The sequence below is a fragment of the Pimephales promelas genome, chromosome 15 (genome assembly GCF_988280905.1).
Source record: "Pimephales promelas chromosome 15, fPimPro1.hap1.1, whole genome shotgun sequence".
NCBI classification, from domain to species: domain Eukaryota; kingdom Metazoa; phylum Chordata; class Actinopteri; order Cypriniformes; family Leuciscidae; genus Pimephales; species Pimephales promelas.
Window position 1 is genome coordinate 9910027 of NC_142783.1, and position 72089 is coordinate 9982115.

The window sequence follows — 72089 nt, forward strand, 5'->3', positions numbered from 1 at the left end:
TCTTGGGCTTACTGGAATCTTATATTTGGCAAGAAATTCTGAATAACTGAATAGTAGACCATTCTTATTAAAGAGTTGACTGACTAATAAAATACCGTTATTGAACCAATTATCGTAAAAAAGCGACTTGTTCTTATAAACAATATTAGAATTGTTCCATATAAAACACCTCTGTGGAGAGAAGTTATGCTTGTACAGCAAAGCCCACGCCAAAAGAGCCTGTTGGTGGAAATTGGAGAGTTTAACTGGGAGTTTTTGTATTTTATAGTTACAGAGCAGAATAAATTTTAGGCCGCCTAACTGTGAAAAGACATAATGAGAAATAAAATTCCAGATGGAAGTAGGGTTTTTGAGATATTGCTTGATCCAATTTATCTTGAAAGTGTTGTTGAGAGAGCTAAAGTCAATGAAACTTAAGCCCCCTTTGTTGTAGGAATTCAGAACTACAGACTTACGAATATAGTGAGTTTTATTTTTCCATAAAAAATTAAATAGCATCTTATCGACAGATTTACAAAAGGAGTTATCTACATGTAAAGACTGAGCAGCATAGGTTAAACGAGAAATACCTTCCGCCTTGGTGATTAGAACTCTGCCTTTCAAAGAAAGATCTCTTTGTAACCATCGATTGAAAACCATTTGAGTTTTTTCAATGAGGGGAGAAAAGTTTAATTTACCTCTGGCTTTTCTATCTTTAGTGATATGAACACCAAGATATGTGACTGAATCTCTTACAGGGATATTACACACAACGGAAGCAGAGCAGTTATTCACTGGTAACAGTTCACATTTGCTAAGATTGAGGGTGAGACCGGAAGCTTCGGAAAAAGAGCGAATAAGGTTAATCGCAACTGAAACCTGTGAAGCATCTGCCAGAAACAGGGCTGTATCGTCCGCCAACTGACTGATTAAAATATGATTATTTGCCACAGTAATGCCTTTAATAGGACTGTTTTTAATGTGTAAATTAAGAAGTTGGGCAGCGAGAAGGAAAAGGTAAACAGAAAGAGGACACCCTTGCCGTACTCCACGCTTTATATCAAACCTTGGGGATGTACCATTACTTAATTTAATAGAACTGTTTCCATTAGTGTACAAAGTTTGGACCGATCTGCAGAAGAACTGACCAAAACCAAACCTTTTTAAGGTTTCCAATATGAAATCATGCTCTAAAGAATCAAAGGCTTTGTAAAAGTCTAGGAAAAAAATAAAACTGTCTTCATGAACTAGCTCAGAGTAGTCTAATAAATCTAAAACCAATCTCACATTATTTGAAATATGCCTATTTTGCATGAACCCAGATTGGCTCTCATCAATAATAGAATCTAGTACTGATTTTAGTCTCTTGGCAAGTATCAGAGCAAAAATCTTATAGTCACTGTTTAATAAGGAAATGGGGCGCCAATTATCTAACAGAAGAGAATCTTTCTTAGGCTTAGGAATGAGAGTAATTAGACCCTGACTTAATGTAGGTGGCAAGGAACCTCTATAAACACTCTCAGCAAAAACTTCTTTTAAAAACGGGGCTAGGCTCAGAGAAAAATGTTTATAAAATTCGGCAGTAAAGCCGTCCGTTCCGGGCGATTTATTAATTTTTAGTTGATTAATAGCACTAGTAATTTCATTTAAAGAAATAAAGGCATCGCAAAAGTCACTGTTAGCTTCAGAAATCTGATTGATATTAGGAATAGAATTAAAGAAACAAGTAGCATCTTCAGGACAATATCTTGAGGTGTAAAGATCACTGTAAAATTTAGCACAATACTTGGCAATTTTCTTTGAATCGTCAGTAATTATTCCATCAATACTTAATTGTTGAATGGTGTTATTTTTGGATTGCTGCTTTTCTAGTCTAAAGAAATAAGCAGAGTTCTGCTCACCCTCTTCGAGCCACTTACGGCGAGATCTAACAAAAGCACCTTCCGCCTTTCTTTTATATATGAAGAATGGCAGCGCCAGTGACGTCGAGTGGAAATAATGTAAAGTTAGTCGCTCTGTCACTCACTCACTCACTCACTCACACACACATAAACACTGTTTCACACACATTTGATATTAGTTATAGGAATATTAATACCTGTGTGTTTGCTTTGTTTTTGATGTTTTTAAGTTCTGAGCTAGATTACTGTGTTTCATACTAGTTAAAATCAACTTTATCATACTTGGGTGTTACAATCAAGAATGTTGTCCCATCCTCTCTTTCAGAGCCTTTTCTCTCTCTCTTTCTCTAGTATCAACACATTGTTATCCATTATCCAATTGTCAATTTGTCAAAAATATGTAGTCTACAGCTGGGGATTGATTAAACTAGATTGTTGTATTACCTTTTTTTTTTGTATTACCTATATTATAATTTATCAATATTATGCGTTTGCACTTTTTCTGTCAGCACACAGAGCATAATAAACATGCAACTTGTTCATTATCATTAACTGTCAAACTGTTATTATTATTATTGTATTATTTGACCATTGGTATTGACTGGTTTAAGTTATTTTATTGGTATAGGTAAGGGCATGGCCTAAGGCCTAAAATGCACCAGAATGCAGGAAATCACATCTACTAAATTCAAAATTTTCTGGGGGGGAACCCCCAGAGCCCCCTCTTATTCAGCCCCCCCTACAATAATTTTCACCAGCCGCCACTGCTACAAATGTTTGCATTCGTAAGAAACGTTTCTAATTGTTAATGCAAAATTTGTAGCAATTCTGAAATTCAGTTAAAAGTAAATTTCTTGACCAAAAATGCAATAAATGATCATGTGTAGGCCTAAGTACAAAAAATAAGCTTACCGCTTCTCAACGTCTTCACATGTGTTTCATATTTTTTTTGTCTGGATAGGCATCACGGGAAATTGCATAGCCTATATCACGTGGCTCATACAGTTACTTAAACTGATATAATCGATTTACTTAATTTTGATGCAATTATTGTATAGTTGACATGCATTATGTTTTTTTTTATTATTTTATTCATGCATACATTTAAGTGCACCTAGTATCTTATATTTTTTTTTGTTACACGCATATGTTAAGTAAACGTTGAAAAGTTAGGAATACTTAATTTTTTATGTTTGATCCAATTACTTTTATAAGTATTGGTTGTTCGGCTGCTTCAAGATCATACATGCTTTCGAAACAGTACTGTGATGTCATACACCAATCGTCTGTACTCTGTACAGTGCTGCTTCAAGATCATACTGTATGCTTTCAAATCAGTACTGTGATGTCATACACCAATCGTATGTACTCTGTACAGTGCTGCTTCAAGATCATACTGTTTGCTTTCGAATCAGTTCTGTGATGTCATACACCAATCGTCTGTACTCTGTACAGTGCTGCTTCAAGATCACACTGTTTGCTTTCGAATCAGTACAACTGTGATGTCATACACCAATCGTCTGTACTCTGTACAGTGCTGCTTCAAGATCATACTGTATGCTTTCGAATCAGGACTGTGATGTCATAAACCAATCGTCTGTAGGGGAGACCCGGGGCAATTGTAACGTATTTTACATGTTCCTTAATAACTCACAAACTACTTGAGATAGACTAGTCATCTTTTGATACAAGAAACATATATATGTGCACTAATTAATAATACAATTTATATATTTTTACCTATGAGAACAAGACTAAAATATTCAATAAAATGCAGTGTGGGGGCAATTGTAACACTGAGAAATAACTCCTATTAACCCACTTTATCTCAAATAAAAGCCTACCTCAAAGTAATCACTTTACTGCTGTTAATTTTAAGAGTTTATATAATATTCCCACTTTGTCAAGCACATATAAAACACACATTATTTTATATAAAAAATGTTAATTGATGATTTGTTAATACTGGAACAAACATTTATTTTAATACACCCTTTTAAAATGAAGTTTTACAATAGAATTTAGTGAAATATGTTCATTTTTTTAACAGAAAAGTATGTCAACACACACAAACAAGCTTATTACAATGGGCCTTGTGGCTCGGGGGCAACTGTAACACAGTGTTACAGTGTTGTTCATGTTCGTTTTTAATCAATAACCTAGGGATAAAATGTATACAAGTTTAAATTGACAGACATCTAAACTTTAGACAGCAGAAGAAAAATACTGTACATCCAAAAAATAACTTTCACACCTCAAAATCAGTTTGTCGTTAATAACTTCTGCTAAAGTTGAAAATGTCACGCTTCTTTTCCACAGATATAGAGAGAATCCTATTGGGCATGTACAGATTAAGTGTCATCACTCTAGCTTGTTTCTGATTGGAGGAATTGAGTGTGGTACAATTGCCCCCTGTTACAATTGCCCCCGGTCTCCCCAGTGCTTCGTCAAGGTGATCAAAGTACACTGCATGCTTTCGAATCAGTACTGTGATGTCATACACCCAGGGATGTAGTGGAGGCTAAATGCACAAATGCCGTTTACGCACCTCCCAATATTCGGGAATTGCGTTTACCCACCTCCAAAGTGCGTTTATCCACCTTTAAATTGCGTTTATCCACCTCTAAATATCCTAGTTCCTAAGACATTTTAAATTAAGCTTATGTCGTTAATTTAGTTTCTTTAATTTAGTTAATTTAGTATAGGTTGTTAAACCTAAGGCGAACTTTTTCACTCATTAAGACGGTCGCCTGCCACCACCTACTGGCGGTTTAGTGTTAAATGTTTAAAAGTAGCATCATTCTTTCTTATATGTAAATTAAAATCAATTTCATAACATTATTTCATGCAATTGTAATTTTTCAGTGTAAATGATTTAATTTGATCAACCCCTAGGGTAACAGCCCTATGGTGTCTTAGAAATAATTGAATTTATAGACCTTATTCAGAGCAGCGCCATGACGGGTATGAAAGTGAGGCGGTGAGGGATAGATTACCGTGTTTCCAATGGCACCCGCTGTAAAAAGCTGAATAAAGCGGCTAGATTGTTTACAATTTTCCACAGCTTACATTGTCGGGAGTTTTTTGTCAACTGACATTTCTTGGAAAGATATTTTTCCAGTGTTTCATGAGCAGAACAATGCGAAAACACATTAAATAACAGTTAAGCCCATTGAAGAGATGCAAGTCTATCCCTCACAGCCTCGCTATCATTCTCATTAAAAATCAAAGATGGCGCTACCGTGAATAAGGCGTACTGATCAAATTTAGGAATTTAAAATGAAATATGAAGCATACATTTAATAATATTGGGGGAGGGGGTGCCCTTTAAAGGTGCAGAAATTACAATATGGTGATTTAAATATCAAAGCTGATATATCAATGATGAGAATATTTTTTAAGAATAAGTCAAATTTTTTAAAAAATCTGAACAAGCAACTTTTTTACTCGGACAAGTGAAAGGCAGATTTACTTAGCGTATGAAAAGGCTTAATGTCGAGCCCTCCCTATATAGCAATGTCATCAGGAGACACACATACACCGGTAGGCAGTGGCCCACCTTACCTGGTGACCATGTCTTGGTCCACCAGAATTTATAGTTTACCCACCTCTTCAACTACACCTCTGCATACACCAATCGTCTGTACTCTGTACAGTGCTATCGATCACTGTCTGCTGTATGCTTTCGAATCAGTACTGTGATGTCATACACCAATCGTCTGTACTCTGTAGTGCTGCTTCTAGTTGATCACTGTATATTTTCGAATCAGTACTGTGATGTCATACCCAGGGATGTAGTGGAGGCTAAATGCACGTAAATGCCATTTACCCACCTCACAATATTCGGGAATTGCGTTTGCACCTCCAAAGTGCGTTTATCCACCTTTCAATTACGTTTATCCACCTCTAAATATCCAGTAGTTCCTAAGAAATTTTAAATTAAGCTTATGTCGTTTTAGTTTCATATTGTCCACACTCTAAAAAATGATGAGTTGGATTTACTTAAAATATATATGCACCATTTTTGTATCAAAAAATGTGCACATATCTTTTAAGTAAATCCAACACAGTGCAGGCCATGTGAGATCAAAATAAATCTTAGTTCTGTTAACTTAAAATTTAAGCTCATTTATATATATAAAATAAGACAATTAAATCAGTTGAACCAACCATTTTAATTTAGATCTTCAGCTTACATGTCTTAAAATAAATAACATGCAAATCACACACAATAAAGCATTTCACTTTATTATTTATTTAAATTGCATCTTAAAATATATTCAAATAGAAAATAGTTGTTAAAATAATAATAATAATAATAATAATATAGTCACAATATTACAGTTTTTCTTGGATCAAAGAAATGAAGGCTTGGTGGGCAGAAGAGACTTCTTTTAAAATATTAAACAATCTTAGTGTGTGTGTGTGTGTGTGTGTGTGTGTGTGTCTATATATATAATATATATATATATATATATATATATATATATATATTATTTTTTTCAAAAAACAATAAAAAAAACAATTAAATGCAACAAATTAGTCCATTATTAAATACCTATAAATATAAAAAAATAGTCTATTAAATAATATCTATTAATTTAAACAAAACAGAAGTTAATTAATGACTTTCCTCCAGAGGTTATGAACGAATCTCTTCAAAAACATTTTAGCAGTAACTACTGGAAAACAGTAAAGATCTACAATCTTTATTTGAAGCTAAAGTTTTGTTTAAAGGGTATTTACTTATTTTGATAATAATTTTGAAGGTTTAATTTACTGAATTAACGCTGTCATTTAGGAATAATATTGTGCTAGAATCAAGATTGCCATTATTTAATGATAAATCGTGCACACACGGAGCTGTAGGCAATGTGCTTTCGAATTTAATATTTGTATGTTAACGTTACCAAAAGTAGGCTAACCCGCGCCCAAGGCCCCCTTTCCCGCGATCCATGTAGGCCTATAGACAATAGAGATAGAGAACATGGGCATTTGTAAGTATGCAAAGTACATTAGTTTTATCCAAAAACAACTCGCTAATAAAGTAGGCCTATAATCTATCCGTGGGGGAGAGAGAGCGCAGTCCGAATTGGTCACACCGAACGCGTCAAACACGTCAAGTCTAGTTAGACGCTTGAATCTTCTGCAGCCCGCTCAAGTTCAAAATTTTCTACTGAGAAAGACGTTCGCGGCAAACGAGTCACCCAATTCGCGACGCCCGGCGCGAATGATGCGTCTTCGCGTCTTTGCATTGACTATGAATGTACTCTGCTATCGCAATTAAATTCGCGTTCGGTGTGAACACACCATTAATGCATATACGAGCCAACATCATGGTCATTATTTTGAAAAAACACAATATATAGCTACTCGCGTGCAAAACACTTATTTCATTCGTTAACATGTAGACTACAAATGTTTGCATTCGTAAGAAACGTTTCTAATTGTTGATGCAAAATTTGTAGCAATTCTGAAATTCAGTTAAAAGTAAATTTCTTGACCAAAAATGCAATAAATGATCATGTGTAGGCCTAAGTACAAAAAATAAGCTTACGCTTCTCAACGTCTTCACATGTGTTTCATATTTTTTTTTGTCTGGATAGGCATCACGGGAAATTGCATAGCCTATATCACGTGGCTCATACAGTTACTTAAACTGATATAATCGATTTACTTAATTTTGATGCAATTATTGTATAGTTGACATGCATTATGTTTTTTTTTTTTATTTTATTCATGCATACATTTAAGTGCACCTAGTATCTTATATTTTTTTTTGTTACACGCATATGTTAAGTAAACGTTGAAAAGTTAGGAATACTTAATTTTTTATGTTTGATCCAATTACTTTTATAAGTATTGGTTGTTCGGCTGCTTCAAGATCATACATGCTTTCGAAACAGTACTGTGATGTCATACACCAATCGTCTGTACTCTGTACAGTGCTGCTTCAAGATCATACTGTGTGCTTTCGAATCAGTTCTGTGATGTCATACACCAATCGTCTGTATAGTACAGTGCTGCTTCAAGATCACACTGTTTGCTTTCGAATCAGTACTGTGATGTCATACACCAATCGTCTGTACTCTGTACAGTGCTGCTTCAAGATCATACTGTATGCTTTCAAATCAGTACTGTGATGTCATACACCAATCGTATGTACTCTGTACAGTGCTGCTTCAAGATCATACTGTTTGCTTTCGAATCAGTTCTGTGATGTCATACACCAATCGTCTGTATAGTACAGTGCTGCTTCAAGATCACACTGTTTGCTTTCGAATCAGTACTGTGATGTCATACACCAATCGTCTGTACTCTGTACAGTGCTGCTTCAAGATCATACTGTATGCTTTCGAATCAGGACTGTGATGTCATAAACCAATCGTCTGTAGGGGAGACCCGGGGCAATTGTAACGTATTTTACCAACCCGATCTCACGACCAAGTCGTACTAATTCGACGAATGATTAAAAAGTGGCTAATTCTTAACAATTCGTACGACCTCACTCGTACGAATTAGGTTCACCGTCTGGGAGCGCAGAGAGGGTTTTCTCCGCTGCTGGCCTGCTTTCAAGAAACCACCGCATGTGTCTGAAGCCTCAGACATTGTCCAAACTCGTGTTCTTGAAAGTGAACTCAAAAGAATTGTAGGCTAGATAAGGAAAAAGCAAATCTTTTTTTTTTTTTTTTTTTTTTTTTTAAGTTTGAGACAATTTAAATTGTTATCCACATGCTCTCTAAGTTCAGTTAGATATAGCCTAAGTCTGGTAATAGCCTAGTTAATTTACTTTTTAATTTAACAAGTTTATGTAGGCCTATAGCTAGCCAAATTTTTATTTATATAATTAGGCCCATTGATTCGTTTAATTTTACAGTTGTTGTTTTTTTTTTGTGTAGGCTAGGCTATATGATATAGGTCAAACCCAATTTAAATTTTAATAGTGCACGCTGCGGAAAAATCAGTTAGGCTTATCAAAATCTGGCCTAATAATTAATTAGACTACTTTTAGTAATTTATGTATATATATTAGGGCTGTGCAAAAGTTAATTGCGATTAATCGCATCCAAAATAAAAGTCTGTTTTACATAATATATTTGTGTGTGCTGTATATAATTATTTTGTATATATAAATACCTATGCATGCATGCATATATTTAAGAATTATTTGCTCTTAAATTCTGTATATATATATATATAAATACATAATCTATATTATATAAATATAAATATTTTATATAGGAATAACACATTTTCTTAAACATACATGCATGTGTGTGTATTTATATATACAAAATAATTATATACAGCACACACAAATATATATGTAAACACAGACTTTTATTTTGGATGCGATTAATCGCAATTAACTTTTGCACAGCCCTAATATATATATATATATATATACATTTTTGTTTATATCATTTTTAGCCCATTTATTCGTTTAACTATACAGCAGTTTGTGTGTAGCCTACAATGGTTATAAGCCCATTTAAATTTTTATCTTGCGCGTTGAGCAAAAGTTCAGTAATCAAAATTCTGGCCTATAGCCTAGTTAATTTGCTTTAAAAACTTTTATGTATATTTTTATTTATATAATTTTTTTTCGTATTATTAGGCCCATTTGTTCGTTTAATTTCACAGGACTTTTGTGTATGCTACATTCCTGTTCTTACATTGGCTAGTCCTAATTTGTAATTTGAAATGAAACATTTGTTTGGAAAATGTTGTTTTTGGTCTTTAGTTCTTTGTAAGGTGAGGCTGTGGTCTAACCTAAAAGTGAATTACAAATAAATGCAGATTTTTTTCGTTTTTTGGAGCGAGCAGGGGGGCGATTTGAGTGGAGCGCGTATGAACATTCTGTTACACGCGAGCAACGCTGGGTAGGCTACAGTGATTTATACGAGGATGAACTGGACGTTTGACAGAGCGGGCATAAGATGGACACGAGCGCGAATTTAATAACGCAAAGCGTTATTAACCAATTAATCCATATCTAAGGCGCTCTGGATTATAAGGCGCGCTGTCGTTTTTTGAGAAAATTAAAGGCTTTTAAGTGCGCCTTATAGTGCGGAAAATACGGGTAAATAAAAATAAAAAACAAAACTGGACGAGCAACTTTTTTACTCGGACAAGTGAATGGCAGATTTACTTATAGCGTATATGAAAAGGCTTAATGTCGAGCCCTTCCTATATAGCAATGTCATCAGGAGACACACATACACCGGTAGGCAGTGGCCCACCTTACCTGGTGACCACGTCTTGGTCCACCAGAATTTATAGTTTACCCACCTCTTTTTTTACCACTACACCTCTGCATACACCAATCGTCTGTACTCTGTAAGTGCTGAATTTAAGTCGATCACTGCTGTATGCTTTCGAATCAGTACTGTGATGTCATACACTAATCACTCTGTACTCTGTAAAGTGCTTCTTCAAGTTGATCACTGCTGTATTCTTTCGAATTAGTACTGTGATGTCATACACCCAGGGAAGTAGTGGAGGCTAAATGCACGTAAATGCCGTTTACACCTCCCAATATTTTTAAAAGGACGGAGCGTCGCCCTATTTCACGCTCCGCTCACACCACGAGAAAACTCCACGTCTTTTCCCCGCCTGACTAAAGTTGCTTGCATTGTATTCAGCACCCCCAAGCGGGTTCACCGTCTGGGAGCGCAGAGAGGGTTTTCTCCGCTGCTGGCCTGCTTTCAAGAAACCACCGCATGTGTCTGAAGCCTCAGACATTGTCCAAACTCGTGTTCTTGAAGGTGAACTCAAAAGAATTGTAGGCTAGATAAGGAAAAAGCAATTTTTTTTCTTTTTTTTTTTAAGTTTGAGACAATTGAATCAATTCATTAAAACTTTATTTCTATAACACCTTTCAAACAAATCCAATGCAATGCAAAGTGCTTTACATATCTCAACAAGCAACTGACACAAATGACAAGCAACTGAAAACAACACAATGAAATGCTGATAAAGCAACATAGAATAGAAATAAATTAAATGTAAATAAAATCAAATAAAATAAACAAATAATCACATACTAAGTTCTATATCACTACGCTAGTATATTATATAATTAGAAATATCAATACTTTCTGGTAGATGCAGCAACTTTGATGTTTATTTTGCATTTTAATTCACAAAATAAAATTATCCAATGACATATACTTTCATTAAATCAAAATTATTTTATGGAATTCCAAAAAATACTCAACCAAAATGTATTAAACTGTTATAACTGCCTGTGCAACAGTTTGTTGAGTATGTCATTTGCCTCTCTGACGGTGGGGGCGTTGTTGAGTTCAAGAGAAGTGACAGATCCCGAATGAATCAATGAAGAAGAGCCTGCTTCCCACAGTTCTGTGCGCTCGCAGCCATTTCGGTTTCCCCATCTGCAGTTTAACGTGCTGCAGCATAAACTCAGTGTATTTCTCTTATTTCGTTTTAATTGCACATATTTGTGGTTCCAGAACAAGATTTTTCTGCGCGAGCCGTGTGAAGACTTTGAATTGCCAACATGCCGCGGATTATGATTAAAGGAGGCGTGTGGCGCAACACAGAGGTTTGTTTAGAAAACACACAGTATTTTAGCATTAAAACTCATGAGCATTTTGTTAATTAAAGGCATTAAAACGTCAAATAGGTATTAATTATCTGAATTCTTCACATTCGTGTTGCTGTGGTTTCATTTACTTCTCTCTGTATGTTGTGAGTGATGATGTAACTTATGTAGAATGATTTCAGCTCGCGTTGTAGCCTATGTTGTAACTTACACATTTTTATGAATTCTATTTTGACTTAATAAACTATCAAAACATCAATGTAATTATTAATTGTAATTATTTATCAAAAGGTAAAATACCCACAAAGTTTAGATGGGTTTAGGCAAGAATATTAGTTATACACAATACGTCAAGATTGAACACAAACAATACTACTGTTTTTAAAATCATATATTTAATAACATAATCAAACGTTAAAGTACACGCGTATTACCCGTCAAGATATCTCTAATTTATAGGTGTTTTCCATTTATGGCTTTTGGTCGTGTGTAGACTAACGTTTTTTGATAGGGATGCCCCGAATCACTGATATGAAAATTTAATATAATTTTTGAGATCCTGATTACAAAAACAAAAGTCTCACCATTAAAAGCCATTTCCAAAACAGACATCTATAATGTTGTTCTTATAATTTTATGAAGCCGATATGACAGATTAATGCTGCCCTACTTAACTCTATTTTCCTTTTTTGAAGTGATTCCAATCATATTTCATGCAATTCAAAACCAAAATTTCAAACAGTGCGCATCTGAAATGTCTCGGCCGAAGGATAAAATCCATTATTTATCGGCTTAAATATATTGTCCAAATTTTCTTATCAGGCCAATGATATTAAAATTAACATAGATCTATCGATACCAATATGGTGGCCGATATATCTTGCATCCCTTTATTTTATTTGTTAATTTTCAGCTTCTTTGTTTGTGGCACCTGACGCATATGCTCAAAAGTGACATTTGCCTTGCTTTTCATTGACACTGATGTTTCTTATATAAAGTATGCTAACTTTTGAAATGTATTCAGGTCACTTTATTTTATTATGGTGAAAAAATGTTTGAGTTGATTTACAATTTTCAGCTTTTCAAAGTTCAAATTAGGTTAGTAATAATAAAATAATCTGTCATTTGTCAGTCTTGTTGTTGCGTCCATTTTCATGGGCTCTCTGTTTTTTGTAAAACCTCTTTAATTAGTCATGTCTTTTGTGTGATTTATTAACAGGATGAGATTCTCAAAGCAGCTGTAATGAAATATGGCAAAAATCAGTGGTCTCGAATCGCATCCCTGCTGCACCGCAAATCAGCCAAACAGTGTAAAGCCAGATGGTGAGTTTATATCTTTGAGTTCGTTTTATTCAGGTGATGTCTCAACCTAGTAACATGTCATTTTTGAACATCATTGGTACATTTAAATGATCTCCTTAAGAACAACTGTATGCATGCATATGTTTTTCACATATGGTGTGTTTCATGCAGGTATGAGTGGCTGGACCCCAGCATTAAGAAAACAGAATGGTCACGTGAGGAAGAGGAGAAACTTCTTCATTTGGCTAAACTGATGCCTACTCAGTGGAGAACAATCGCCCCTATCATTGGACGAACGGCTGCTCAGTGTCTGGAGCATTATGAATTTCTGCTGTAAGTACATTTGTTTGATGCAGAATAAAAAAAAACAAACAAACATGTAACAACTTCCATTTAAACCATGTTTTACCCTCAGATAAAAATAATATAAATCATTAATGTTATAGGTTAACTTTTCACAATTCAGTCCAATCCCCAATGGCATCTCTGCCTTTGCATGCACCTTTTTGCAGAATCAAGTTAAGCTTGAATTAATTCATGTAATAACTTCCATTTAAACCATTTTTTTACCCTCAGATAAAAATAATATAAAGCCCCTTTCACACAGAGATTCCAGAAAATACACGGATAATGTGACCCAGCATTTGTCCCGGAATCGTCTGATTTCGGTTCATTCACACTGCCAGTGATTTGCCGGGATCTGTGTGTGTGTTCACACACAACCCGTAAAAATCCCGGGAAGACACATGACGTCAGGATGAGACGTATAACGGACGCGTCGAAAACATGTAAACGCGCATACTGTACACGCACTGGTGAACGATCTCCGCTTCAGTACGGATAGTGAGGAGCTCCTGGTCTCTGCTTCGCTCCAGTTTGCAGTAGGGGTGTCCATGGTTAAACGATTAGCAGTAACCGTTTAAAATTGCATAACCTTTTTGCTCTGTTAAGTGGCGTCAATACATATTTGCACAAAACTTTTGCGTGTTTTTTTTCTGATTGTCCATAAAAAAATATTGTGAAATGACAGCGTTTCTATTAACGATGTTATGCGACTAAAACATTTTTTTTCCTTTCGCGATAAGCCATTCCAAAAATAATGGCAACGGACGTTGGTATATCACAGCCACCGCACTAGACATTATTATTATTATTTGTGTGAGGAGACGTGGTGTGTCATCCAGGCATTAATGGCAGGGAAAGTCACATAGTTTCTGTGTGTTTCTCCCTCCTTTCTGCTCTGCGGTCTTGATTGTGGCATTTCTTTGAGGTTTTGTCTAGTAGGCTATTCCTTGTATCTTTTATGAATTTTAAAAAAGAACTCTGCCTCGTATATGTCCAAACGGTCAGTGTACTTTTGTGTTCATTCGTTTCCCCTTATTTAATCCGTAGGCCTAATTGCAAAACGAAAAATGAACGGTTGTTGTATTTTGTAAAACGCAGAGCTGAACACCAAAATGTTAATTTGAACTGTAGGACTAGGTCAAATGCTGCGCAAAAATATAAATATATCGACGAATTTTCAGATATTTGTTTGATTTTTTTTTTTTTGCCCCTTTAAACATTTAAAATATTTGACAAATGAATATGGAAAAAAAAAAGATTTTACTGGTTTTCTGAGGCCAAATTAGAACCTGGAAATGATATTTCCCCCGCAGTGCTGAATGAGAAGAGCCGTAACCACAGCCTACAGAAAGGGGATTTATAGATGATTTATAAGATATAATAAATGTGTCTGATAATAAAATAATATAAAATAACGAGGCATTAATTGTTTATTAATAAACTATTGTTTTCTAAATCAGTTTCTCCTAAAAACAAATCTCCATCCCCGTATGCACCTTTAGAGAGAAATACATAATAAGCTACATAATTACATAGTCAGGAGATATTGGCTTTTGATTCGAATTTGTTCGTTTTAAATTGGACATTTAAGCTTTAAATGTCCAATTTAAAACGAACAAATCCGAATGCGGTGGCTGTTTCAGTTCTCGCGCTTCAGTTCACGGAAATCATGAAGCGCGCCTGTTTGTTAAAGCACAACGTTTTCTTGTTATTGTGAGTTTACGCAAATAAATGTACTTGCGAATAATGTATTATTATTTATTGTATGACCAGAAATGAAAGAGTATTTTAAGTTGTTTCCACTGAAAGAACTGCAATGAAAGTGTTCACATGGGCGTCTCGCAGCCTCCACACTAAGCACACACACTGGATAGGCGTCAAAATATTGTGTTTATTTGTGCTTTGCTCCTTTTTTGGATAAAAGCGTCTTCTACATATGCATATAAAATGTTACAATAATGATAATTAGGGGCCAAGCACCGAAGGTGCGGAGGCACCTATTGTATCTGTGCCGGTTCTTATTATTATTATTAGGGGCCAAGCACCGAAGGTGCGGAGGCACCTATTGTATCTGTGCCGGTTCTTATTATTATTATTATTATTATTATTATTATTCTTCTTCCGACTGGGCGTCTATGGCAGCCCATAGACCGGTTTGCGGGAAAGTTGTTTTGGTTTGACATTCTGATAGAGGACAGTCCCAACTTTAAATACACCAATTTTGGTGTCTCTAACTCATTCCCTCTAGCGCCACCAACTGTCCAAAGTTTCACTTTTATTATGCTAATAACTTTTGAACCGTAAGGCCTATCAACAAAATTCTTTTTTCCTCTTGTTCCTGAGTTCATGCCGATTCGATCGCACCCTATGACGTCATTTTCCGTCATAAAAAAACGGCCGCCATTTTGAATTTTCCAAAAAACCTACTTTTGCGAACTCGTCCTAGACGGTTTGTCCGATTTTCACCAAAATCGCACCGGATCATCTCCAGGCAGTGCTGACAAAAAGTTATGGAATTCAAGATGATTCGAATAACCGTTTTCGATAAGCACGCAAACTAATTTTACGTAGCGCTTGCAAAAACAGACGTGAGGTTGTATCTCCGCAACGCTTCATCCTATTCAGACCAAACTTGGTACATGTCATCACAAGCATGACCTGAGGCTAAATGCAGCGTTTCGGCGCAGCGCCACCTAGTGGTCCGTAGATATGAAAAATGGCTATTTTTGCTCGTAACTTCTGAACGGTTTGTCCAAAAATCATAAACTTCATCTCGTTAGATTCAGGGCATCATGCCGAGTCGACTGATATCCAATTTTCCCAGATCGGCCATTTTGGCTGTCGGCCATTTTGAATTATGTGCTAAAATACTGTATTTTTTGAACGCATGAACGAATTGTTACGAAACTCGGTATGGGTCATCAGTACGATGCCCTGAAGAAGCCTGAGAAGTTTTGAAACAGCGCCACCTAGTGGTGAATTGTTTTATTCAAACGCTTATAACTTTGGGTGTGGTACACTTATTTTCACGGGAGTCATATTTTTGAGGTCCTGAATCGTTGCCGAGTCCAACGATACTAAACATGCTGGGTTTCGTGTTACGGTTGGTGTAGTGTAGCGATTTAGCGCGAAAAAAACACTTGGCGATATCTTCAAAACCACTGTTCCGATCGAGACGAAACCACCGCCAGAAACACGGAATCATAGCTTGTTAACTATATGCAAATGCCCAAATGCGAAAATATTGATAGTAAGGGGTAGTAAAATTCAAACAAAGTCATGTGTCAGTCATTTTTTATGTGTTTTTTCATATAAATGTTTATAACTCGGAAGTGAATTGAGATATTTGCACCAAAATTGACACACATATGTATGGGGTCACTCTGAGGACACATAAAAAAAATTGTGGGACTGAGCCTCTTGGTGGCGCTATAATAGAACAAAACGTGAAATTCCCATTGACTTCAATAGAGTTTTGTGAAATAAAATGCTATACTAAACAAATGCATTGGTGTAATATTACAAAACTCAGTGTGTGCCATAAGCAGCATGCCCTGAAGGTACTCAAAAGATTTTGAGACAGCGCCACCTGTTGGTCAAAAGTTATAATTAATTTCTGAGAACGCTAATAACTTTTGAATAAATTTGCCTATTGCAATGAAACTGATCTTAATAGATTCCTTCGGTTATGCCGAAAACATAGATATCAGGTTTTCCATAATCAGACAAACGTCCTGTTCGCCATCTTTATTTCTTTGAAAAACCTTCTTTTTCGAACTCCTCCTAGACCGTTTGTTCGATTTTCACGAAAATTGAATAGTATCATCTCCAGACCGTGCCGACTAAAAGTTATGAATTGCACGATGATAGACAAAACCGTTTTTGTATACCACAGCATCAAAATTTAGGCATGCTGCCAAAATTACTATTTAGGCTTTATCTCTGCAATGCCTTCACATTTTGACACCAAACTTTGCATGTGTCATTGTCACCTCCCTCTGACCACATCACATCTATTTCGTAACTGCGCCACCTATTGTTCGAAAGTGATAACCCATTAAATCATCTTATAAGTTAATGTTTATGTGATTTTTTTAGCCATTTGCCCAAAGTTCTCTCAAAATGCCCTTAATTGCTCCTTGCTACAGTTGGTCTGCCACTCCTTGCCATTTTGGCATATGTTGCCGCTTCTTGCGCTTGGCCCCGGTAATGGCTGCTTGCAGCTATATTTATTATTATTATTATTCTTCTTCCGACTGGGCGTCTATGGCAGCCCATAGACCGGTTTGCGGGAAAGTTGTTTTGGTTTGACATTCTGATAGAGGACAGTCCCAACTTTAAATACACCAATTTTGGTGTCTCTAACTCATTCCCTCTAGCGCCACCAACTGTCCAAAGTTTCACTTTTATTATGCTAATAACTTTTGAACCGTAAGGCCTATCAACAAAATTCTTTTTTCCTCTTGTTCCTGAGCTCATGCCGATTCGATCGCACCCTATGACGTCATTTTCCGTCATAAAAAAACGGCCGCCATTTTGAATTTTCCAAAAAACCTACTTTTGCGAACTCGTCCTAGACGGTTTGTCCGATTTTCACCAAAATCGCACCGGATCATCTCCAGGCAGTGCTGACAAAAAGTTATGGAACTCAAGATGATTCGAATAACCGTTTTCGATATACGCGTAAACAAAATTTACGTAGCGCTTGCGAAAACAGACGTGAGGTTGTATCTCCGCAACGCTTACTCGTTTTCACACCAAACTTGGTACGTGTTATCACAAGCATGACCTGAGGCTACGTGCTGCGTTTCGGCGCAGCGCCACCTAGTGGTCCGGAGATATGAAAAATGGCTATTTTTGCTCGTAACTTCTGAACGGTTTCTCCAAAAATCAAAAACTTGGTCTCGTTAGATTCAGGGCGTCATGCCGAGTCGACCGATATCCAATTTTCCCAGATCGGCCATTTTGGCTGTCGGCCATTTTGAATTATGTGCTAAAATGCTGTATTTTTTGAACGCATGAACGAATTGTTACGAAACTCGTTATGGGTCATCAGTACGATGCCCTGAAGGAGCCTGAGAAGCTTCGAAACAGCGCCACCTAGTGGTGAATTGTTTTATTCAAACGCTTATAACTTTGGGTGTGGTACACTTATTTTCACGGGAGTCATATTTTTGAGGTCCTGAATCGTTGCCGAGTCCAACGATACCAAATATGTCGGGTTTCGTCTCACGGATGGCGTAGCGTAGCGATTTAGCGCGAAAAAAACACTTGGCGATATCTTCAAAACCGCTGTTCCGATCGAGACGAAACCACCGCCAGAAACACGGAATCATAGCTTGTTAACTATATGCTAATGCCCAAATGCGTAAATATTGATAGTAAGGGGTAGTAAAATTCAAACAAAGTCATGTGTCAGTCATTTTTTACGTGTTTTTTCATATAAATGTTTATAACTCGGAAGCGAATTGAGATATTTGCACCAAAATTGACACACATATGTATGGGCTCACTCTGAAGACACAGGAAAAAAATTGTGGGACTGAGGCTCTTGGTGGCGCTATAATAGAACAAAACGTGAAATTCCCATTGACTTCAATACAGTTTTGTGAAATACAATGCTATACTAAACAAATGCTTTGGTCTAACATTACGAAACTCAGTGTGTGCCATAAGCAGCATGCCCTGAAGGTACTCAAAAGATTTTGAGACAGCGCCACCTGTTGGTCAAAAGTTATAATTAATTTCTGAGAACGCTAATAACTTTTGAATAAATTTGCCTATTGCAATGAAACTGATCATAATAGATTCCTTGGGTTATGCCGAAAACATAGATATCAGGTTTTGCATAATCAGCCAAACTTCCTGTCCGCCATCTTTATTTCTTTGAAAAGCCTTCTTTTTCGAACTCCTCCTAGACCGTTTGTCCGATTTTCACGAAAATTTAATCGCATCATCTCCAGACCGTGCCGACTAAAAGTTATGAATTGCTCGATGATAGACAAAACCGTTTTCGTATACCACTGCATCAAAGTTTAGGCATGCTGCCAAAATTACTATTTAGGCTTTATCTCTGCAATGCCTTCACATTTTGACACCAAACTTTGCATGTGTCATTGTCACCTCCCTCTGACCACATCACATCTATTTCGTAACTGCGCCACCTATTGTTCGAAAGTGATAACCCATTAAATCATCTTATAAGTTAATGTTTATGTGATTTTTTTTAGCCATTTGCCAAAAGTTCTCTCAAAATGCCCTTAATTGCTCCTTGCTGCAGTTGGTCTGCCACTCCTAGCCATTTTGGCATATGTTGCCGCTTCTTGCGCTTGGCCCCGGTAATGGCTGCTTGCAGCTATATTTATTATTATTATTTGCGGACACGGAGTTTTTGCGAAATGGACGTGTTGCCAATGTGCGTATTTGCAATTGGCAATTTCAGTTTGAAGGGTGATGGAAACGCGCCATCTTTAACTGCTCTGAACTTACCACTGCGTTTTATTTCTATAAATTAATTTCGTTTCAAATGGGGTCCAACCAGTTATTAAAGGTGTTAAAAATTAACTCTGTATCTCGAGGTTTTGCGGCACGCACACTATAGGTTAACCGAGTATTAACCGAAAGGGCCTCGGTTAACGGTTAATGAAAAACTTGAAAACGTGCAGCCCTAGTTTGCAGGTATTTGTTCGTTGATGACGAACACAAACTTTCTTCTAAGAGCAACAGAGTCGCGCGATGGCACGAGCGTCATCACTAATTGACACACCCTTTACGGCATTGGTCCTGGCTTTTGTTCACACAGCGCGCGTTCCGGCACTGATTACGGCAATGTTACTAGGTCCCCAACCCGGGATCAATCCCAGGTCGTGTTTGCGTTCACACAGAAGGCGTTCTGGCAATTTGCCGGCAATTTCCTGGGATCAACTCGCTGTGTGAAAGGGGCTTAAATCATTCATGTTATAGGTTAACTTTTCACAATTCAGGCCAATCCCCAATGGCACCTTTGCCTTTGCATGCACCTTTTCGCAGAATCAAGATAAGCTTGAATTAATTCTTTATGACCGCAGAGATAAAGCTGCTCAGAGAGAGAATGAAGATGATGTTGGCGATGACCCTCGCAAACTAAAACCGGGAGAGATCGACCCAAACCCTGAGACCAAACCAGCCAGACCTGACCCTGTGGATATGGATGAAGGTGAGGGTGTCTGTTTAATGCAATGTCAGAAGAAGAAAAACACTTTAACACTGCAATGAAAGATAAAACGCGTACCATTGACAAATGCTTGTGCAGATGAGCTGGAGATGCTGTCTGAAGCAAGAGCTAGATTGGCCAACACACAAGGCAAGAAGGCAAAGCGGAAGGCAAGAGAGAAACAGCTGGAGGAAGCACGGTAAGATCTTGTCGTTTGGGGGTAACATTGAATAATCTTTTGAGATACTACTGTAATTTTTAGTAATATTTTGAATGTTTAGATTTTCTTTTTCTTATTTTGCTGTATAGTTTTTTATAATTTATTTCTACAAGAAATTAAGATATGTAAATAAAAAGTGAACATTGTAACAAAAAGGACGCACAGTAATCTGGTAAGGTTGTGTGCACTGGCAGTATATATATATTTACAGCGTAACTCTAATTTTACACACAACACAGTGAAATCAATATAACACCGTGGCCAACTGGATAAAGCGCAGCAAAGTTTAAGCTGAAAACAAATGCTGTAACACTTTTTCGCTTACAACACATCGACCAAACAGAAAAACTTATCGGCCAATGCCAGATGTCACTAGTTTGGGTTAACTAAATAACTCTAGTTGTCGATTTGATTTTATAATGTAAAAGTGTAGTTGGCGTCATAATGAGGATTTTAGTAGTTCTCACAGTGTTGGAGCTGTTAATTATAAAGCCGTCTTCACTGTTCATTCTTCCCTGCGTTGTCTCTCGCAGTCGTCTGGCAGCTCTTCAGAAGCGCAGGGAACTGCGAGCGGCAGGTATAGACATCCAGAAAAAGCGCAAGAAGAAGAGAGGTGTCGACTATAATGCTGAGATCCCGTTTGAAAAGAAACCCGCTCAGGGTTTCTACGATACGTCCATGGAGCTGTATGATCCTTTGGAGCCTGACTTCAAGCGACTGCGCCAGCAGCATCTGGATAAAGATCTCAGGAGGTGAGCGGGGTCGTGTTTTGAGCTGCAGGTACTTCAGTGGCTCGGATGGACATCTTTTTGATCGCCTCTCTGCTGTTTTGTGTATAGTGAAAAGGAGGATCGCGAACGAAAGAAGGACAGACAGAAGATCAAGAAGAAGAAGGAGTCAGATCTGCCTTCGGCCATCTTGCAGACCAGTGGAGTGTCAGAGTTCACAAAGAAGAGAAGCAAACTGGTGCTTCCGGCACCACAGGTCAGTTCAGCACAAACATTACCACCTTAACCGTGGTAAAGATCACTAACTTCTGTTTCTTGCCTTAAACACAAACTGGATAAACGCCTTCTCAACCACCCAGTCAATCCGTTCAATTGATGTTTTATTGTAACAGTTGGGATACGTCACAGAATAATGGCATTTATGTAGTTTAACAAAATAAATTATGCACAGAAAAATTAAAATACATAAAAAAAATAATTGTGCACTGGCTCACCTGTTGCATGTGAAACATTGAGCAACATAAAATAAATTTTAAATAAAAATCTATATGGGTAGGCTTATCCTACCTACACTATATTAAAGGAACACTCCGACTTTTTGGGACTTTAGCCTATTCACCTTACCCCCCAGAGTTAGATAAGGCCATACATACCTTTTTCATCTCCGTGCGTGCTATAAGTCTGTTTGACGCACCCACCGCTAGCCTAGCTTAGCACAAAGACTGGATGTGAATGGTTGCAGCTTTCATACTAATCCAAATGAGTGACAAAATAACGCAAATGTTTTCCTATTTACATGTTGTGGTTTGTATAGTCACAGAGTGTGCAAATATCAAGGCCATATGAGACACAGACATCTTTTAACCGTATAAATACTATATTTTCTGAAGGCGAAGCACTGCTACTTGGGCAGAGTGATAACCATCACCTGAGACGCACCGTGACGAGGAGCAGAGTTCGCTCAGTGTTGGAGTAAAAAGTCAGCAATTACTAACGTTAGATAGAAAAGCATAGTTTATCATGGGTGTTTGCTTTATTGTATGAGCTGTGACAATAAACAGGGGAGACCAGGTAATACATTACTATTTTTCATTGATTTCCAACCAAAAACACACCCAGATTTATAAATATCACATGAATAAATAATTATTATTACAGGAATCAATATATTTTAAATGCAATTTATTAGCTGAACCAAATGTATTCAACAGTAGCCTATATAATATACAGTATTGCATTACTATAGGATAGAATAAGGGGAAAGTAATAGCACAAATTGTTTTTGCACAATGAACTCACAGCCTATCGTACCCTTTTGCACGCTCAAGTTCGTTATTTCCATGGTTATTTCAAATTTAGGCTACTAGGCGCGCCGCGCGCAGGGTGCAAGTTCAACGCGGTGAACGCGCTCGTTTTTTTCCAAGCGCGTCCGCGCGGCATCAAGATAAAAACATATTCATACCCTAATCATATAATAGTGTCACTAACGTTACATTAGATCTGGCTAAAGGCACTGTTACAGTAGGTCATCTAAAAACATAACGGAACAGTTACCTCAGCTGCAGGTGATCCACTTGTCCTGTCTGTGCTATCGATGGGATAACTTAGCCGTATCCTTCAGCACATTATGGTCCGTGTGGCAAATTCCATTTTTTCAAAATAGTCGTCCATTGAAATGTACCGAGCAAACAAAATGTCCCTTGATAATCTATTTAGGTGTGTTTGGATAAATATCCAGAGTGAGTTAGCCATTTCTCATCCAGTCAGCGTTTTTAGTTGGAATTCTGTGAAACATGGTATTACCTCCCCTGTTTACAGTCGCAGCTATTTACAATAGAGCGAAAACCCATGACTCTAAACTACGCTTTACTATTTATAAATTGCTGACTCTATTACCCAAACACTGAGCGAACTCTCCGCTCCTCACCACGGCGTGTGATGCGGTTATTACTCCGTCAAAGTAGCAGTGCTTCGCCTTCAGAGAATAGTTCCCAGGTTTTATACGGTTAAAAGATGTCTGTGTCTCATTTGACTTTGTTATTTGTACATTCTGTGACTATACAAATCACAACATGTAAATAGGAAAACGTTTGCGTTATTTTGCCACTCATTTGGATTAGTATTAAAGCTGCAACCATTCACATCCAGTCTTTGTGCTAAGCTAGGCTAGCGGTGGGTGCGTCAAACAGACTTATAGCACGCACGGAGATGAAAAAGGTATGTATGGACTTATCTAACTCTGGGGGGTAAGGTGAATAGGCTAAAGTCCCAAAAAGTCAGAGTGTTCCTTTAAGCCTACATATAATAATCTATCTGGTAAACTACTTTTTTATATAAAAAACTTGAAATATTAGCAGCAGCACTTATAGTAAAAGCTGAGGGGGTAGTCAAATGTACAATTTGTAATGAGTGGAAATAAGAGCTGAGGAGGAGAGTTGATTGTTGATCCCTGTTGAACTATCCGCAGAATTGTGTTTTATGTGCCGTGCGCCTCGAACACCCCTTTTGCTCTTAATGCGAAGTAAACACACCATTTATGAAAGTGTGACTGACAGTTAGACTAGTTTCCCAGGAAAAATAACAAACCGGGAGGGGTCCGGGAGATAGGGCTAAAAAAAAACCCGGGAGAAACCCGGGAAAATGGGAGTGTTGACAGTTATGTTATTATGTTATGTAGTTATGCTGTCAGTTATGACAGTTATGTTGTACAGTATAGTTATATGCTAAATTATTGTTAGAATACTGGATTTTTTGCGAGGTTTGCACGCTGTATAGCTGGTAGTCAATATCGATGCACTCCAACTCCGTTTTGACCGCCTCATGTTTGGTTTCTTTTTTGACGCCTCAAGTTTGTGTCGGCTCTCAAGTTTGTGTGAGAACATCGTGTCACGTTCGCAATGTTCAATTAGCCGACATTTAATTTAATTTAATCGAGTAAATTCTTGTCGACAATTAATTGATAGTCGATTAACCTTTTGCATCCCTACTCGATGCTGAATCGGACACTTAAGACTCGCATAAATGTTTACTATCAGGAGAAAATTCATTAAAGTGTTCATCTTGTCATAATCTTCTGTCCATTAAACATGCTGCGATGTAATGCTTCTATCCCTTTTTTGAGGAACTTTTTTTATTCTGTTGATACTTCTGAAAAGGTTTTTTAACCAAATAATTCAACATTTTTTCAAGGTTTTTTGGAAGAAAAAACAAGAATCCTAAACATCTTATTTATTTTTAGTTTTGAATATGTTAATTTTTGAATTAAAAAAGTAAAGAAAGAGAGGGCTAACTTTACTAAAATGAATAAAACTTAAAATAAAAAAAGTGAAATAGAAATTGAAAAAATACAAAAGCAAAAAACTTGAACAAATAAATGTTAAATATAAAAATAAAACCTAATTCAAAATATTAATAAATACTATAATTGAATGCAAATACTGAAATAACACTTTTGCAACATGTGAACCAAATAAATAAATCTGAACAGAAGTATAAAAAACCTGATTATAAAAAATAAAGTAAAATATTATAATAGTATATAAATAATACTAAAATAACACTAATCCAACACATTAATGCGTTTTATTATTGATTTGCAGATAGTTTGTTGTATAACTACATTTGACGGATTTGTTTTGATTTTAGATCTCTGATGCTGAGCTGGAGGAGGTTGTCAAACTGGGTCAGGCCAGCGAAATCGCCCGTCAGACCGCAGAGGAGTCTGGGATCACCAACTCTGCCTCCAGCGCCCTCCTGTCTGAATACAACGTGACCAATAACTCCATGGCCCTGCGCACACCCAAAACTCCAGCAGCACAGGACAAGATCCTGCAGGTTTGGTGCAGTTTCACGCACTTTTCAAACTGGTTGTTTAATATTCTGCCCTGAGTCTCACTGCTCAGTTCTTTTACGCCCACAGGAAGCCCAGAACTTAATGGCACTTACGAACGTGGACACCCCTCTTAAAGGAGGACTGAATACCCCCCTCCATGAGAGTGACTTCTCTGGTGTCACTCCACAGAGACAGGTGGTCCAGACGCCCAACACCGTGCTGTCTACACCCTTCAGGTATCCATCATTCATGAAAACGTCAACTTTTAAATGGAAAATGTAGGTTAGCATATTCATAATCATAGTAATTAAGTTTTGTAAAACGTCTTCAAAAATAAAATGCAGTATTAAAACAGTAAATCTGCGTTCACACTGTCAGCGACAAAGCGACATCATCCCATTTATTTCAATGGAGAGATGGTGATTTCCTAAGACTAGCGACTGTGACCATTGATGACAGGATGTAGGCGTGTCCAGCAATGTAATAAAGTTAAGATGTTTCATTTAATGCAAATGAAGAGCGACTTTCAGAAGCAACAACCAATAGGAATGAAGTCAGTGGAGGCCAGTGCACATGATGTCACAGCCATTATACCTGTACACTACCTACTGTGGTTGTCACAGTGCCACTAAGTTGTGTTGCTTTTCAATATCATTATACAGTTACTGCTTTAGTAGCATAACTTTCAGCTGTGCACACGTACCTGATTAAAGTTGTTGTCACTTTAGTCATTAAATGATTTTTTTTTTTTTTTAACTTGTGAAGTAAAAGCGAAAAAAATGGCCAATGCAAATAACTTCAACATCTATGTTAAAGTGTACTAATACTTGTGTTTTTTTTATTGAAATGATTGGCTATGAGCTACATACAGGCGCATTTTATAGAAATTCTTAGCACCCAATAAACGGCGCCTCAAATACCAGAAATTGTGCACAATATTACATATAAAAAAGATTTGCCGAATTTGAGTTCATGCTGATTTTATGCCACTTAAGAGTGGTTTACAAGTGATATGGTCTTATTGTTCTGGGTTGTTGATGCAAAAAATTCACTGTATCACACGTCCTTGAGTAGCTTATTGCTTAAACAAAATGACAGACACAAGACAACAGTGTTCAGTCAAAATTATTATTAAATATTTTAAAGAAAAAAATAAACCATTTTCTACACAGTAAGTTATGGTTGTACACATTATTATAGATTTTAGTGCTGGAGCTATAATATACAGTATCATTCAAAAGATTTGGGTTTTTGTATTTATTTTGAATAAAATTAATACTTTTATGCAACAAGGATGCATTCAATTAACAGTAAAGACATTGATATACAAAAGATATATATTTTAAAAGTTCTTTTGAACTTTTCCAAATATCCTGAAACAGTCAGTTTTCAAAAAAAATATGAAACAGCAACCGTCTTCGACATTGATAATAATCAGAAATGTTTCTTGAGCAGAAGATGTGACACTGAAGACCTGAGTAAGGATATGGAATTCTGCTTTACATTACAGGAATATATTACATTTTAAAATAGATTCAAATAAAAAAAGTAATATTTCACAATATCACAGTTTTTACGATGTTTTTATTGAAATAAATGCAGCCTTGGTGAGTGGAATAGAATACTTTTGAAAACAAATTCTTACAAACTTCAAACTTTGTCATAATTGTATTTTAAACCAATTATTATCTGCATTGAATATATCATCATTTTAAAGTATATGCTAAATTTCAGGTTAATGAGCTGTGTGAATAATGCCTTTATTAATATGGTTTCCCAGAACCCCCAGCCATGGAGCGGAGGGCATGACCCCTCAAGGTGGAATGACTCCTAAACCCTCGGTGGGCGTGACCCCGGGAAGGACCCCGCTGCGGGACAAACTCAACATAAACACAGAGGAGGGGAGTGTGGACTACAGTGACCCGTCATTTGCCAAACACTTGGTGCGTCAAATCATTGTCCTTCAGTGGATTTATTGCAGTTTTCATTTAAGTACAAATGTGTCAGCAGTGTTTTTTGCATCATGGTTAGATTTGTTCTGTTTGTTCCAGCAAAGGGAGTCCCGCGAGCAGCTCAAGTTGGGCTTGATGTCTCTGCCTGTGCCCAAAAATGATTTTGAGATTGTTCTTCCTGAAAACGCTGAGAAAGAGCTGGAGGAAGCTGAGGTGGACGAGAGTTTTGTGGAGGATGCGGCTGAGATAGAACTGCGTAAACAGGTCCGTTGACTAAACGCTGTGATCTGTAAACACACTGATGTTCATAAAGCGGTCGCCCAAGACCCATTGGGTGCTGTATTTAGTGTGTGTTTATTTGTTTTTGGTGTTATTTACCATGCGTGACATTTCCACAGGCCATAAGAGATGCTGAGAGGGAGAAGGAGCTGCGTCAGAGACACACGGCAGTTCAGAGAGATTTACCAAGACCTTCAGAGGTGAGGACATCCTTACTTGCTGATCTCTCCAAACAGGATTATTGTAATAAAATAACTCAAATAAAACACATTTGTAAACATAAAAAATGACAAAATGACAAAAATACTAAACTTAATTACAAAAACTTGGAAATTTAAATTAAAACAAAATAAAAAGCAAAGCGAGCCGAACCGTACTGAGCCACACCAAGCTGTAGCAGCAATGGAAAAGCGCCATTAGGTATCTATGGTTGTGCGGCACTTTGATCAGCCTTGCTTTTTTTTTTTTAAATGCTTATTGAATACACTTTTTATCAACATACTTTCTTAAAGATTTGCAACACATTTCAGAGGGTAGTATGGAACGCAACATAATAAAAAAAAATTGACTAGATGATGGTTTGTGTTAAACACTAGTTCTTAAAAGTGCACCATAATTTTTGCGTCATTAAAGGGTTTGTTCACCCAAAAATGAAAATTAAGTCATTAATTACTCACCCCCATGCTGTACCAACCCCGTAAGACCTTCGTTCATCTTCGGAACACAAATAAAGATATTTTTGATTGAATCTAAGAGCTAGATCAGTCCTACATAGACTGCCTAAGGGACTGGCTCTTGACGGCCCATAAAGTCATTAAAGAAAAGGTTTAAATATTCCATGTGCCTACAGCGGCTCAATTCTAAGTTTATCAAGCGACGAGAATACTTTTTGTGCGAAAAAAAACATAAATAACGACTTTATTCCACTATTCCATTACTTCCTTATGGGCGCATGCGCGAGAACTGAGATGAGGACGTTCTCATTCGTCTACTTCTTGTTACCGGCTGCTCACCGCTTAGGAGTTTTACCGCCCCCTACCGTATAAGATGATGTGCTGATATAGCTGGAAGCGCAAAACTTTCTGTTTACAAGCAGAGGAAGATGCGCGCTGTACATACGCTTTTCAATTTGCGTATTTTCCGCACTATAAGGTGCACTTAAAAGCCTTTAATCTTCTCAAAAAACGACAGTGTTCCTTATAATCCGGAGCGCCTTATATATGGATCATCATTTTATACGGTAGGTGGCGGTAAAACTCCTAAGCGGTGAGCAGCCGGTAACAAGAAGTAGACGAATGAGAACGTCCTCGTCTCAGTTCTCGCGCATGCGCCCATAAGGAAGTAATGGAATAGTGGAATAAAGTCGTTATTTATGTTTTTTTCGCACAAAAAGTAGTCTCGTCGCTTGATAAACTTATAATTGAGCCGCTGTAGGCACATGGAATATTTAAACCTTTTCTTTAATGACTTTATGGGCCGTCAAGAGCCAGTCCCTTAGGCAGTCTATGTAGGACTGATCCAGCTCTCAGATTCAATCAAAAATATCTTCATTTGTGTTCCGAAGATGAACGAAGGTCTTACGGGGTTGGTACAGCATGGGGGTGAGTAATTAATGACTTAATTTTCATTTTTGGGTGAACTAACCCTTTAAGTTGTATAGATAAAGAAATAGTACTTAAAAAAAAAAGTGATGTAGTCTGTATCTGTGTGTTCAGGTGAATGAGACGATACTCCGGCCTCATAATGTGGAGCCGCCTCTGACGGACCTGCAGCTGGCAGAAGAACTCGTCAAGAAGGAGATGATCACCATGATCCACTACGACTGTCTGCATCACCCCTTCAGTGACATCCAGGCCAGGAAGGGTAAAGGAGTGGGATCCAGCTCCAACAACGCAGAGCACATCTCCTACCTGGAGAAAACACCGTATGATAAGATCTCGGAGGAAGAGCTCAAAAAGGTTTGCTGCTTTGGTTAGTTATTGGACCCATATGGGACAGGAACTTTTATTTTTATCTGGGAGGATTATCTGAGAGTGCTTTATTAAATTATTTCATTAAATTATACTTGAGAACACACAGGGCTTTGGAGAAGTCTAGAATTTTAAATATGACATTAAAATTCTGTGTGAATCTCTGGAGCTTTTGTCGTTCTGCAGGTACAGACTCACTTGACCTGTGAAATTATTAAGAAGTGTGAATCTCGCAAAAGTGTAAAGAAAATTCACCCCGAAATAAAGTAGCTATGCTTTTTAATTAGCTGTTGCAAATATATTTACAAAATAAGTATCATAATTAGTATGCTGTGTGAAAAAAAAAAAAAACAGGACGTTCAGTCGGGATAATTTTCTTTACTTTGCAGTGTTGAAAATTGAATATGCTTAATTGTCAGAAATAATGTCACCTTGCAAAAAAATGTGTCTTATATTTGGTTCCGGCATCAGTTATCTTCAGTTATAAAAGTACATCACTCCTAATGCGTCAGAAAGTTCATGCTGAATGTGTGCGTTTTAAGGCAGGAGAGCTGCTGGGCCAGGAGATGGAGGTGGTGAAACATGGGATGAGTCATGGTGATCTCTCTATGGAGGCTTATAATCAGGTGTGGGAGGAGTGTTACAGTCAGGTCCTGTACCTGCCCGGACAGAGCCGCTACACCCGAGCCAATCTGGCCAGCAAGAAGGACCGAATCGAGTCTATGGAGAAGAAGCTGGAGGTAAACTCATCCGTGTGTTCTGTCCTCTCCCTTTGCAACCAGTAGATGGCGTCGTTTGGTTGATTGAAGCTCATGTTTAAGGATTAAAAGTATTAATCAGGGTTTTGATAAAAATCTCTTTAGTGTCTAAATGCTTTTAGAGACAGTTTATTCCAATCCATTCTTTTTGCTCTTAAAGGGCATGCAGTGTAGTGATGGGAAGTTCGGATCATTTTACTGATTCGGATCTTTGAGTCTCGTTCAGTAAAATGAACGAATCTTTTATCGAGTCATTTCGTTCATTTCGGTCATTTCATAATTATATAATTAAAATGTCATGTTAAATATCCCATACATCTAGTACTTACGAAAATCTTAATTACATTTGTAAAAACAACATAATAGGGTAATGCAGCCAAAGCCAAAAGCAACTGAAATAACTGTAACGTTAGCTATTAATTAGTTGCTGGGTCTCAAGTTCAGGCTATGCAGTCTGACCCTGTTATAGTTCACCTCACCTCCTGATCCGAGACGTTCTTTGCTTTGCAACTTCATATTTATCAGGTTTGTTCTCCTCCTCTCATGTCTCGAGACGTTAGTTGACTCGTCAGTGTCTGACTCTGATCTGTGCTGCTGTCTGCTGGCCGTGCCATGCGATATAGCAGGACCGGAAAGATTAAAGATTAGTTCATCTCTCGAGTTCGGGTTCGGCCGGGTCCGAGTCTTTCGTTCTTCCTGTCAGTCCCATAGAGTCTATGCTGTCAGCACCGGAAAGAGAAATGATTAGTTCATCTCTCGAGTTCAGGTTCGGCGGGTCCGAGTCTTTCGTTCTTCCCGTCAGTCCCATTAAGTCTATGCTTTCAGTACCGGAAAGTGGAATGATTAGTTCATTTGAGTCTTCGGGTTTGAGTCCGTCGTTCTTTTCTCACGTGGCCACGGGTCTCGCATCAAATACAACATTAGATTCGTATTACTGCGTCTGAATATTGTGTTATATAGGCATTAAAATACAAATGTTCAATAAACATTATAAACGTCCATTATTCCTTATTCCTTATTATTGTCCCTGTCCGTCTCTTTTCTATATTATGCATCTGTGGTGTGTTTTATTATATATTGTACATTAATTAACTACTATTATATTATACATCATCTACGTGCTTGTTTGTAAAAGGTTTGTGAATTAGTTTGTAAAAAGTTTGTGAATTTGGGTATTCAATACGGTGACAATTCACGTGACTAAAGAACGAAGGACTCAAACCCGAAGACTCAAATGAACTAATCATTCCTCTTTCCGGTGGTCTGACAGCATAGGCTCAATGGGACTGACAGGAAGAACGAAAGACTCGGACTCGAGACTCGAGAGATGAACTAATCATTTCTGTTTCCAGTACAGATTCAGAATCCATATGTTGCGCAATGCGCATGCGCGGATAACACAAGATGAACGAATCACTCCCTGAGACAACTCGATAGTCCCGAGTCATATTAAAGATTCGTTCAAAAAGAACGAATCGTTCATGAACGACACATCACTAATGCAGTGTGTTTAATAATATAATAATAATAATATTAGCGCTACAACTAACAATTATTTTGATAATGATCAGGGTTTATATTCCCTAGATCAGGGTTTATATTTCCTTTATATGTAGTGCTTCACATTGTAAACACTGTTTTAATTTAACCTATTTCTGTGGTGGCGCTATTTTAATCCATCACGTATGTTGCGAGCCAACTGATTGCGCAACCTGATGCTCAAGACAAAATACAGACATCCCAAGTCTCCTGGAAGTTCTGGAAGTCACCCGCATATTGATAGCAGTTCCCTGATGCCCGCAAATTAGTTGAAACTCACGGAATCAGGAGCAGAAGAGACTGTGCTCCAAACCCTCTGAGTAGCGCATGTGCAGGGCAGAGCGGCGGGAGAGAGAGACCTTGCGCGTGTGTCTCATGAAGTGCATGTAAGACAGAGAGCATCATGATTGGCCTGTTTCAACCAATCACCAGTAAACAATCCCCACGACGTAAGCAGACCAACTAATCAATGACATTCGTTGGCAACAATTTTCACAATTAATTATAATCGATTTTATCGATTAGTTGTAGCCCTAATATATATATATATATATATATTATTGTTGGGCATTTCATTTAATCTTTTTTTTTTTTAGTTAGCATTTATTTTTCATTTTAAAAAGACTATGTGTAGGTTTTTATTTAAAACAATCTTTAAGATAGTGTTCATTTGTACATTTCTGAGCAAACCATAATGTAATAGAAAGAATGACACCTTGACTGTCCACCATGGTTGCCTCTATCAGCCTGTAGGCTCAATTGTGTGTGGAGTAGTCGGGTCCGAATTGGCGTGAAAATTCACAAATTGTGACGTTTTGCGGTTTTCGTCTTCTTGGGCTTTTATCCGTACGGCAGCCAGTATTAAGCAGTGGCAATCGCTAGCTGTAGCGTTTCAAATGGACAATACAGACACCCATGGAAAAAAAAAAGCCTTATCTAGTGTGGCCAATGAGTGTGCAAGCGCATGCGCAGAGAACCAGCATTAGACTGGCTGCAGTTTCTCTAACGGCCACTGGTGTCTGTAACGGTTAGAAATGTCAGAATTTATTACGCAATGCTCCTTTTAACATTTTATTTTTGTTTGTTTCTTTGTTTTTGTTGGGTAATTTGTGTAATTCATTTTGTACTTTTTGTTTTTCATCTTTTACTTTATCCCTTTCTTTTGTATTTTATTTCTTTTACATTTACATTTATTCATTTAGCTGACGCTTTTATCCAAAGCAACTTAAAATTGCTATATATGTCAGAGGTCGCATGCCTCTGGACCAACTAGGGGTTACCTGTCTTGCTCGGGGACATATTGGTGTGTCGAACCCGGGTCTCTCACACCAAAGGCATGTGTCTTGGCCACTGCACCATCACCACCCCATGGATAATTGCTTTTAGCTTTTAATTGTATTTTTAAATATTTATTTTTGTTTATTTTTGGGATTTTTTTTGTATGTTCAGTAACGTTCAGGGTTTTGTTAAAATCACTTGAGTGTCTTATTGCTTTTAGCACAAGAGACCATTAATTCTGATCTCCTCTTAGTGCTCTTAAATGCTATCAAGAGTGTAAACCTTTTAATTAATCAGTCAAAAGAATTTGTGATAAATCCGTTAATTCTGTTTTAATGAGGATGGCTCTAAACTTCCCCTGGGCATTAATGCTTGGTTTAACACAAACAGAAATGGTAGCCACAGACAGCCAGATGTCTGCAGTTTCAGGACGTGCTCAGTTCATTAGCTCCCCCACCCCTTCCACAATGACTGCGTTTGTGCTCATATGTCTTGGCTGGGAGCGTGTGGCGGAAACTTGGAGGCGATTCACACTGCAGCACGTTCAGAGTCGTGGGGGAGCTGGTGTTCCTTCGGGAATAGGGAAGCCGTGGCACGCGGCTCTCATTCACGGAATCTCCAGATTTATGCTGGCAGAATCTGCACTGCACATTAATAATCACACCTCAGCTGATAGATTTAATGTGTTATTAATCTCTTATTAATCTCTTATAAGAAATATATGAATTTACACATATAAAATGTATATAGTAATTGTATTAAAAAATGTATAATTCTAAGAAATAAAATGGTATATTTACATTAGATATTCTGAGTTTACATTTAAAAAAATCTGCCACATAATTAAAAATAAAAAATTAATTGTTGTGATATATATATATATATATATATATATATATATATGTATGTGTGTGTGTGTGTGTGTGTGTGTATATATATATATATATATATATATATATATATGTGTGTGTGTATACAGTATGTATGTATATATATATATATATATCGTCTGTGGAAGGCCTAAAAGGACCATAAAATGTTGGTCCAATCATTGAATTCGGTCTGAAGTGAATCTGCAGCAGTCAGGTGATACAACTAAAGCTGTTTATTATTGTAATGTTATGTACATTGAGACAAGATTTTAATGCCCACTATCGTAATGCTTTTGTTTGCTCTGGTTGCACGCGTTCATGTGTTTTGGACAAGTAGTGGCTTTAGAGACACTTTGAAAGGAGGGTGGGATCGCTATTGCTAGCCTCTCCGAAAATCACCTACCTTAAATATGAAATATTAATAAAGGAAGTATTTCTTTCTTCAACATTTTGAAGTCGATCAGCTTATAGTCACTTTAAGATGATCTGCATTGCGTCTGGATGTTTTACCCAGCCACAGATGCCCAGTCAGGACTTTCAGCTGGCAGCCGGACTCTTCCTGGAAAACGTCAGGCGCTCGAATGAAAACAGATCCATTATAATTGCATAATGGTTTGTTAAAGCCCAAAGACATGGCGTGTGTTTCTGAGGCCTGTGTTGACATTGGAGGTTTATTGTTTTTGTTTCCATCTCATAACTTTTTAGAATTCACTGCTTTTATGCATGTCACACATTATTGCAAAATTGAACGTCTGAAAATGGTTTACATTTGCGATGGTTTCAATATTTCTTGGTGCCAGTGTCTGAAGGCAAGAATTGAATCCTGTTTTTTCTTAGACCTCCCATCGCAGCATGACAAGAGCAAGAACTGTTTCAATTTAGCAGAGATTAAATGTTGCTTATTGTGGGTTTTTTTGTGTTGTTTTTGGATACTATTTATTTATTTTTAACACTCGCAGGGTTTTTGCTGGTCTTATTTGGCCCTTTACACAAATTAAAAGTTCTGAAATTCATAAATACGGTGTATTATACTTTTTTTATGAGCTTTTCTTTTTAAGTTGATGTTTTCCTTTTTTCATTATTATTATTTATTTTTCTAATATATTTATTTATATATTTTACCTTTCTTTTTATCTAGACAAATCAAGTCTGGCTTCAGTGCAAAAACTGAATTGTGACCTGCTGCATTAGTTTTTGAACAGTTGAAAGTGATTCATTAAAACAAAGTCATCTTTAAATCATTCTGATTGCAGTCTTGTTTGTAACGTTCCACTCACTTCCTGTGTCTGACAGATTAACAGAGGTCACATGACCACAGAAGCCAAGCGTGCGGCGAAAATGGAGAAGAAGATGAAGATTCTTCTGGGCGGGTATCAGTCTCGGGCCATGGGACTGCTCAAACAGCTCAGTGAACTCTGGGATCAAGTGGAACAGGCAAACGTGGAGCTCCACACCTTCCAGGAGCTGAAGAAACAGGAAGACCACGCCATTCCACGCAGGAAGGAGGTGAAACACTTTACTATCTCTATTAGATGTTCTGATAAGGGGTGTGATGAAACACTTAGCTCACAAGACGATACACAATTTTGAGTTCATGAGACAATATTTGAACACTATTTTTAAGAAATCTTCAATGAAAAAATGTTATTGAAAATGACTGAATGACAAAATGCAAAACAATGCAGGTGCTGGTGCTGGTATCTAGGGCTGTCACTAATGGTTATTTTGGTAACCGGTCGATTATTTTGATTGAGTAATCGGATATTTTTTCTAATTAAAATAGACCGAAGTGAACAGAAGCCTTTAAAATGATTTAAAATGCATATATAGCAACAATGAGGCAATGATAATCGGTTGAAATAAAGTATCAAATGCAAGTAATCATATAGAATAAGAAATAAGATGATCATCACTAATCAACACTGTCGTTCATATCCAGGCCCTGAGAGAGGATGTTCAGAGGCAACAGGAGAGAGAAAAAGAGCTGCAGCAGAGATTCGCAGACCTTCTCCTGGAGAAACAGACGCTCTCGCAGAAGTTCTGAGCGTCTCCTGTAGTCAGTACAGTAGCTGTTTGTGCTCATCCTAAAGTCTACCCTTCCCGTCCCGCTTCAGTGTGCACATCAGCATGTTTTACATCTGTACTGTGTGGATCCTTCTCTTTCTGCTGTAATCAACTGCTTTCAGCTTCTTAATGTCCCACCGGGATCTAATTCACAGATTCTTGTTTTTAAAAGTGATTTTCATTTTACTTGTGCAGTGTAAATATCTGTTTTCCAGTACATTTTTTCTCATGTCAAGCCATTTTTAGGTTTGTTCTGAATATAAGACGCTTTTGCTCCTTTTCAGGTGTAAATTGGAATGTCTGGTATTGAAAATGTACCTTTACAAAATAAATCATCAGCACTGAGTTGCTCCGAGCTGTGAATGAGTGGCACGTTTGTCAAAAGCTTTCATTCTCAAATCTTATGTGTGCTTCAAATTTGGCCTTCTGTGATCGACTATGCACATGTGAGAAGTAATGCAGTGTGGTGGTGATGGTATTGATTCTTAATTTAAGTTTTGGAAAAAAAAAATAGGTAGTTTATTATTATTATTTTTTTACTGGGTACTGTGTTATTTTAACAAATTCAGTCTGGTATTTGTGAAAAAACAGCTTCAATTCAGTTCAAAATAAAAACTAATATCATGGTTTCATGACTTTACATTTGATTAAATATCATCAAACACAAAGTTGGCTTGTTTAATTTAAACAACTGTACAATAATGTTTGTTTGTTTGCTTCATTGCAATCAGAAACAGTCAGATTTGCATTATGGTGTGTAACAAACCACACTGTATGTTATACTGATAAGATCTGTTTGGAAGTGTTTGTGAATGTCGATTTGAGCTCATCTGTAGGATCGGAGGTATTTGGTGTCTCTTGTCTGTCTGCAGAGGAATGTGTCTTGATATTTCAGAAACTGTACTGAGGTGTAAAGAGTACTTGTAATGGACTCATTTTACTCAAGTATGGTTTTCATGTTACAAGTCACCAATTCCAATACGACTTGAGTAAAAGTCTTAAACGTCTACAGACACTCATGGTTTCAGCATGTCTTAGTCTTATTTTGTCCTTTACACAAATTAAAAAGTTCTTTGTCAATGCATTAAATGTTGAATACATTAAAAAAAAAATCCTCTGAATATCTTCCTGTTTTCCAATACAAATAGCTAAACATCTTTATATATTAAAGTCAAGTCTCCTTTATTCATATAGAGCTTTTTACAGTACAAATTGTTTCAAAGTGGCTTTACAGTGATGACAGGAAAAATAATTCAACTGAGTTTGTTTCAGCTGTACAGCAGATCTAGAAGAAAATAGTATCATAGTCCAGTTTAAGTAAGCTCAGTGATGTTTTTTTTTTATTATTATTATTTACAAACCCGATTCCCAAAAAGTTGGGACACTGTACAAATTGTGAGTAAAAAAAGAATGGAATAATTTAGAAATCTCATAAACTTATATTTTATTCACAATAGAATATAAATGACATATCAAATGTTGAAAGTGAGACATTTTGAATTGCCATGCCAAATATTGGCTCCTTTTGGATTTCATGAGAGCTACAAATTCCAAAAAAGTTGGGACAGGTAGCAATAAGAGGCCAGAAAAGTTAAATGTACATATAAGGAATAGCTGGAGGACCAATTTGCAACTTATTAGGTCAATTGGCAACATGATTGGGTATAAAAAGAGCCTCTCAAAGTGGTCAAGATGGGCAGAGGATCACCAATTCCCCCAATGCTGAGGCAAAAAATAGTGGAGCAATATCAGAAAGGAGTTTCTCAGAGAAAAATTGCAAAGAGTTTGAAGTTATCATCATCTACAGTGCATAATATCATCCAAAGATTCAGAGAATCTGGAACAATCTCTGTGCATAAGGGTCAAGGCCGGAAAACCATACTGAATGCGCGTGATCTTCGGGCCCTTAGACGGCACTGCATCACACACAGGAATGCTACTGTAATGGAAATCACAACATGGGCTCAAGAATACTTCCAGAAAACATTGTCAGTGAACACAATCCACCGTGCCATTCACCGTTGCCGGCTAAAACTCTATAGGTCAAAAAAGAAGCCATATGTAAACGGGAACCAGAAGCGCAGGCGTTTTCTCTGGGCCAAGGCTCATTTAAAGTTGACTCTAGCAAAGTGGAAAACTGTTCTGTGGTCAGACGAATCAAAATTTGAAGTTCTTTTTGGAAAACTGGGACGCCATGTCATCCGGACTACAGAGGACAAGGACAACCCAAGTTGTTATCAGCGCTCAGTTCAGAAGCCTGCATCTCTGATGGTATGGGGTTGCATGAGTGCGTGTGGCATGGGCAGCTTACACATCTGGAAAGGCACCATCAATGCTGAAAGGTATATCCAAGTTCTAGAACAACATATGCTCCCATCCAGACATCGTCTCTTTCAGGGAAGACCTTGTATTTTCCAACAAGACAATGCCAAACCACATACTGCATCAATTACAACATCATGGCTGCGTAGAAGAAGGATCCAGGTACTGAAATGGCCAGCCTGCAGTCCAGATCTTTCACCCATAGAAAACATTTGGCGCATCATAAAGAGGAAGATGCAACAAAGAAGACCTAAGACAGTTGAGCAGCTAGAAGCCTTTATTAGACAAGAATGGGACAACATTCCTATTCCTAAACTTGAGCAACTTGTCTCCTCAGTCCCCAGACGTTTGCAGACTGTTATTAAAAGAAGAGGGGATGCCACACAGTGGTAAAAATGGCCTTGTCCCAACTTTTTTGAGATGTGTTGATGCCATGAAATTTAAAATCAACTTATGTTTCCCTCAAAATTATGCATTTTCTCAGTTTAAACATTTGATATGTCATCTATGTTGTATTCTAAATATAATATTGAAATTTGAAACTTCCACATCATTGCATTCTGTTTTTATTCACAATTTGTACAGTGTCCCAACTTTTATGGAATTCGGTTTGTAGTTCATTTATACATACATATATATATATATATATATATATATGTATAGCCCGCTCTGGAGAAAATTGTCATCATCGTCCAGGTCATATCAGTCATATAGTGGTGTCAATGCAGGCAGATCAACAATATTGTTGAATATTAAGGGTTCCCAACTAAGCAAGCTAAAAGTCAAAGGCAACAGTGGTTAAAAAAAACTCCATCAGGTTACAGAATGGAGAAAAAAAACCTTGGGAGAACCAGGCTCAGTCGGGGGCCATCGAGCAAACAGTGTATGATTATGATTCAGGCAGCATTACAGGTCAGATTGGATCAAAACATTCACAATGTCAATATTTATCCAGTTCCATCTGGTTGAAGATCAGAGTCACGCCGGTATGGAGACGAGTTTGTTGAGGATGGCTGTCGTGTCGATGAAGCCTTCAGAGGGGAGAGTAGTTGACCGTTTCTGCTGATCGTGTCTAGGCACAGGTAGGAGGACCGTTTCTGTTGTGGTCATAGGCACAGGTCCTTCATCTGATCTGAAAACGATCATTCACTTGAGATACAAATGCAAAAAGAAGTCTTGAAAAATGAAGTTAGTTTATCTTTAAAACAAAAACATATCTCTCAGTGAGTTCCCTTTAAATTCAGTTGATTTTTCTGAGCCCATTGACAGAAAAAGTGCCCCTTTATCAGAAACATCTCTACAATCTTCCTCTTCATGAGATGCCATCTTTTAAAAAACTGACATTTCCCTTCATTAGAAATATATAGTTATCTGCAATTCATTGATTCAGGACATGATTCAGGATTCTAATAGAATAGAAAACACACTTGATGCATTATGCCAATTCGAACCATTTAGCGTTTGATGACTTATGCTGGAACTCTGTTTTACCACACAAAACATCTGCACATTAGTTTCTTGCATAATACATTTTGATAAACACGATAAGCAATTGATAATGTATGAACAGCCCATTCTCACCCTTAAGGCGTCACTTAACTGACGCCTTGGGAAGCATTTGGACATGCTTCAATATCTGACGCTTTAGGCGCCCTTTAGCGTCAGTTAGATGACGCCCTAGGATCGCGTGTACCCTACCCCCACCCCACACCTAAACCTAACCGCGTCCTCTAACAGACGCTTTCCTTTAGCGTCAGTTAGATGACGCCGTAGGATCGCGTCATGTAAGTGACGCTAAAGGGCGCCTAAAACGTCAAATATTGAAGCATGGTCAAAGGTGACGCCTTGGGGTGAGAATGTGTTGGTATGAAACAGCAGACAATTGTAGGCTACATAATCAATTGCATGACTACCAAATTTGCAATTTGTTCAGAATAATGAGAAATTGCTTTTGTGATGTGCACAAGTGACTAGATGTTGTGGAGTTTGAACAAGTATGAGAATTCCAGCGACTGAGAAAAAATGTAATTTTACATAACTATAATGTTAACTAATAGGGTCTAATTGTACAGAACTGAGTTTAAAATAAAACAATAGATCGTGTTGAAAATTAGAGTATGAAAATATAGAGTAAGTATTGTGTGTGTGTGTGTGTGTGTGGTTAGTGGACCATGTTAATGTAATCTACACCTGTGTGAACTTCATATACCAATTAAAAATCACCAAATCAAACACTGCAACGTCAACAATGATGAAAAGTGAAGAGAAAAGATTATGAAGCATTTGAGAATCAGATCTAATGATTCACACATTTAACCAAATACTTTTTTGGGTGTTTCTGTTCTTGTAAGTGATTAGTTCATGTTCTCTGCTTGTTTTCTTTAATAGCGGATGATTTGAAATTGCTGAAATGAACATGAAAGAATCTAATTGACATTTTTCCATGTTCTTCTGGCGCTCTTGATGGGCCGTGAACTCGTGCACTTTACTTCACGTTCACTTCATGTATTCACTTTTAAGTCCCATTGTTCATAAAGATTGAAAACTATAGTTTGGAAGTAAACTGGTCTGAAAGAAAGTCGAGTGATTAGAAACAGTTCTGCCTGGAAACGACACAAAGCTATCAGATGTCTCTGAGACTCAGCTATTGTCTGAATGCCATTGTTTTCAAACGTTTTTAATAAATCTAGAGCAATGTGGAGGGCACATAGACACTATTGTCTTTCCCGTTCAGTGCGATATGAATACTTTCAAACAATCTCTTCACCTCTGTATACCACAAGCTTCATAGCATGTGCTGGCATTTAGTAAAGCACACAATAAGAATCACTCTGAAGCATTTAGATGACCACATACTTTTTAATGAAACCAAGCAAAACTGCAAAAGGAGTTCAGAGTGAGCATCCTGCATTTTTCTGCAAGACGCTTTTACAAATGAGGATTTAAAAAAATCTATTCATCCTGAAGCAATAAAGTGCTTTCGACATTTAGAAAAGCAAAGGAAAAACAAGTTCAACAAAGTGAAAAACATTTTTTTTTTTTAAATCATTACTGAGATAAGAACTCACCGAAAACATTTGATGTTTTGATAACTCAGTTTGTGTTCCATGTAACAAATCAATCCCCACAGTCTTTTATATAAAGTAGTGGCTAAAAGTGAACTGACATCTTCACCCAAGTATTATTAAAAAGGTGTACATGTAAGCATATTGCGTAGTTGAATCAATTGTTTTATTAGTGATAATAACGCATTGAAACTTCAATCATTGAATCATTTTTTGCCAGGCTGTCACACAAAGATCTTATTAACTCATGCAAAAACAAGAGAGAACCAACGTAACAATGATGATGTACTTAATGTATGCTTTTTCGTTTTGTTTTTCTGTTTTAAAATAAAACCTGTATTTGTAGTTTGCCTTTTTTGCCAAATAATTTTGTCAGATACCTTAACCAAGTTTAGGGTTTTGTTCTTCCCTCATATTTAAATTATTTTAAGAATCCAAAATGGTAACACTTTATTTGAAGGGGTGTTCATAAGACCAGGGCCGTATTAAGAGCTCACTGGGCCCCGGGGCTATGAGTTGCAGGGCCCCCCCCCCCCCACCACTTTAGGTCACCAACTACATGAGCTAAATGTTATATTATTATACGAGTCATTTTATCCATCTATGATATACTTCACAGTTAAGTTATGTTACTTTTAACACAATTTTTTTATCATATCAAAATGAATTGCGACTAAAATTTCATAATTATTGTGACCAATTTGAATATCACCAAAAAATAATAGTAGCTTAAGAAAATCTCAAGCTTACTGATGACAAGAGTCACAAATTAAACTAGAACAAAGGCACAATAAATCGACTTATGAAAAACTTTAAGCACTGAATAATATTATATTATATAAAGTAATCAAATATACAACATGGTTTTCACTATAAATTCAACATTCATTCTTGTTAATTTTGCAAAAGTAATTCAGTCAAATGCAGTAACGTTAAATTACTTTCTTTCTGATGTTTGATTAACATTATTGACACATGGCGACAGCATCTTTATTAGCAGCGTCTGTCACTTGAGACCGCAGAGTCGGATTCAAGTGCGCTGTGCAAAACCGTCTCAAGTTCACCATGGTCTCAAAACCAGCATTTACAAAATGAATTCTCTCCCGCTGCTCACTGTGCCTGAGCAGTTTGAAATAATTTGTATCCAAACCACAATGTTTAAAAACGCGTTTAAATGATAAACTTACATCGATGCGCAGCAAAATTTAAATATTTCTACCGGATATGCAACCCGGTATCACGACAAGACGTGAAATAATCACGTTGGTCCACTTTGGAAAACGTGTAGATGTCACGGTTTAACCACCTCAAACTTACACCTGAAACTTCAACGCATTCTCACCCCAAGGCGTCACCTTTGACCATGCTTCAATATTTGACGTTTTAGGCGCCCTTTAGCGTCACTTACATGACGCGATCCTACGGCGTCACCTAACTGACGCTAAACGAAAGCGTCAGTCAGAGGACGCGGTTAGGTTTAGGTGTGGGGTGGGGGTAGGGTACACGCGATCCTAGGGCGTCATCTAACTGACGCTAAAGGGCGCCTAAAGCGTCAGATATTGAAGCATGTCCAAATGCTTCCCAAGGCGTCAGTTAGGTGACGCCTTGGGAGTGAGAATGGGCTGGAAACTTACACGTTTGACCTACACGCAATCGCCTCTAACGACCTATTGGTTTTCATTAAACCGAGAAAAAATGGAATTTTTTTTTATTGACGAGAAATGTTGTTTTATTGACGATCACTGAGAAATGTTCTATAATTAAAATGCAAAAAAGTATTATTTTCAATGTGAAAAGGATTCATTTGCCTTGATCCACGCCGAAAAAAACGTAAAAATGTCACGTTTTAATGAAGTAGCCAAATTAGTAAAATGTCTATTTTTCCGGCGTCCCCCAGCTCCTCGTTTAAGCAAAAGGTTCGCTAAAACGAATTACATAACCGTGTTAACCATAACCTTTTAAATACTCGACCTACCGTTGCTTATAGCAACGGGAAGAAACTCCTGTAACTTCAGTGCCGTTAGCACCTTAGTGCTTACAGATTAGGAGACATTAGTGTGTTCGCTGCATTTGTAATGTTATACATTTAAAATAGGTTATCATCCGGGAATCTCTCCACTGGAATGTGTTAACGCAAACGTGTAAGTTTCACGTTTGAAGGGGTCAAACCGTGACATCTACACGTTTTCCAAAGTGGACCAACGATTATTTCACGTCTTGTCGTGACCGGTTGGGATATATCGCCAGTCCTTTAGGTGAATATAGAGTTTAATCAAACACAAAAAGCAAAATTATACATCCATCAAGTTAATATTCAAACTTACCGAAAGTTTGTGGGGTCGATGATGACGCTGTGTTTTAAGAATAGACTAGAATGAAGTGAAGAGTAAAGGCGATTTATTGGTTGATGTATTCTAATAAGAAGGAAGGCAGCCATCATAGGCCTGTATACTTGCAGCAGCAGGTCGATCGTTCACAAGTTAAATATAGAATAAATGTATTTGTCATATCAAATTAAAACCTGACGTTTCAATTTTGCCCTGCTGCCCACGGGGGTTTGATTGACAGGTGGCCTGGCCAATATAACGCCGAATAAGCAACTTTGTCCGACAACAAAGCCGTCAGTAACGTCGGTGGATATGAACTTGAAAACGGTATTGTTTAAATTACTTAAATGACAATATTTGAAAGTTGAGACTTTGTTTCATATCATCAGTAAGCTGCTTTGAACTCTCTCGTAATCACTCGGTGTAACATTAGTCTTGGATCAGCGTTCGTAGATCGACTGGTAGAGACTATTTTTCCAAGATGGCTTCTTCCTGTATTCGCCAAGTTTACTGTGTGTATACAATATCTGCTTATTAAACTGTATGGACACTGACAACGTTCTCAATGCTTCGGTTTGAATGTAGGGACCCTTGTTATGCTGTCGTGTTAGTGTGGGGCTATTTTGAGCCTTTTTAGTGGCAATAGCAAGCGATTTTTATTTGTTATTACTCTATGCCCCATTGTAACGTACGGACAGAGACGGTCGGATCCATGTGCAGCACTTTATTAAAACAAGCAGACATGAAAACTGGCAAACACTCAAACAAAGGGGCAATCCAGAAACTCATGGTCTAAACAGGCAATGGTCGAGGCAGGCAGCACAGGTTCGAGAGCAGTCCAGGAAACAGGCAAGGGTCAAGAGTCCAGGGAAACACGGAGACACAGAACAGGGAATAACGCTCGGAATTGTACGCTTACAGGGTAACAAGACTTCGCCAGGGACACAGGGAAAACTCAGGCTTAAATAAGGAACTCAATAACCAATAATGAAACACAGCTGAACATAATGCAACACAAAGAGTCCAAGGGGAAACATAACATGGGGAGAGAGTGCCCTCTAGTGGCTCTCGAGGGCACCACGGCTGCTGATCGTCACATAACCCCCCCTCTAAGGAGCGGCTTCCAGACGCTCCTAGAACAATCCAGGCGGGGTGCAGAGTGAAGGCGATCCCGGGGGAGGGACGGAGGGCCAGGCCCGTGTAGGGGAACGGGACCAGGACACAGGCAAGGCGGGCCTGGGCCGTGGAGCGTGGGTGACCAGGGCGGAGCAGGACGTGATGGCGGCCAGGGCGGAGCAGGACGTGATGGCGGCCAGGGCGGAGCAGGACGTGAAGGCGGCCAGGGCGGAGCAGGACGTGAAGGCGGCCAGGGCGGAGCAGGACGTGAAGGCGGCCAGGGCGGAGCAGGCTCAGGCAGAGACGAGGGCGGAGCAGACTCAGGTGCGGTCCATGTCAGTGTCGCCTCCAAGGCCCCCGCAGAGTACCTAGTGCCCCCCCCCAAAAAAAATACTTGGGGAAATTCACGGGAGGAACCTCTGGGTGGTAAACGGGTTCAGGAAAGGTCTCCCGGAGCTTGAAGGGCGCAGTAAAGGTGATGCGCAGAGGCGGGGCCGGCAGGGCGAGGCGCAGAGGCGGGGCCGGCAGGGCGAGGCGCAGAGGCGGGGCCGGCAGAGCGAGGAGTCTGGGCACGCTCACCGGGGCCTGGCGAACCGAACGAGTCCTCCTTCTCCTCCTCCTGCGGCGGCGCGTCACAGGGCTGGACAACTCACTCACTAGAACTGGAGATTCAGCGCTCACTTGAACTGGAGATGCAGCGCTCACCTGAACTGGAGATGCAGCGCTCACCTGAACTGGAGATGCAGCGCTCACCTGAACTGGAGATGCAGCGCTCACCTGAACTGGAGATGCAGCGCTCACCTGAACTGGAGATGCAGCGCTCACCTGAAACTGGAGATGCAGCGCTCACCTGAACTGGAGATGCAGCGCTCACCTGAACTGGAGATGCAGCGCTCACCTGAACTGGAGATGCAGCGCTCACCTGAAACTGGAGATGCAGCGCTCACCTGAACTGGAGATGCAGCGCTCACCTGAACTGGAGATGCAGCGCTCACCTGAACTGGAGATGCAGCGCTCACCTGAACTGGAGATGCAGCGCTCACCTGAACTGGAGATGCAGCGCTCACCTGAACTGGAGATTCAATTACTTGAACTGAAGACTCACTGGACAGACTAAATTCAACACTGGACACACTTGATTCACTCGGCTCAGCACTTGACTCACTTGACTCGGCACTCGATTCACTCAGCTCGGTATTTGACTCACTTGATTCACTCAGCTCGGCACTTGACTCACTCGAGTCGGCTGGCACGCGCTCAAACTCCGGTTCGACCCGCGACACCTCCGCTGTCTTAGGAACAGCACTTTTAACAGGGCCAGTGCGGGATACGGGCTCGAGAGGTCCGACATGATGACTGGTTTTGGCAGGAACGATATGCTTAGAAGCTCTTCTGACGGTCCTTAAGGGAGGATCAAACAGTTTAGCGAGCTGAGGCTTATGCGGCGTGCGGAGTGAGTGAGAGAAATCCGCCGCATACGAACCTCCCCGGCGCAGGGAAAAGAACAGTTCCTCGAGACCCTCCTTTTCTGCGGGGAGTTCAAAAGCCTTTCTGAACAGGGCGGTAAACACGTCGAAAGGGGGAAACGACATCCGACCTGGTTCCCAAAACGTGCCTGCCCACTCCAGAGCCTTTCCAGTCAACAGTGAGCAGATGAAAGAAACGCGGTCGGTATCCGAGGCGTATAACTGGGGCTGATGTTTCATATATAAACTGCACTGCTGAAGAAATCCTTCACACGCTTCAGGTGAGCCATTAAACTTCTCGGGAAACGGCGTACTGGAATTACTGCATGCGGTACTCACACAGGGTTGCGGTGGAACAGGTGCAGCGGGAGCTTGGGCTTGATTAGTGCTTGTGCTCTGCGGAGACCATGACTGCACGGAGCTTGCTAGTTCCTCGAGGAGAGAAGTTAGCCTCGCCAGCTGAGAACTATGAGAGGCTAGCATTGAAGCTCGGGTCTTGACCACGGCGGATAGATGCTGAAAGTCTGCTGGATCCTCGTTTGGCGAAGTCTTCTGTAACGTACGGACAGAGACGGTCGGATCCATGTGCAGCACTTTATTAAAACAAGCAGACATGAAAACTGGCAAACACTCAAACAAAGGGGCAATCCAGAAACTCGTGGTCTAAACAGGCAATGGTCGAGGCAGGCAGCACAGGTTCGAGAGCAGTCCAGGAAACAGGCAAGGGTCAAGAGTCCAGGGAAACACGGAGACACAGAACAGGGAATAACGCTCGGAATTGTACGCTTACAGGGTAACAAGACATCGCCAGGGACACAGGGAAAACTCAGGCTTAAATAAGGAACTCAATAACCAATAATGAAACACAGCTGAACATAATGCAACACAAAGAGTCCAAGGGGAAACATAACATTGGGAGAGAGTGCCCTCTAGTGGCTCTCGAGGGCACCACGGCTGCTGATCGTCACACCCATACACTAGCATTATAGTGTTATAGGCTAAACTGTTTTTAGAGATAAAACTATTTACAATCGGCAATCATGAAAATAAATCTCAGATAACGGTTGACTTAGTAACAATGTGTAATTAGACTAAAGGTTCATTTTGCGCCGGAGTTGTCCTTTAAACTGTCATGTGGTTGGTTTTGACATTGGCTGTCATGAGGCCATTATAACTGTGTGATGAATATTTTTCGTGACCTCAAATACAGTGGTACTAATTTAATTTGTCATTAAAGAGTTATAATGGCTTCATGACAGCCAATATCAAAACCAACCACCTGACAGTTAAATGTAATGTTAACCAATAAAGCTAGGTGGTTTCTTAAGTTTGATAATTAATCATGTTCTAAACATCTCCTCCAAACATCACTTTTGGCCACTTCTGTGTGTATACAGGAGTGTGTATAATGTGTTAATGCAGGAGAAATGGGCAGGAATAAAGATCTGAGCGACTTTGACAAGGACCAAACTGTTATTGTAAGGTGAATGGGTCAGAGTATCTCTGAAACGGTGAGGCTTGTGTGTTGCTCCGGGTCAGCAGTGGTGAGAATTTACCAACAGTTATCCAAGGAGGGACAAACCAGAAACCAGTTACAGGTGTGTTGGGCTTGGAAGGATAGAAGACTATCCCGTCTGGTCCGAGTCAACAGAATGTCTACTGTGGCACACGTCGCACAGAATTTAAAAGATGGTTAGGGTAGGATTGCCACAACACAGTGCATCATTCTTCTGTGTAGACGCAAACCAGTCAGAGTGCTCATGATGACCCCTGTCCACCGTCGAAAGAGCATAATGTGCACGTGAGCATTGGAACTGTAACTTGGTGAGGTGGAAGAAGGTCGCCTGGTCTGATGAGTCCCATATTTTTTTAAATGTAATCAAGTGGACAGCCGTGTACGAGTGCACCGTTTACCCGGAGAAGTGACGACAACAAGCCGGTGGAGGGAGTGTGATGCTCTGGGAAATGTTCTTCTGTGAAACCCTGGGTCCGGCCATTTATGTGGATTTCACTTTGACAGGTGGGACTGATCTTAAACACTGTTGCAGACCAGGTACACCCCTTCATGACAATAGTGGCCTCTTTCAGCAGGATAATACACCTGCCACACTGCACACATTGTTCAGGAGTGGTTTGAGGAAGATGATGAAGAACTCAGGGTGTTTCCCCGGTCTAAAAATTCCCCAGATCTCAATCCAATTGAGCATATGTGGGATGTGCCGGACCAAAAAGTTCAGTCCATAGCGGCGCCACCTCATAACCTACAGGACTTGAAGGATCTGCTGTTTACAGCTTGGGGTTAGATACTACAGGACATATTGAGGTCTTGTAGAGTCCAAGCCTTGGCGGGTTCACCCTGTTTTGGCATCACATGTATGACCAACATATTAGAAAAGTGGTCATATTGTTTTTCGCTCATCAGTGTATAAAACATGATTCTAGTCACATTGCATACTAATTAATTACACGACTAGACTGTCATGTTCCATAGCCATGTAAACATCAAAGGACATTAAAAACCATTAAAAAAATGGACAAATGAGGCCATAAATGTACAGTCACCTAAAGGATTATTAGGAACACCATACTAATACTGTGTTTGACCCCCTTTTGCCTTCAGAACTGCTTTAATTCTACGTGGAATTGATTCAACAAGGTGCTGAAGGCATTCTTTAGAAATGTTGTCCCATATTGATAGGATAGCATCTTGCAGTTGATGGACATTTGTAGGATGCACATCCAGGGCACGAAGCTCCCGTTCCACCAAAGATGCTCTATTGGGTTGAGATCTGGTGACTGTGGGGGCCATTTTAGTACAGTGAACTCATTGTCATGTCCAAGAAACCAATTTGAAATGATTTGAGCTTTGTGACATGGTGCATTATCCTGCTGGAAGTAGCCATCAGAGGATGGGTACATGGTGGCCATAAAGGGATGGACATGGTCAGAAACAATGCTCAGGTAGGCCGTGGTATTTAAACGACACCCAATTGGCACTAAGGGGCCTAAAGTGTGCCAAGAAAACATCCCCTACACCATTACACCACCACCACCAGCCTGCACAGTGGTAACAAGGCATGATTGATCCATGTTATCAATCTGTTTACGCCAAATTCTGACTCTAGCATCTGAATGACTCAACAGAAATCGAGACTCATCAGACCAGGCAACATTTTTCCAGTCTTCAACCGTCCAATTTTGGTGAGCTCTGGCAAATTGTAGCCTTTTTTTCCTATTTATAGTGGAGGTGAGTGGCAGGGGCGAAAATTTCATCAAAATGTTGGGGGGGACAATAAACATAACAATTCTCAAGAGCAAATTTTGAGGGGGACACCAATAATACAGGCAAAAAAATACAGAGGAAAGCCTTACTACTATTATTAGTGTAGCATGGAGACCATTTCATTATACTTCTTTAAATTTCTTTCTGGTTTAAGCCAGCAGCGAATCTATATTTACATAACGTTACTCTCCTCACGCAGCGCTTTCATTTCATTTATTGACTCATTCTTTCTATATTAAATGATATAAACCAACTAAATCACAGTGAAAGTGTTACAATCTAAATGCACAGCGCACCCGGACTTTCTCATCAGTGTATGGCCAGCAATATTGTAATGTTTAATGACATGAAGATAATGTCTGTTCTAAGTTATTATTGTACTGTACAATTAAATACAATCGTTCCTGTACAATCGTAATGTCTGCAGTCTGAAAACTTTACCTCAGAGCATCCGTTTACTGAATGAATTGAGAATCTCACCTGAAAAAAATCCAATAACACCAGCAATTGTCATTCAACTGATTTCTGTAAATGAATGCAAAACTAAATGCATATATGCAGCATAGGGCGAAGTCAGGATCCGTCAGCACCGATTTGAGACAAAAATAATTTAAATTGTATATAAAACTATGTAAATGGCGCTCTGTGGCGCAGCAGGGTTTTGAACACGGTCCTGAGCCGTTGCTGGGCGCCGCGGACAGACGCCGAACGGCGCCGCCGGTGTGTGTACAGAGAATAATGTGTTCGAATTTTAAAGACGTGGCGCTGCGCGACGCGACGCTTCTCGTCCGGTGTGCGACCCCCTTTACTGGAGTTCCACAACTAGCTGCTACTCAAAAACTATGTTTTTCTCTCCCCCCACCGAAATGTGTGTGTCTGAGGTAAAAGGGACGGAGGCGGTGGACCAACGCACTGTGAGGCAAGGGAGGGGGGTCTCAAAATGTTTAGAACGCTTTTTTCGTTATTGCCCCGTTTGCATTTGTGTTATTTTATTTCTTAATTATTTTAAGAATATATCATTACATTATTTACAATACACATATTTTAATGGTTTTTTTAGGGGGGACAACCCATAGGGGGGGTCCTGACCCCCCCGACCCCCCCGCGATTTCCGCCTATGGTGAGTGGTAACCAGTGTGGTCTTCTGCTGTTGTAGCCCATCCGCCTCAAGGTTGTGCTTGTTGTGGCTTCACAAATGCTTTGCTGCATACCTCGGTTGTAACGAGTGGTTATTTCAGTCAAAGTTGCTCTTCTATCAGCTTGAATCAGTCGGCCCATTCTCTTCTGACCTCTAGCATCAACAAGGCATTTTCGCCCACATACTGGATGTTTTTCTCTTTTCACACCATTATTTGTAAACCCCAGAAATAGTTTTGTGTGAAAATCCCAGTAACTGAGATTGTGAAATACTCAGACCGGCCCGTCTGGCACCAACAACCATGCCACGCTCAAAATTGCTTAAATCACCTTTCTTTCCCATTCTGACATTCAGTTTGGAGTTCAGGAGATTGTCTTGACCAGCACCACACCCCTAAATGCATTGAAGCAACTGCCATGTGATTGGGGATTAGATGAGTGCAGTAAAATGAGAAATTGAACAGGTGTTCCTAATAATCCTTTAGGTGAGTGTATGTTCACCGGAATGAGTTACTATGAATTAAACATTTCCTTACCGAGCTGGAAAAGAAATGAAGTAAAAGATGAACAAATGCACTGTTTAGAAAGCTCTTTTTGTCTGCAAGTCTGGCTCCAAGAGTCGGCCATGAGCAAAATCAAACCCAAACCTTAATACAATATGAGTCTATTTAAACATATTGCATATGGCATATTGCATATGGCAACACTGAAAAGCACACCAACACTGTGTAACATATGGTGAATGTCTGAAAAAACATTGTCACGGTGGTGCATTAAACGACTGAAAAACAATCACTGTTCTGCTACCGTACTTTTTGTAAAGGCATTCATTGTCAATTGCATTTTTATTCTTTCACTACAGAGACAGATCTGTCTTACTCCTGAGATTTTAGGAGCCTCGGTGAACAGAAGGATAGTTTGTTCCCTTATGGTCGTGTTTGGTTTGGACTCTGCTGAATAGCATTGTATGATGCATAGGAAATTAAAAATGCAGGGTTGTAATTTACAGGAGAGTGAGATGGATTTAAAGGCTCGTTTTGCTGCTCCACTTCCAAACTTCCAAATATGTCACAGCTGAATGAGAAGCAGCTTTTGCGGGCCGGCAGTGTGTCGGGCCGGCCGCTGCCAGCTCCCCTCTGTGCCAGTGTAAGATGGACCCGCAGGCAACACCGTTTATCAGATCCAAATGTCATTTAAGTCCCTCATCTGATTTTGTGCTGTTAAATTACAGTGTAGTTTCATTGTGTTTTATAAAAGCGAGGGCCAGGGTTACTGAACTGATCAAGGGTTTGCTGAATGTAAGGCTCAATTTTTTCATCCGATCCTTCATGTTCACTTGAGTCTGGTCAAGCAGGTTATATCACATCTGTTTCAATTTGTACTGTCTGCTTTCTTGGATGATTTTAGTGCTTTGGCAGGATTTAAACAGACTAAATGATTAGGGAAATCTCGCATACGTCACCGAGTCTGTGGTTTTCACCGGAGGATCCAGTTATGACATTTTGATTAAAAAGTATAAGCTCCAAAAAACTATGGATGAATCATTAAGATCTATAACATGCATTTTAGATGCAAAATTCAATAGATGAAATAGACTGAAATCAACAGACAACAATGTTCAAACCCCCATTTACTGCCGAACATCTCCACATATCCCAATATCAACATTATTATTATTTATTTTATTTTTATTTTTTTGGTTTTATTTTATTTTGCTGGTAACAAGTAAAGATTTTCATCACCTGATATAGATATTTGACTATTGGTGAATTAACCCACACAGTTTTGGTGATGTCTGCCAAAAAGAAATTATTTAATTTTGATGACAAATTGTGACAAAAAAAAAATTATAAAAATAAAAGCCAATTTTTGCCGCAAATCATAATTATGATTTAAAAAGTCAAAATTTTGAGATAAAATGTCAGTTGTGAAATAAAACATTCAAATTGAGTAAAAAAAGAAAAAACAATTGAAAAAAAGTTGTAATAAGAGATTAAAATCTAAATTATGACAGTCGCAAGTGTGATAATAGTCCAAATTGACAATGATGAGATGTCAAAATTATGAGAGTCGAAAAAAGTCTAAATTTATAATCTGCATGGAAAATATAGAACTGCTAATTTATACATTTAAATTAAGAGATCATAATCATGTCATAATTTTGATTTATTTTAAAATTGGGACTTAATAATTTCGACTATATCAAAATATATGTTCTGAAAATAAGTCTGGTGTGGTCAACTCAAATGTCATTTTCAGCAGCAGAGTGCATGTTTTGTACAGAGGTATTAGTGTATTCTGAACACACACCGCCTCATATAGCCATTTCATGCACACTTTGACTGTGAACTTTGCATGCCCGTGACATGAACCCATAAGCCCTCGAGTGCTGTTGTGCAGTGACAGCTCGACCTGTCTTTGGCCTATACCTGGCCTGGGACACGTGCCGGAGAGGGTCAGTGGCCCGCGTCTGGGGACTTGAACCGCCTCTCATTTGTGGTCTCTGTGGTCTGTGGAACGAGTCCAGAACTATTGGGTTCCTCTCATGACCACCAGAGCCTGGCCCGCCTCACCTCAGACCGCTGCCAGTAAATAATATCTGCCTGTTATAATCACGAGACACGCTTTGTTGATGCTGAAACCTAATGCCAGTCGATAGTTGATGAATTGCATTTGTTAAACTAGATTTTTACATTTTCCATAAGGTGAAAATTGTATGTTTGATCACTTAAAAAAATAACATCACACCTCTCTTTAACCAGCAGCATGATTTGAGAAATAAAAACAAAAGAATATGAGCTCTATGCGTTAAGATGCTTTCCTCAGAAAAAACGTGGCATGCACTAATAAAGCTCCGTCAAGTTGAGCTGAGTGTGTCCAATAGGTGGCGCTATTGTCCAAGTCAGAACATCCTGACATTGTCCTTCAATGCATGTGGTAACTGGGTTCAGCCAAGCTCTTAAACTTTATCTGTGTGTAAAATATCCCATGAAAATATTATTTCACCGTGTCAGCAATGTATTATGTTAATTCTGAACAAAAGCAAACTGATGGGCAGCGTTTCAACAGCCATACAGCGTTTTTACGAGTATTAATTAAACTTTCAACAAGCAGTTTAGTTGCGTTTGAAGACAAAATCTGAATGTTTTCCAAGTCAACTCTTGCTGCTGGTTTGATTTTGATCTCATAAACACAAATGAAAGTGACTGCACCACTAGATGCGTCAGTAACCAGACAGTTGAAGGTAGCCACTTTCCATAGTAGGGAAAAAAGATAGCCCTACTATGGAAGTCAATGGGTGCCGTCAACTGTCGGGTCTCCAACATTCTTCAAAATCTTCTTTTGTGTTCAACAGAAGAGAGAAACTCATACAGGGTTGAAACAGTGAGTATAAATCATGACATAATTTTTTACTTTGGGGTGAACAATTCCTTTACCTAATGTTACCAAATACAACTTTTGATTTGAATAATGTAGCCTAGTAAATGTTGAAATTAACATTTACCAAGATTATCAATCTACTGCACCTCCACAGCATTTTTAGTCCTAATGTGATAATGAAACCTTCTTGTAAAGTGTTTTAATCTACATCTGGAATCTGTATTACGAAGTGTTCTCTGTTGTGAAGCCAAATACAATTTGCTACATTGTGGGCAATAGTTCCTGTATTAAAGTAACACAATTATGAACTCCAATAATTTCGAATGACTCTAAAAGATCAGCACATCCAGAATCGCTGGACTGGTTAACCAACCCGGACGGCCACAAGCATAGGCCTATACAAACAAGCAATAATCAGCATTCTGACAACCACAAGCCAGCACAGGCAGTGAAAACACAGTTAAACCCTCAACACAGCTGTAAAATAGACTTAAAACTACTTAATGGAAGTGTTAGCCTCAAAATGACATTCCCCATTTTGGAAAAAAAACATATAGGGCTACTTGGTGTCGTTGAGCTGTGTGGTCTTTGCTTCCTGAGCCAGGAACATCACACCTCTCCTCATCACATTTGCTTCCTTTGCTTCCCAATATTTGGGTTAGTCGAGAGGGTCTGTGGCGAATGCTGGTCAGAACTGCAATGAGAACGTGCTCCGTTACACACACACACACACACACACACACACACACACACACACACACACACACACGCGCGCACGCACGCACGCATGCGCGTCCTCGCGGAGAGACACATAGATTTTAGTCTGTCTGTACGCGCGTCCTCCTCCGCCAGCACTGGCAGATTTACCAGCTTTAATCATGTAAATCACCTTCATCACACTCCCCTGATTTGAATATCTGAAAATATTGTCTGCGTCGTAATGGATCTTCAATATGTTCACACTATTTTATGGCTGCGTTTGGAAAGCGCGCGCGTTTTTTGCTGGAAGTGTCTTGATGTATTAGTTAGATGAAATGAATACAACTCATTCACGGGACATGTAGGCTCCAAGATGTGAAAAACACACTGTGTTCGAATGTAAACACGTGAAAACATATATTTGTTCTGATATGAAATATGCTGAGTCTACATGGCTTGAACTCTCATTGTGGGTATTTAAGAAAACAGCGTCTTAAAATACACTCTCTCTGTTTCTGTTTAAGTCATCATCGCTGGGAAAGCGCGAGTTTCACTTGCCATTTATAATTACTAAGATGTAAATCTATTACAATTTATCTGCAACAATCAATGTAACTGTATTTAACAAAATGTCAAAAGCAGAAATATGTCCACTGGAAACCAGATGTGCTTTTTTTTATTATTTTTTTTTTTACATTTGATAGCTATTGTCAACCCAGTGTCATCGTTAATAAAGACCTAATAAATCAGAACTGACGTTTTGTTTATGTCTATTAGCTTTGGACTCATCTGGATTGTATAATCACAACCTTTTCATATTCACATTTTAAATAAAAAATAAAAACCTATAGATCCATTTATCTATCAGTCTGCATTTAATATTTATCAAATACATTTAATCATATAATAATTCTAAAAAATAGTTATTATTCAATTAACATAAAAATATCAAACGTATTTATAATAATTATTTAAAAATGCATTACTATTATTATTATTTATTAAATATGAAAATTAGGCTATATATATATATATATATATATATATATATATATATATTACTGAGATAAATTTTGTATTTTTATATTTAATAAATAATATATATTGTATATTATATTATATTGAATACTATAAATATTTTTATCATTTTATATTAATTGAATAATAATTATTTAATAGAATTATAATAAAAATGCATTAATGACAGACAGAGGTGACAGCTTTATTACATTTACATCTTTTATTAACATTTTTTACATTTTATATTACTTGAACGATACTTATTTACTAGAATTAATATAGAATTATAGTTTATAAATAATACATTTAATTTAACATGTTTTATTAGTATTCTGTATCTACTAATATATTATAAACTGTTAAAAAACACAAATTAAATGCATGTTGCTTCATAAAATATTTTGTTCCAATAATAAATAGCATATACAACCATCAGCTGATGGATCAATAATTACATTTAAAAAGATTACAAATTTCATGGAAAAAAAAAATTGCATTAAGCATATAAGCTCCCAGCAGAGACAGTTCAGACATGTGGTTCCCATTCATCACGTATCTGCTGATGAGAGGTTTTGATGTTAATGGGTGGGGATGAGTGGGGTGGAGTGTGAGCTTGGCTGATCTAAACACCACTGAAGAGTCTGAGTTTAGCCAGAGCAAACAACCGCCTGTCATTACAACAGCCAGAGACACAGAGGACATCAAACCGGCGCCCTGTCTGAGAATAAGCTCCAGTGCATCTAGGTAGATGCTTTAAGCAAAGAACAGTTAGTGGTAAATGGGACACACAGGCCACAATATCATAGAGACTTGATGAAGGGAAACACTCTATAGTTAATACGTTGTTGAGGTGGCGGGATATGTTTCCACATTAGGCTTGTCATCAGATAATCTCATTAACAACTGCTGTTTTAAAACTACAATGTTGATGAAGATATTTTCCAACTTATTTTGTTCCGCTCGTGAGTAAATGCCCGTTCACACGATGAACCAGCGGATGGCTGATGTATAGCAGCCTATAGAAACGGACACAAAATGTCTATGTTTTTATTGTTCATCAACTGGAAAAAAAAAAAATTCTGATAGTAATTACGATATGGATCCTGTGTTATCATTATCGTTAGGCTTTGGTGTGGACTCCCCTATCATCATATATGGATTAGAAGGATTGTTAAAACTTTGTAGGTAATGCTAGAGTTATGGTCTTTGGTGTGAACTGTATTGAATCAGGCTGTGTCCCAAACTGATGCGACTTCAATGGGTGAAGAACAAGAGCTGTTAATCGTATGCAGTCTGAAGACCGGGAGAGATCAGGAGAAATCTCCCAAATGATTCACGTCACTTTCTCTGATTCATGTTACTGTTCATTTTTTAAACATCTACAGATGAGTAATTTCATTTTATACTGATTTTTAATGAGGAACATTTCAGTATAATTAATGCAGTGTGTTGTGTGTTTCTTTGATGTTCAGAGTAGAGAAACTGGTATCATATCATATCACACGTGCTTAAGAAGAATCCCTTTAATGAACACACTGTTCTGTGAAAACAACATGAATAATAAAAAACTCAAATCCATTTCAGATGTGGTAGGGAAAAATACAAATAAATATCAGCATAAACTGACAAATATATAATTGCATTTGCATTAACAAATTAGAGTTATGAAATTCTAATTCATAAACTGTAACTTGAATTATAATTTGCAACATTCATGAGCTGATTTATTTGGATGAGTATTCTAATATGAAAAGCATGATAACTACATAATAATTGTCACTGTAAGCATTTGAGGTTTCTGTAAGATTTGGATATTCCCTTTAAAGGATTTGGTAACACTTGAGTCATTACTAGAGGGTTGCCATGATCTTCACTTTAGAATTCATTCTGATCCAAATAGTTTACAGTGACGTCTGTCATTATTAGGGGTTATCATACTTTCAATTTAGAACACTCCTCCAAATAATTAGTATTTCATTCTGAACGACTTAGTAAAACTCCAATAGAGCGGGATAGTAACGGAGTATACTTGAGTTCATTAGTTAAGTACAATTTTGAGGGACATGTACTTTACTTTACTCGAGTATCATTTTTGGGGAGTTTTCATGACAAATACATTTGAGAGGGAAATATTGTACTAAAAATGGACAAAAAGAAAAGTCTCGGAAACCTTCAATTAGTTGTTTCCCTCTCAAATGTGATTGGATTGTGCAGGCGCCAATGATTGGGGCAGCCTATTAGCAATCACCTTCAGCTTTTCGCCAAAGTCAACTCGGTCAAAATTTAGATAAGTGACAAAACCATGGACGAATCAATGGATGAGGACACAGCAGGTCCATCACGTGAATGTACTAACCCGTTGCCCCACCTTGCCAGACTTTTTCAATTTTCTGAATTTTCTGAAATTTTCTTAAATGTTAAACAAAGCAACATGGTGAAAAGATGAAAATGACGGAGGAGGGTATGTAAATAAATCACGGAAGGTGATTTACAGAGGTTTGCGCAAGTTAGTTTACTGGAATTTGCACCTTTATTTACCATCCCAAAAAAATATGTCTTAAACCAGACCATAATTTGTGCTGGTTTTGGTAGATTGCATTGGTCATTATGGAAATGATCCGCTCATGTACACCGTTGAGAACAACGGTGGTTGGTAAACGGCGGCCTGAAAACAGATTGAACCGAGCACCACAACACACTTGTAGCCAATCAGCAGTGGAGGGGGGGGGGGGGGGGGGCGTGTCACTAATTATGGGGGAGGAGAGAGAGAGTGCACCAGAGGGAGAGTTGAAGGAAGACTGTAGAAAGAGAGATGGCTGAGAGACATTACAAGAGAGAAGAAAGAAGTCAGAGGAAAATCACTGGAAAAAGAAGAGTTATGATCAGGCAAGTGCTTTAGGACCCGCATTGACATTACAAAAGTTTTTCAGCGTTGGAGAGATGTTAGAGAGAAGGCCTGAAAACGATTCCGAGGTTCTGTTTTTTTCTGCTTTGTGTGAGTAACATTGGTTTTGCTGTTTCACAGAACCAAGAGATAAAGAGATATCCAATCTTGAATTGCATGTTCGTGCATTTTCAAAAATCAACAGTGTTGCTCAGAAATCGCTTACTGCACCTTTAACCCTTGAAAGGTTGTTACGACAAATTGTTGTTACGACACTCCATGGTTGTTTCTTGCATACTTAAATACTTTCTCTTTCAAACTGTTGTATAAAAGCAATATAAAACCCATAGCCGTGTGATATGACCTTATATCAGCACGGCTGTGTGATTAAACCTATGGCAAACGACTCACAGGCATGCTGATGTAGAGCCATGGCTGCGAGTGTGATATACACTCACCTAAAGGATTATTAGGAACACCATACTAATACTGTGTTTGACCCCCTTTCGCCTTTAGAACTGCCTTAATTCTACATTGATCCAACAAGATGCTGAAAGCATTCTTAAAGGGTTAAGGCCAATTTATACTTCTGCGTCGAGGGTACGCCGTAGTGTACGGCGTTGGCTTCGCACGTAGGCGACGCCGTTGTGAGCATTTATACTTCTGCGTTCAGGTATTGGTTGCTCTGCAGTACTGCTCCGAAACGCTAGGAGGCGGCGGAGGGTTTTAATGTTCCACTGTGATTAGATTCCTCGCGGCTTGGTTACTACAAGCAATAGCGACTGAAAGAGAGTGGATCATGTTGGAGTTGGAGCTTATTGGGGTGGAAAAACAGTTCATTTTAGTGAAATTACTAAAACTGAAAGGCAGAAATGAGAGAAGACGTCGGAGGAGATGGTACGTGTGGAAATGCGTGAGAAGGTACGTGCGGAAATGCGTATGAGGAAATACGATGCTACCAAGCCGACCAATCACCGATCTTGCGGTCCGCGTCGTCGCGACGTGTAGTTACATTTTTGAAGAGGTGCGCGTCAGGCAATGCGGAAGGGTACGCGGTATGGGATGCGTCTGTGCGTATGCTACGCCGTACCTACTGCGCGCACCCTACGCAGAAGTATAAATTGGCCTTTAGTTCACCCAAAAATGAAAATTAAGTCATTAATTACTCACCCCCATGCTGTACCAACCCCCGTAAGACCTTCGTTCATCTTCGGAACACAAATGAAGATATTTTTGATTAAATTTGAGAGCTTTATAACTACCACATTGGCTGCCTAAGGGACTGGCTCTTGACGGACCAGAAAGTCAATGAAGAAAATGTTTAAATATTCCATGTGCCTACAGTGGCTCAACTATAAGTTTATCAAGCGACGAGAATACTTTTTGTGCGAAAAAACAAACAAAACTAACGACTTTATTCGACTATTCCTTTTCTTCCTTGTTGGCCTGAAACGAGACTTCAATACGATTTCCACGACACCTGCGCGATAATTGCGATCTCCTGTAACTACTACAGTTCAGTTCTCGTGGAAATCGTATGGAAGTCTCGTTTCAGGCCAACAAGGAAGAAAAGGAATAGTCGAATAAAGTCGTTATTTTTGTTTGTTTTTTCGCACAAAAAGTATTCTCGTCACTTGATAAACTTATAGTTGAGCCACTGTAGTCATATGGAATATTTAAACATTTTCTTCATTGACTTTCTGGGCCGTCAAGAGCCAGTCCCTTAAGAGCCAATGTGGTAGTTATACAGCTCTCAAATTTAATCAAAAATATCTTCATTTGTGTTCCGAAGATGAACGAAGGTCTTAAGGGGTTGGTACAGCATGGGGGTGAGTAATTAATGACTTAATTTTCATTTTGGGGTGAACTAACCCTTTAAGAAATGTTGGCCCATGTTGATAGGATAGCATCTTGCAGTTGATGGAGATTTGTGGTATGCACATCCAGGGCACGAAGCTCCCGTTCCACCAAAGATGCTCTATTGGGTTGAGATCTGGTGGGGGCCATTTTAGTACAGTGAACTCATTGTCATGATCAAGAAACCAATTTGAAATGATTCGAGATTTATGACATGGTGCATTATCCTGCTGGAAGTAGCCATCAGAGGATGGGTATATGGTGGCCATAAAGGGATGGACATGGTCAGAAACAATGCTCAGGTAGGCCGTGGCATTTAAATGATGCCCAACTGGCACTAAGGGGCCTAAAGTGTGCCAAGAAAACATCCCCCACACCATTACACTACCACCACCAGCCTGCACAGTGGTAACAAGGCATGATGGATCCATGTTCTCATTCTGTTTCAACGCATTCTCACCCCAAGGCGTCACCTTTGACCATGCTTCAATATTTGACGTTTTAGGCGCCCTTTAGCGTCACTTACATGACGCGATCCTACGGCGTCATCTAACTGACGCTAAAGGAAAGCGTCAGTTAAGGGACGCGGTTAGGTTTAGGTGTGGGGTGGGGTAGGGTACACGCGATCCTAGGGCGTCATCTAACTGACGCTAAAGGGCGCCTAAAGCGTCAGATATTGAAGCATGTCCAAATACTTCCCAAGGCGTCAGTTAAGTGACGCCTTGGGGGTGAGAATGGGCTGTCTGTTTACGCCAAATTCTGACTCTACCATCTAAATGACTCAACAGAAATCGAGACTCATCAGATCAGGCAACATTTTTCCAGTCTTCAACCGTCCAATTTTGGTGAGCTCTTGCGAACTGTAGCCTTTTTTTCCTATTTGTAGTGGAGATGAGTGGTACCCGGTGGTGTCTTCTGCTGTTTTAGCCCATTGTTTTTCTCTTTTCACACCATTCTTTGTAAACCCTAGAAATGGCGTGAAAATCCCAGTAACTGAGCAGATTGTGAAATACTCAGACCAGCCCGTCTGGCACCAACAACCATGCCACGCTCAAAATTGCTTAAATCACTTTTCTTTGCCATTCTGACATTCAGTTTGGAGTTCAGGCGATTGTCTTGACCAGGACCCCTAAAAGCATTGAAGCAACTGCCATTTGATTGGTTGATTAGATAATTGCATTAATGAGAAATTGAACAGGTGTTCCTAATAATCCTTTAGGTGAGTGTATTTCTCATATATATTTTTCAGTTTTCATTGCCCTTTAATCTAATTAATTACATGATCTGCCGATTAACAGTTGTGTGCCGGCTCTCACCGACTAGTTAATCTACTGAAGGACTTCTCAACATCACTTTAAACACGGCCTGCCCCGAGACCACCTGTTTAAAGAAACAGAGGGTTGCTGAGGGTTTTTTTTTTAGGCTGTGGTCTGTTTCTTGTCAAGCATTAAGACACCCAGGTGCTCAGTGCTGTATTTGTGCTCTGGGCTTTTGGACGCGGCTACGGTTCAGTTTGGCAAACTACTTCTTAGAGGTGTCAAATATCGAGAAGCCGTTTCAAATGCCAAGCTAAGCAAAAATCCTCCTCCTTTCTGAAGAAAATGTATGCTGTTCCATCTTGGCTGTTATTTTCGTATAATTAGTCAGGCTGTGGATGAAAAAACATATTCTTTGCCCCACATGCTTTGATAGCACTGGCTACCTCTAGGGCCTGTTCATTAGCGTGAGAATATACGCATCAGCTTGTTCAGTTTGCAATTAGCCGTGTTCACGTTCGCATATTTTTACAAATCACTGATCCTTAATATGAAATCAGTACTAAATCCTTTTCTATGTTAGTTTCTAAAAGCTTTATAAACAACGCATTCTCACCCCAAGGCGTCACCTTTGACCATGCTTCAATATTTGACGTTTTAGGCGCCCTTTAGCGTCACTTACATGACGCGATCCTACGGCGTCATCTAACTGACGCTAAAGGAAAGCGTCAGTTAGAGGACGCGGTTAGGTTTAGGTGTGGGGTGGGGGTAGGGTACACGCGATCCTAGGGCGTTATCTAACTGACGCTAAAGGGCGCCTAAAGCGTCAGATATTGAAGCATGTCCAAATGCTTCCCATGGCGTCAGTTAGGTGACGCCTTGGGGGTGAGAATGGGCTGTTATATACTATGGTTGAACAGCAGGATAAGCTTGCGATTGATCCAATTTTTGTTCAAGCTGTAGCTACTTGACGTAATATTCCAGTCACGCAAAACTGGATTTATAAATACAAACACGATTAAAGCTTGCTTGACTTCGCAAACACCACTAATAATCAAATTACACACATCCAGGTGTAACATGTTAAATAACTGGCAGCAAAATGCATGTTATGGAAACGTAATACATCAATATGAAGACTTCCCGAGAATTCCCTGGAATTCAATTATGTGGTAATCGTAAGTTAGATCAAACCGTAAGTTATATATGGAATACCTATATGTGGAGTCTGATTACAACCAAAATATTAAACATTTAATTCCCCTCCTGCATATTTAAAATAAAGCTTTTCCAAAGTCAATCTAGGTGGTCATTCAAAATTTCAATGGCATCAATGTATACTGGTCATTGAAGATTTGTGCCTGACACAGATGGCCATATACTCACATATCCCATCACGCACTGGGGCTCCACGCTCTTGCCTGGACTGTTCTCAGTGTTTATATCAGCACAGTCCGTTCTGCTCCGAGATCCTTATCAATCCGAGCTCTGTGAAAGACGGCTTTATTCAATAACTTCGGTGTAAATCACTCCACTATCGGCCACATCACTTCAAAACAGAGAGAAAGTATTTTAAAAGCCCGTTCTCATCTGTGACCCATTGAGAGCCCCGGACATGTTTATTAGACGGTCGCATGACTCTCCATCCCACTGCGTTTGGCTAAAGAGTGGAGGAATCCTCCGAAGGGAGTCTCTCCTAAACTAAGAAACATACAGAAAATGTAGTTCTCTACAGGTTTTGCTCCATAATCCAGATTTTACAGGCCTGCATTTGATTTAGGGATGGACAGATTTAAAAAGTCTGCCCAATACCAATATGTCATAATAGTTTAATGCTGTGGTTACTAAGAGGAAAAAATGTCTGAAAATGTGCTAGTGTGACGCTGTGCGGAGAAACAGAGCTGAGGCTGGGTCCAAACGCAGTGTAGCTTTATTAAACAAGCTTAAAACAAGACACTAGAAGCAAGACTCGAGAAACGTGAAAGCACCAACGTAACACACCTACATTCAATAACCAACCAAGACAGGGCAGAAACACAGGGCTTAAATAATCAAGGACAAACGAGCTAGACAAGATAACAAGGGGGCGTGAGAAATGAGAAACACCTGGGATAAATAATAGACCGGCAATAACTAATAACGAAAACACACAAAACCACTACGTGACATAGCCTCCCCCCTATGGGCGGCTCCCGACGCCCATACAAACATCAAAAAGTTCAGGAGGGCGGTGAAGCGGAGACACTCTTGGGGGAGGGACGGAGGGCCAGGCCCGTGCAGGGGAACAGGACCAGGAGGTAGCCAAGGCGGGCCTGGGCCGCAGAGCATGGGCATACCAGACTGGGCCGGAGACCAAGGCGGAGCAGGACGAGGCGGAGGCCAGGGCGGAGCAGGACGAGGCAGAGGCCAGGGCGGAGCAGGACGAGACCAGGGCGGAGCAGGAAGAGGCGAAGGCCAGGGTGGAGCAGGACGAGACCAGGGCGGAGCAGGAAGAGGCGAAGGCCAGGGCGGAGCAGGACGAGACCAGGGCGGAGCAGGAAGAGGCGAAGGCCAGGGCGGAGCAGGACGTGATGGCGGCCAGGGCGGAGCAGACTTTGGCGGAGCAGACTCAGACAGAGACGAGGGCGGAGCAGACACAGGTGCGGTCCATGTCAGTGCCGCCTCCATGGCCCCCACAGAGTACCTACTGCCCCCCCCAAAAAAATGCTTGGGGAAATTCCCGGGAGGAACCTCTGGGTGGTGAACGGGTACAGGAAAGGCCTCCCGGAGCTTGAAGGGTGCAGGCAGAGCGAGGCGCAGAGGCGGGGCCGGCAGAGCGAGGCGCAGAGGCGGGGCCGGCAGGGCGAGGCGCAGAGGCGGGGCCGGCAGAGCGAGGAGTCTGGGCACGCTCACCGGGGCCTGGCGAACCAAACGAGTCCTCCTTCTCCTCCTCCTGCGGCGGCGCGTCACAGGGCTAGACACACTCGCTGGGCTGGACCACTCACTCACTTGAAGAGGAGATGCAGCGCTCACTTGAAGAGGAGATTCAGCGCTCACTTGAAGAGGAGATTCAGCGCTCACTTGAAGAGGAGATGCAGCGCTCACTTGAAGAGGAGATTCAGCGCTCACTTGAAGAGGAGATTCAGCGCTCACTTGAAGAGGAGATTCAGCGCTCACTTGAAGAGGAGATTCAGCGCTCACTTGAAGAGGAGATTCAGCGCTCACTTGAAGAGGAGATTCAGCGCTCACTTGAAGAGGAGATTCAGCGCTCACTTGAAGAGGAGATTCATCCCCTTGAACTGGAGATTCATCCACTTGAACAGGAAATTCCCTCGCGGGGCTCACGTGAATCGCGAGTTCGGCTGGGCTGACGTGAAGCGCGGGCTCGGCTGGGCTGACGTGAGTCGCGGGCTCGTCAATGCGCACGTGAAGCGCGGGCTCGTCGTGACTGACGTGAACCAGCGGTGAAGACGACGAGGGCTTCGCGGGTAAAGTACACTCGGCAGGTGTCGAGTAGAATAAGCGCGCAGTAGTGAAGAGGTCCTGCAAGGAACAAGCCCGAGCGACATACCCGTCAAGAGTCCAGTTGGCAAGGTCCCGCGGCATCCATCGAGCGATCTCATAATCCAGCCCATTCAGAAACAGGCCCATGAGCTGGATATCATCTAGCGCTCCCACACTGCTAATGGACAGGAACTCCTTCGCGTACCTTTGGACAGACCGGCCCTCTTGCAAGACTGACGACAGGTATTCTGTCATAGCCCGGTTGCTGACGACTGCTGGACCCATTTTGAGGTTGGTTATTCTGTGACGCTGTGCGGAGAAACAGAGCTGAGGCTGGGTCCAAACGCAGTGTAGCTTTATTAAACAAGCTTAAAACAAGACACTAGAAGCAAGACTCGAGAAACGTGAAAGCACCAACGTAACACACCTACATTCAATAACCAACCAAGACAGGGCAGAAACACAGGGCTTAAATAATCAAGGACAAACGAGCTAGACAAGATAACAAGGGGGCGTGAGAAATGAGAAACACCTGGGATAAATAATAGACCGGCAATAACTAATAACGAAAACACACAAAACCACTACGTGACAGCTAGTTACTACACTGCAGAAAATGTCTTTCTTATTATTATTTTTGCCTTGTTTTCCAGTGAAACTATCTAACATTTTTAAATGAAGATGCATTTACAGTAACACTTTACCATAAGGTTTCATTTGGTAACATTAGTTCATGTATTATCTAACATGAACTTACCATGAGCCATACATTTGTTACTGTTTTTGTTCATCTTTAATAAGAGCTGTTTATTATTTGTTAATGTTACTTTAACATGTGCATTAACTAATGTTAACAAATACAACACAATACACTAACCTTTTGATTTTAATAATGTATTGGTAAATGTTGAAATTAACTAGGGTGACCAACAGTCCTGTTTTCCCTGGACATGTCCTGTTTTCATGTTCTGTCCTGGTCGTCCTGGCTGTTTTTTTATAAAGTGATGAAAATGTCCTGGTTTTCAAAAAACTGCTGGGAAAGATCCGCTCTACAGCAAAATATATATGAGCAAACAAGGATGATGAGGAAGAAAAACAGGATAAAGAGGAAGAAAACTAAAGATATATATATATTGTTAGCTTGTTTTTGTAAATTTGTGAGAGCTATTTTTTGTTCAATTTGGAGGTATTTCATTTAGTTAGGCTATGTATTATTTATATATTTATTTTCCTAATACAGAATAGACATTATTTCTATTATTATTTCATTCATTATATTTGAAACCTGTCATAATAAAACATGTTGAGTAAGCCTATCTGAATTTGTGTCTTGTAATATATACAAAAAAATTCTACATAGCCTATAACCTACTTTAAATGTGTTGAAATTAATAAGGCATTTGAGTAAACTATCATTAGAGTCTGTTTGCCGGGCCGAGTGTCCTGATTTTTGATAATCAAAATATGGTCACTGTAAAATTAACATTAACAAAGATTAATAAATGCTGTAGAAGTGCAGTTCATTAGTTTCATGTTAACCAATGTAGTTAACTAATGTTAACTACTGAAACTTGAATTCAAGCTTGAAACAAGAAAAAATAACTGATAATGGGGTCAGAAAAACATTGTTGCCTTAAAATTTTAAGTTCATTGAAATGGAAAAAATGAGTTAATACAATGAAAGAGAATAATTTAATCACCAGAAACTGAAAATATATGTTATCTGAACTACATAAATGATCTAAGCTGATTTGACAAAAGAAAAAAAAAATGTTGTGATTGCAAATCATGAAAATATTTTTTTCACAGTGTACGTTACCTTCTAACCCACCCTTAAACCAAACCGTAACATTAAACCTGCTCCGAACCTTCCTTACCTGTATCCCACCTCAGTAGTTGGTACTACTGAGGTGGGATACTACCAGTGGTTTCTGGTTTGCAATACAACATGAACACAATAAGTACACTGTACTTATTTTTTGATGTGACCAAAACTCGATGTGACCAAAACCAGCCCGTTCTCATCCTTTAACGTCATATAGAACGCTATATGCAAAAACGGCGCAATACTACGCACATGGCACCCTTTATCGTTAATATAACACGCGAACCCAAGACGTTATAAATCCTTTAGCGTGAATATGACACGCACACCCTACCCCACACCTAAACTTAGCCCTCACAGCGCGTGTTATAATAACGATAACGGGTGCCATGTGCGTACTATAGCGCCGTTTTGTCATATAGCGTTCTATATGACGTTAAAGGATGAGAATGCACTGACCAAAACTCATGCCAACGCTATGTCACGACCAAGTGAGATCTCACTCTTACGAATTCTTACGATTTCCAGTGAATGGTAGGTTTAGGGCCGGGGTCAGGGGTATGTAATTCGTATGAATTCATACGAATTGGGCAACTCGTAAAATATGTATTATTTACCAAAAAATCGTACAAATGAGGTTGTATGAATTTGTACGAATTAGCCACCTAACTGCTGTGAGATCAGGTTGATCATGCACACTTAATTTAATGCACTCAGGGTCATATTTTTTTAGTTGAGAACCACTGAATAGGGGCCCTAATAGTTTACCTTCTTCTCCGCCAACCGCTACTTACAGGAATCATGTAGAACTGTGAGGAAAGAGACGTCAAAAACCTTTTCACTTTTCCCTGCACAATGCTCAATTCAGCCAGTTATTCTTAGGAACAGACAACATGACCTTACACAGAGCTCTGCTTGTGTTTGTTCGGATTTGATGTGTGACAGCGAGCCTGGAACCTGCAGATCGTGAACTCTTTCGGGACACGACGTGCTGGAAAGTGAAAATCCAGACACCTGCTCAGTCCTTCTCCCAGTCTGCCAGTCGCACAATCCAGTTGATTTAGCCACTGAGGTGTGAAGCTCCTGTTGTCTGCTGTTGCTGCGTTCCTCTACGTGAGTCACTTATGGGAAACTCGCACCCACATTGGGAAGAAGTGCTCGGGTAAAAGTGATTGTGTAGAACCGGACAGTGAAGAAAAGGAAAAGGCCGCCCCTTTTCAAGAACTTACTCATTTTATGAGCCCATAATTAAAGTCTTTTCAGCTTTTCCCAAACAGCTTTCCACCCCCCTTTGAGACTTCGTGTTAGTCAATACCTTTCCCAATGATTTATGAGGTTGTTGCAAGAATCTGCTTTGTGTTTCAAAGCTAAGCCGGCATTTAAAGGCACTAGTCATAATCATGACCTCAACAACATCAAATGTGAATGTTCAAGAAATTGTATTGCTCACTTTGCTTTGAGAAAGAGCACTAGCTGTTGCCCAGATGATTGCAATGACTTCCCGATTCAAGGGGCCAGACGCAACTGGAGACGACGTTCATCATCATTTCTTCCCCAGCTTCTCATATCTGTAGTCATACAGAAGTGCATAAGATGTCTTAAAACAACAACTAATTCGTAATCAGAATGGAAAGTGACCCATGCAAACCGTGCGGTTAATATCTGGCAGGCTGCAGTAGTCATGATGTCCAAGGCTGACGGGAGCCACGGAGTCTACTGAACATGGAAACGGATGAAGTTCGCAGGAAAGTCATGGTGAGACTTGGTGCATTTGAGCGCAACCTAATAAAAGTCTGGTGCAGGAAGTGCTCTGTTCATTACTCAAAGCCTTTATTGGGTCCCTGATGGAGCTCATCCAAATCTGGGATTTCAGCTCGTCTCTGAGCTGACGTCCCTGAAAAAGAACAGAATAAAATGAAACGCAAACACATCCATTAAAAACCATTTTGGCAATGGTATTCTTTCTAAATGGCCAAATGTTCTTGGTTTGAACAAACTTTTATCCTACAGTATTTACGTATCTTGTACAATATATTAAAATGTGGAGCTTGTTGAGGACTTCATTTGACACATGGCAGAAAACGTCTCGGTTACTATTGTAACCCTCGTTCCCTAAAGGAGGGAACGGGAGGCGTAACGTCGTTGTGATGACGTAATTGGGATCACTTCAGGGAGCCCCATCAACTTCGAGTATCTACAGAACGAGCCAGTGAACGTTGGTGTGCGTGAAACCTCAGTTGTACGTCGAACGTGAGCGACTGAAAGGAAACTTTATGTATACAAGTATTCAAACCCCTTTATTTTAATCATTTTATTCCTCCATATTTTGTTTGTTAAAAAAACCCAGATCTGTTCCAACTGAAAAACTGAAATAAGTATAATGCATAAGTATTCAAACCCTTAAATTGGTTAGGGTTAGTACTTGGTTATAATATCTTAACAGCCTCAAGTCCTTTTTTGGGGGTGGGGGATATGATGCGACAAGCACATCTGCATTTGGGGATTTTCTGCCATTCTTCTACAGATCCTCTCAAGCTCTGTCAGGTTGGATGGGGACCGTCGGTGGACAGACATTTTCAGGTTTCTCCAGAGATGTTTGTTTGTGTTCAAGCCCAGATTCTGGCTGGGTCATTCAAGGACATTAACAGAGTTGTCCAGAAGCCAATCATTGTCTTAGCTGTGTGCTTAGGGTCATCGTCCTGTTAGAACATTGGCTCTGAATGCTCCTCCCAGTCCCTGCCGCTGAAAAACACACATGATGTTGCTACCACCACTGTTGAGGTGGTGTTGTGCAGGTGATGAGCAGTGCCTGGTTTCCTCCATACATGATGCTTGGAACTGAGCTTCATCAGACCAGAGAAGATTGTGTTGAGTTTTTTAGATGCCTTTATTTTTGCAAATTCCAAGTGTGTTTTCATGTGTCTTCACTGAGTCGAGGCTTGAGTCTGGCCGCTCTGCCATAAAGCCCATATAAATGCAGTGTTGTAGTGAAGTTTGTCCTTCTGTAAGTTTCTTTCATCTGCATATATGGTCATGGAGCTCAACCAGAGTTGGTCACCACTCTAAACAAAGCACTTCTCCATCGATTGCTCAGTTTGCAATGGATCGATTTGTTCAGCTCTAAGAAGAGTCCTGGTTGTCCAAAACCTCTTTTATTGCAGATTATGTAGTCTTCCCCAGATCTGTCTTGACACCAGCTGCTTTGATACAATCTGTATTGTGAAAAGCGCTATATAAATAAATGTGACTTGACTTGACTTGACCATATTGTCTCTGAGCTCTACAGGCAGTTATTTTGACCTCATGGCTTGGTTTTTGCTCTGAAAATGTTCAGCTGTTAAACCTTTTATTGAGAGGTGTGTGCCTTTCCAAATCACACCCATTCAATTGAATTGGTGAAACTGGAATGCTCCTAGCTACATTTAAAGTGTCCCGGAAAAGGGTGTGAATACTTATTTTATGTTTTTTTTTTTTTAATACATTTGCAAAGTTCACAAATCTGTTTTTTGCTTTGTCACAATGGTCTATGGAGTGTAGATGCAGGGGGGGGGGATTCTTTTGCAAATCCCTGTATATGTAGTCTGTGTCTGTGATCCATTAACCCCCACATATAGTGAATTACAGTAGTCCAGTCGCGTAGTTACAAAGGCGTGGATTGTAGTTTCAAAAAGTTGTCTTGACAAAATTGGCTTTATTTTGGCCAGCTGCCTCAAATGAAAGACGCTTAATTTGACAACAGCTTTACAGTAATTTGACAATCAAACTTAAGCTCAGGGTCCACTTTAACACCAAGGTTTGTAATGCAAGGTTTAATATAAGGAGCCAAGAGCCCAGATCTATAGGCGGGGTCCCAGTGCTGCCTCCAAAAACCATCACTTCTGTTTTTTTAATCATTAAAATTGAAAAAGTTCAGGGCCATCCAAGATTGTATGTCTTTGAGGCAATTGAGTAGTTGTCCAACAGAGTTATCATTGTTGACACTTTAGTCATGAAATTTTATTTTATTTTTTTAAACTTGTGAAGTACAAGCGCAAACAATTCCCAATGCAAATAACAACTTCAACATCCATCTTAAATGTCAATTAATAGGTAATCCTCATTGCCATTTAAGTGAAATTACTAAACTTAAATATACAAGCTTGATAAAAATGATAATTTTAGAAGAAAATTTCAAATGGCACTTAGAGGCTTTTGCATCTGAACTCTTCATATATATAGGCCTATATATATATATATTTATATATATACAACCACACACACACACATATATATATATATATATATATATATATATATATATATCAGTCCCTCCAGAAAAACGCTATTATGCGATCGCTGAATTCAATGCAAAATCAGCCAAAGTCCGCATATTTATGCGGGGGCCGCATTTTTTCAAATACGCCTCACTTTCGCCGCATAAATTGCCGATTTCCGTACAAAATATGCGGGGTTTGCATAATTTCATAATCCTCGCATTTTCGTTGCAAAAAAAGTCACATGTAGCCTATCTTAGCAGAAAGTTGAAAAATGTTGCGTTTGCTTCACATAAGAGCAGCCATTTCCCCCTGTTTCCATGGGAACGTTATGAAGTGACGCAATTACGCGACGCCAGACAGACTCACGGAGGCGATTGACATCTCACAAATCGAACTCCTATAACTGTCGAACGTTCTACTGTTACATTGTTACTTAATAAACAACATAAGATAAAAGTAGTAGCATCAAACAGAAATTACCCGCACACATGGGGTGTTCGACAGTTCAACAGGGAGCGCGCAGCTCTTAAAGGGGCCACACCTTATTTACACTCTTACAGTCTGAAATAAAACAAGATGAGAAATTAAATATTCCCAGCACTTTCTATGATGTAGTATGCTTGTTTATCAAAGGAATTAATAAGAAATGACTCTTATATTAACAGGATGTTGGGGGAATCACTTTTTTTCTCTTTTTCATCAAACCGCAATTTTTGCAAGTTCCCTCAATTTTTGTAAATTCCAGCAATTTCATCGCATAAAATTGCAAAAATATCCCACATATTCCATCGCATTTTTAAAGAAAACTGGCCGCACAATCAATCAATTTTTGCCCGCAACAATCACAAAAAAAAACTCTGTGTTTTTCTGGAAGGACTGAATACTATTATGGTAAATGTTAAATATAAATCGCACATTTTTTCACAAATTTTT

At 39.2% G+C, this 72089-nt stretch overlaps 1 protein-coding gene across 1 annotated transcript; it reads left to right on the forward strand.

Annotated features, from left to right (window-relative positions):
* The first annotated feature begins 11252 nt into the window (after window positions 1-11252).
* Window positions 11253-36134, forward strand: cdc5l (cell division cycle 5 like). Its single transcript, XM_039660843.2, has 16 exons — window positions 11253-11448; window positions 12668-12771; window positions 12922-13083; window positions 20163-20290; window positions 20387-20486; window positions 21041-21259; window positions 21347-21491; window positions 24881-25069; window positions 25155-25303; window positions 26848-27010; window positions 27119-27283; window positions 27418-27498; window positions 29014-29256; window positions 29811-30008; window positions 35009-35221; window positions 35655-36134. Exons 1-16 carry the CDS (start codon window positions 11404-11406, stop codon window positions 35757-35759), a joined length of 2409 nt encoding a protein of 802 aa, XP_039516777.1. The 5' UTR covers window positions 11253-11403; the 3' UTR covers window positions 35760-36134.
* The last annotated feature ends 35955 nt before the right edge of the window (window positions 36135-72089 follow it).

What these genes read in the sequence shown, in the direction of transcription:
- cdc5l (XM_039660843.2), top strand. Translation starts at nt 11,404, where the DNA reads ATGCCGCGGATTATGATTAAAGGAGGCGTGTGGCGCAACACAGAG. An exon ending in CCCTGTGGATATGGATGAAG is followed by an intron (nt 20,291 to 20,386) that starts GTGAGGGTGTCT and finishes ATGCTTGTGCAG; the next exon opens with ATGAGCTGGAGATGCTGTCT. An exon ending in CGGAGGAAGAGCTCAAAAAG is followed by an intron (nt 29,257 to 29,810) that starts GTTTGCTGCTTT and finishes GTGCGTTTTAAG; the next exon opens with GCAGGAGAGCTGCTGGGCCA.